Here is a 72,089-nt window from a genome sequence, read left to right on the forward strand (position 1 = left end):
AAGCATCCCAAACACCCACAATGCATATACATGACGAGCCTCCATCAGCCCCCCCAAGCATCTGGAAATTATTTACAGAAGAGACCATTACTGCTTGTAATTACTGTCTCCACACCAAAACCTGTACTGTGCTTCCACCAGGCAGACCTAGTGCAGCAGAGCCCAAGGTGGGCTAGACCAATACAGAGAGGGTAGGGCAGACCATCGAATGGTCATTGGTCTTTGAATGGTAGGGCAATGAAAGATCATTGGTCCATCAGTGAAACGTAGACCAATGAAAGGTCATTGGCCTACCAATGAAAGGTAGACCAATGAAAGGTCATTGATCGACCATTGAAAAGTAGACCAACAAAAGGGCCTTGGTCCAGTGGCAGCTGGCATGGAAGGAAGGCAGGGGGATGGGGCCAAGATTAAAAGTAAAAAAGAAGTAAAACAAATATTCCCACTTACCTTCCTGGCGTAACGTCTGTCTACTCGCTTAGGTTTTCCCTAGGCAGACTTCAGGGAACTACAGTAACCAACCCTGGTGCTGCTCTCATGCTGCATGAGGGCAGCACCTGGTTTGGAGGGAACGGCCACTCACCGCTCCTGAGGACACTGGAGCCCTATGCTCTCTCTAACCCAGAAGTTTAACCCGTTTACCGCGGCGAACATTCCACTGCGGTGCGGGCGTTCTGAAGGGTGGGCGGGGCTGCGTTGGCCAACGGGCGTGTGCAGCACCAGGGAGGGAGTGCTCCCGTCGCCCGTTGGCCAACGGGAGCACGGAACGGGTTAAAACGTGCATGCCTAGCTGGCCGTCGCAAGACTGTCAGCCAAAAAGATATGCACACTTTAAGTCTAAGTGCCCTGCCTATCACCGCTTTCTACTGCTGCCTTACTGGCCGCAACAGAAATCAGAAAGCCCCACTCCCCGTCCTGACGCTCGGCTTGGGACGAGGTTTTTAAAAATAAAATGGTAATAAATGAACTTTTATTACCATTTTATTTCTCCATCTCTGGAGGTAATTATTTAGTGGGGCGACGCTCCTCCACCTTAATGGAGGAGCTGCCCCTGCCTTAGTCTACCAATGAAAAGTAGACCAAAGAAAGGTCATTGGACTACCAATGAAAGGTAGACCAATGAAAGTTCACCCCACCAAGGGTGCACCAAAGGAAGACACTGAGGAGCATCAGTTGGCAGTTTAATGGGTCCCTAGTGACCAGAGGCCCCAAAAACTGTTGACAAAAGGCAAAAAAAGAAAGATAAAATAGTAAGATGGGACAGCGAGACCAAGTTTTTGGGACTTTGGTCCCATGGTTTTACTTCCTACATACTTTGATTAGATGGTGATTGCTTCAGAAGCGAAGTTTTGTCTTTGGTCTAAAATGAGCCTTTGTGGCTTTAAAACATTATTGTTCTGTCTATGCCTGATTTTGGACAAAGTTCTGATTCAACTACCTTCTACGTGCCTCTCTTGAAAAACTCAATTCTGATGTTTCAAGTTTCAAGTTTAATGTTTATTGCTTGATTAATTAAAATCATCACAATACCCCCCGCTACATAAAATAAGTGAGTTTCATCTACTCAAACAGCTAGAAGTTTCATATTCTAATGCAATGCACACCTCAATCTTGGTATGAAAAATCATCACACCGACTATAGGTTAGAAGGCAGGTTTCAAAATTCTTCACCTCATGGCTACTGAATGCAGACGTATCGAATGCACCAGAGTGTTTCATTCCAAACTCCTAAGATCTGTAAAATTCGAAAAAAACTAAATATTTATCCGCTATTGTAATTATTACAAATCTGCTCAGAAGACCCCTGTGTCTCAAGGGTACACTTCAGGAGCAGACATTTCAGGACCCCCCGCAAGCACATTCCAGCTTCTCACCCATATATGAGAAGAAAGGGAGGGGAGCAAAGTAAAAGAAAAGACAGCAACTTAAAAAGAAATTGAAGCTGGGAGCTTGGAAGCTGCCCAAGAAAGCTGCTCAATTGAAATGATATAAGAACGAAATTTAATTCCAGCCGCGCGACATAATATCTCTCATTTGGACTTATTATCCGCAGAGCAGCCCTGTAGCCCGGGACATTCCTGGGATAGGCATTTTGTCATTAGTTGAAATTGTCTGAATGTGCCAGAACTGAAGGCCATTATAAACCTGGCCCAGATGGGAAAGATGGAGCAATTGAGAATAGGTCACACAATCTATTAAGCAATGAAAATGGATTCTCCCTGTCCCCCGTTGAATAAGCAGCCGGGCTCCGCTCCCTGTGATCCATGAAATAAGCTGTCAGGGAAGCAGGGAAGAGCCGGCGGATTGCATGCTGATAGCACTCCAAACTGTGGGATTTAAACTGATTGGGGTATCATGTGCACCGCTGTTAGCTTGGGTGTTTATTGTTCAATTAATCAATGCTTTTGCTCTCCCTTGACCAATATTTTGATGGAGCAGTTTCAAGAAGATGACGGAACATATCACAATTCAGGGACAATCTGGTAAAAAATGCCTGAGGAAGGAAAGAGTGAGAGAGAAATGGAAGAGAGAGAGAGAGCGCGAGAGAGAGAGAGAGAGGAGCACTGGCAGTGGCGGCTGGTGTTAGGGAAAATTTGTGGGGCAGCACTAGGGGTGTGGGGGACGATAATAAGAACAGAAAAACCCCAGAAAAAGAACTTACCTGTCTCCCGCCGCATTGCCGCTCTTCTGCTCCTTTGGCTCCACTGAACTACAGGCTGTGCCTCCCTGACTCCACATCGGCCAATCCAGACGCTGCTCTCATGCTGCTAGTATGGAAAAAGCACCAGTATTGGCCTCAGAAGGCTGGATTTGTGCTCTCATGGGGCCTGGGAGCCTCTGCCTGCTGTCTCAAACCTGGAAATGCAGCTCGGGTTGGAGACATCTCAGTGCGCATGTTGGTTTAGCCGTCCAAAGACGGCTGGCCAAACCCACATGCGCACTTTCAGCAGTGCCCACCACTCCCCCACGTACTTGCCATCACGACGACCCGCCCCCAAGACTTGGCCCTGCGAAGAAAAATAAAATGATAATAAAGCCTGACTGATGAGGGGTGTTACAACGAAACCAGTCCCAGGATGCTTGTTTCCGGTCCAGGGAAAACGTGCTTGGCAGTTCGGACTGGACTGATTTGGATGTGGCTGGGTCTGAACAGGGGTGGTGAACCGAGCTAAAGAACGATGATGGATTCAACCCAGATCTGTGACTGGGGGAGAGGTAAGGACAGACATGCAAATACAAACACCTACCCACAAAAGAATAACCAGAATAACCCTATAGTTATTCACAAATTTCACTTCTAAAGTTATTACAGCCAAAAAGGTTCCAAAACAGCAGTAAATGTACTCCTACTCAGCCTTGGAGTAAGTCACGCACTACATTTGCCCACTCACATGTACTGCACACACTAGGCATGGGCGGAAAATCCGTTCCGCTCGCGGATTTTGCGGATTTTCGGGAAATCCGCAATCCGCGAGATTTGCGAATTTCCTGCAAAATCCGCAAATCCGCGAGCAGCGGATTTTGCTCGCACTGCTCGCACTGTTCGCGTGAGTTCGCGCCCCGCGAATAAGTGCGAAATTGCAGAAATATGATCTAAGCAAAACTGAAAGTAACTACTTACCAGGTTCAAAAGTTCAGGCACATCATTAGTAGCCATTTCCTGTAGTGCTTCCTGAGGGGCCCCTCCAGAGTTCAGTTGCCAGTTGAAACTATTATGTGACCCTGCTCTGAACCTCAGAATAGTTACACATATGCCACAAAGGTCATGAATTACAGCTAAGGGAGACAAGCAGGAGCCAGGCTGGAAGTTAAAATCCATTAATCAGCCCCTAATTCATTATTGTCAGTTGGGGCAGGGCAGGTGTTGTAACTAATTTTGCAACAATGAAAGCACTTAGCAAGTGCAAAAGATCACTAATCAGGGCGCACTAAGGAAGCAGGTGCCAGCTAAAAAAATATTCTGTGACACATTAATCAGCCCCAAATTAATTCAGGTCACTTGAGGCAGGGAAGGTGTGCTTTGCTTTGCCGAAAATAATGTACACTGGACAACCAGAGGGTGTGGTGATGAAACAGAGGGTGGCATGGGTGGGCCAGAGGGTGGCATGAGTAGTCAGAGAGTGGCAGTGGTGACAGAGAGTGGCAGTGATGAAGAAGAGTGTCCCAAACAGGTTGGACACGTAGAAACAACAAGTTCGCAAAACTTGCGACCCGACAGGTAAGTTCGCAAATTGCGAAATTGTAAAAACCCTCGCGAACTGGCAGAAACACGGGCGAACACAAAAAAAAAAAAAATCCGCAAATTCGCGGGAATTCGCGGATTTTGCGGATTGCGAGTTCGCAAATCCGCAAATTCGCGGATTGCCAATCCGCAAAATCCGCTCATGCTTAGCACACACACCCATAGAAAATACGTCAGGGACTTAAATATTATCCCTTAGGAACTAAGGATAACTAATGTTAGTGTTCAACTTAAAAAACACAATATTTATATATATATATATATATATATATATATATATATATATATATATATATACACATACATTGAAATATGCATTTGTATATCCATTTATGTGTATGTTTAAAAACTGAAAATATTTATTAAATAATTAATAAATATAAAATGTCGTATTACACTATATTTATAATAAAATTGAAATACAACTTTTATACTGTTACAAAATTACAATAAAAGAAATTATTAAACCAAGAACTTGTAATGAAATCTAATACATACTTAAGAAAAAGAAGAAATGTTAATGTGGGTTTTATTTAAGCATTTTTGTTTAGGAAATATGATCTATAAATTAAATACATGTATTTTAATTTTAAAATGAGTAATTTACAACACTTTTAATATGAGTAGATGTCCTGTAACATTTTATTTTACTTGTTTTAAGTGTTAATAAATATCTTTAATTAGGTGACATTTATGTTTTATATTAACAATTTTCAATTTTTTTATTAGATTTATAACGTTCATATTTTCCATTTACTTTCTCATAGGTAGATCTCTGCTGCAGTGCCATAGATTGCTACTGAAAATTAAAAGTTACCATCAGTAATTTCATACTCATAAATCCTGTTATACGAGACCCTACCAGGGGTATGTAAATGTAAATGTAAATGTAAGGTGTTTTGTAGCGCGCTCAATTACTACCGGAGTATCCTGGCGCGAATGACCGCTGGGGAACCCGTCCTGGCTTTCCCTGTGAGATGGTCCCTTGCTGGGTATCACCAAGGTGAAGCCAGGCATCCCCGGCGTCTGTGGGGGGCCGTTGTAGAGATGAGGCAAGCTTAATGCCCAGAGTTACCGAGTGTGATCACTGCCCAAAGTGGGCACCGAGGCGAGAATTATCTGTCCGCTGACCCAGGTCCGCGACCCTGCCGCGTCGGGAATCGAACCCTGGTCCCGGGCCGTTCTCAGCCTCACAGTAATGCCTCGTAACAAAGTGGAGTGGGTTAGCAGTCTCACAGACCCCATCCCACTTTGTGACATATTATTAACTTGCTGCCTTACCTCATTGACTGACCTTAGGAGCAGCAGTTCCTACCCTCCAGGGACTTCCAATGGTTCCTTCCCACAGAACTGCAGTGAAGGTAAGCTTTGTTTTTCTGATGTTTGGTGCATGTGTGCGTGTATACATGAATGCATGTACGTGTATCCGAGTGAGTGAGTGTTGTGAATGTGTGTGTGCATATGTGATGACAAAGGTGTGAGTGAAGGTGTGTGGCACCCTGCCCTCTACTTGCTAAAATGACAAGCTGCCACTGGATTTAGAGATTAGGGGCCAGACAACTGTGCCACAAATGTGGTGGAGCTCCTTATCAGCCAACCTGATGATCTGTTTGCTCTATTTACAGATGAGTGGACCGACATGTTTCTGCCAGCACTCCCCACTTTGGAAGTTTGTTTCTGTAAAACAAAAAAGTTTGCTGAGCAGCCGCATGAAACATGGTTCTTTTGTAAAGCGCTCTGACATCTTCGGGTAATGGTTGTGCTATATAAAATCGAATTAAATAAATAAATAAATACATTTAGCAAACATTCAATCCCCTCAGAAGAGCCGCGGTGGAGATAGCTCCTCAGAAGACCTAGAGCGCTCCAAGATGGCCTTCCTCCGGGGAATAGCCCTGAGCTCCTCTCACGCTTAGGGTAGCTATTCGGGTCTAGAGTTTGAGGATGAAGATGGAGGTCATCTCCAGACTCCTTCACCAGACGTTTGTCATTTCTCTGCAATTCGTCTTCTTGTCTTTTCTTCTGTCCCAAGGAAATCTCTCACTGAAACACGGCTGACCATCTTTTTTCAAGGGGTCCCTCAGCTGTGATTGCCAAATACCTCTAAATCAAATCATACTAAAGGTCTCATACTACTGTTCCATTGAATTTGCCAGTGACAGTTCCTACCACTTTACGTCAAAAGGTATTGTTGGGTTCTGGGTAGTTTTTCCTGGTTTATTGATGGTAGTGGCTGTTGTGTTAGTTCTGTCTGCAACACTTTTTTTGCCAGGAAGAACCAGAAAATTTCAATTTGTGCAAAATCTGCCCAGTTCTCAAATTCGACTAAAAAGCAAATATGTACATTTTAGGTAGCCCACTTCTGCTGTGTTGGTGAATTAGACAAACAGGTGAATTTGACCTGTTTCATGAAATAGTTTAGACCTCCCCCAGCCTCCCTTTCTGTTGTTTGCTCTTCTTTCCTGCTTTCGCACAGCTTTTCGGACTTGCTTACTGATTGTTTGAGTCTTTCCGTATCCTAATCCTGAGAGTGATGTACATGTTTTGGAACGCACTGAAAAAACATCTTATCTTCCCAGTTATGAAACAGAGATTAATATTGTGGAATTCATGGCATATTTGTGTTCGCCTTTTACTATCTTGTCATATGACTATTTTTTTCAACATTGGAGACACAACAAGTTTGAAACTAAAGTTTTTAGGGATGAGGCCCATGGAAGATCAAAAACTTTGGTGCTGACAGAGAGTCTGCCAGAGGGGGAGACTCTACTCTATTGTGTACAAATGCGGCCTAGAAAAGCAATGCAAAGTGGCTACACGCAGCTATGATGCACTCCCTTGCAAGAAGAGACCCTAAATTTAACCCCTTGCATGCTTGTGACGGAACCGTTCCGTCACAAGCCTCGGGTGAGCTGTGCTTGTGACAGAACGGTTCTGTCACGGCCGGCCCGCCGCGCCTGCTCGGCGTGAATTCCGCGCCTGCGCTGATGAAATAAAGGGCGGACGGGTTCGTGACGGAACCGTTCCGTCACAAGCACAGCTCACCCGCGAGCCGTGACGGAGCGGTTCCGTCACAAGCACGGAACCGCCACGTGGCCGACTCGCCCCCTTAGCGCTGCGGTGGAATAGCCGCCGCAGCGAAGGGGTTAAGGAATGGCTACAGGATCTAGTTTACTGTCAGGAATAAATGAACATATATGCGGAGCTCCTGCCGGTGACATCCAGCCCCAAAGATATATGGGATCCCCTACAGCCTTACTTATTGCATACCCGCACAATACAAACAAGAGTTAAGCTCCCGGACCAGATGTGTGACCGTTTTTTGCGGTCGCAAAGGGGTTTTAGGCCCATTTGCAACTGCAAAAAAATGTGTGGCCCTTGTACCAACCCTATTTTGCGAGTCGCTAATCAATTAGCGACTCGCAAAATAGGGTTTGCAACTCGCTATTAGGAAGGGGAATTCCAAGGGTGTCACTTCCTAATAGCGTTTCCAAAACCAATGTATGAATGTTTTGCCACAGCAATTACGGTCGCAAAACACCCGCAGTTTACCACCCTTCTCAGAAGGGTCTTAAGGTACTCACAAACAGGAAGTTCTCCTTAGGGAACGCATGCACAATTATTTTTTAAGGGCAGGCAGTGGTCCCAGGGACTACTGCCTGCCCTTAAAAATGAAACTTAAAAGTTTTATTTTTACTTTTTAAATGCAACCCGTTTTCCTTTAAATGAAATGGGCTGCATTTTTTTTAAAAGTTGCTTTATTTAAAAGCAGTGCCAGACATGGTGGTCTGCTAACCCCAGCAGACCACCAGTCCTGGGAGTGCTAGCCATTCCCAATGGGGTAGCAAATTGCCACTGCCTCATGAATATTGATGGGGAATGCAATTTGCAACCCGATTGGGAATCGCAAACAGTGTCTCAGACAATGTTGCACATAGCATTTTGCGAGTCGCAAATTGCGAGTCGCAAAATGCAAACATCATACATCTGAACCCGATGTCTTACAAAAACATAACAACATTGCATGGTTACTCCCACATAGGACACCTACCTATTAAAACACTGAATGCTAATAAGGGAGGATATGACATCTGGACATGAAATGCCGGATCATGTAACTGTGCTAGAGGTGCAACTGGATCAACAAAAGTTATGCAGCATTGAACATGTAGAGATGTGACATGTTGAAGATCTGTAAGTGTTGTGCAATCAAACAAGCTGTTGATGATGAAAACACCAAGAAAAAGAAAAAAAGTGTTTCCCCAGGGCTGCAGCTCTGATTCTGCCACTGTGTGTGTGACAAAGCGATACATGGCTCCTAGCCTGCTACTACCAACTGGAAGAGCAGTTTTAAAACTGCTAGTATCGCTTGGCCATTTAAACCTATGACAAAGCCCAAACCTCCGTTAATGATATATCTGAGTCATTCCTGAGGAAGGCATATCGAGTCCTAAGTCACGGTGCTATGCATTATCAAGTAAGACATCTATTTTCATATGTCCTAATAGGAAAAATCCCAATTTGTAATTTTTACTGTTGAAAGGCTAGTAGCCCCATTGGCAAGATCAGAGTTAATGCCTTCCATCTCAGACCTGCTAACTTCTGAATAGGACTACTATAGTTGGTGCTTCAAGGTATAAAAATAATGGTGACATTAAACCTGACTTGATGCCAAAGTCCAATTTAATGTCACAGAGCTGGAAGTCGTCATAAGACGGGAAAGATCCTGGTAGCCCACTACCATCATCCCCACAGGACAATTTCTGGGCCTAAATATGGCACCTCTGGCCCCCAAGACCTCATATCACATCTGACTGGATCTGACTGGATCTAGGACCTATTGGATCTGGGCCTCTCTGCATGATCATCCCCAAACGGTTTGCCTTCTTTCTACTTTTTTATTTTTTTGCTGAATTTGTTTTTGTTGGTCATATGGCTCTGTGCATGTTACCACTGCTAACCAGTGCTAAATTGATTGTGCTATCTCCTCTAAGCATGGTAGAATTAGATAACCCCCAAATGGCCTAGTTATGTACTTGGAAGTCCCTAATAAAGTAGTACCAAATGTACCAAATGTACCCAGGCCCTGTCAAATAAATGCTACTGGTGGGCCTGCAGCACGGATTGTGCCACCCACTTAATTAGCTCTTTTAAACATGTCTCAGGCCTGCCAAAGCAGTCTGTGTGTGCAGTTTTTTTTGTTAACCAACTTTATTGGCATTTTTACAAACAACAACATAGGTACAGCACCATGCTTAACATGTCAGGTATTGCAACATTGTTACAAGTGATCTCTCCCTTCTGTTATTGTGAAGTATCAGTCCACCAGTATCCCGGACAATCAAACCACCGGTCCCAACCATTTGCCCCATACAAGTTTATGCTTAGCTGGGGGCCCTCTTGCCTTGTAGACGTTTTCTTCTTTGATGGAGCACCAATCCACTACCCTGCGCCATTTGGTTGGAAAAGGAGACATCGAGGCCTTCCACGCTGCTGCTATATATCTTTTGGCTATGAGAGTGGCTGTCCCCAGGAACACTTTATCCGCCTGGGATCCATCCAGTCACTCCATCATCCCCAGAAGGAGGGCGCGAGGGATGAGGGGACCTCCCACCCCAGCAGTTCGTTCAACTCAGCCACAATGGATGCCCAATACTTGGCTAGGAAACACAGGACCAGAACATGTGATAGAAGTCAGCCGTTTCAGTTTTACAGCGCAGACAGTGTGGGGTCGGGAGGAAGCTTGCCCTATGGAGGCGCACTGGGGTAAGATGTGCACCATGAGGGTAGTAGATCTGAATAAGGTGGAGCTTGGCGGAGATCGTGAGTGTCCGAGGGGCCATCAGTGTGCCTCTCCAGTTCTTGAGAGGTTCTAGTGTGGATGGGGTATTGTTGATCCGAGAGCATACATTTGGGATATCCCCCCTTCCCAGGTTTGCCATAGAAAGTTTGGCCTCTAAGGGGCAAAATTCGGGGACTGTTGTGCAGTCAGGGACATGGAGGGTCAGGGAATGCTGCAGCTGAAGGTAGCAAAAGAATTGGGCGGAGTGCAGGGAATATGTCTGCTGGAGGTCTTGAAAGGAGGACAGGTGTTCCCCCCTCCAGACATCTCCAAAACATGTTATGCCAATTAAATTGTGTGTGCAGTTTTTTAACTCCCATTTCGACCCAGTAAAATAAACCTTTGCTAGGTTCAAACCATCCTTTTAAATACATATACATTACCCCTATGGTAGGCCCTGTTCAGCCCACAGGGTGCAGTGTATGTAAAAGAGGAGACATGTACATTTAAGTTTTACATGTCCTGGTAGTGAAAAACTCTTAAATTCGTTTTTTACTACTGCACTGCCTACCTCTCCCATAGACTAACACTGGAGTTACCTTATTACATTTAATACGCTGTCATTTCCAAATGGAAACAGGTACCCAGATCATGTTTGTTGTCTTTGGAATTGTGATCAAAAATCCTAACTTGTAGCAAAGTCAGATTATAAATTACAATTTTGACAGTGCCACCTTAAGGAAGTTGGCATTTTCCTTCCTTAGCCATTTAGTGCCTGTAGCCAGTTGCTGAGTCACATCACTGGGTGTTGCTGACAGTTGAGCATAGTGTATTCCTCCTAGACAGCCACACACAGATACATAGAGAGCGTAGGTGTGCCTGATTGAACAATCACTGGCAGGATGGGAGGCCTCAGCTGGGCCTAGCACTACTTACACATGAATAGGCTGTGTCCGTCCGCTACACAAAGGGCTGCACACCCCCTATAGTTAGTATAAAGCAGGACAGGAAAGGCAGGATGCCTGGGGACTTCAAAGGAAAACCTGTAGAATAGTGTCCCACCTTCCAGAAGGGAGGTACCAGGTATACATATTGGACCTCAGACACCACCTCTTCAATACACTTCTGGACCTGTGAATACTCTGCCAAGAAAAAAGAACTGCTGCCCTGCTGTACTACTGCCTTCATAGACTGTTGCCTTGTTGGGTTGCTGTCCTGATGCTCATGCTTCTCGCCTGCCTGAGTCAGAGAGATTGGACCTGCAGATGAACCTATGACTCCCAGAATGACTCCAAGGAGTAGTCTGCTGGCCTCCTGTTCATAGCGACAGGGACATACCAGGCTCACATCCACCTGAACCTCCAACCAGATCCAGCTGGAGTTAGTCCTTAACCGCCCCAGTGGTGTACCTCGGGTCCTGGACCTCTGATGTGGCCTCAGAGACATTGAATTTAAGTTTTGGTCTCATCGTGAACGTGAACGGGCCTGTTGGTGCTGAAACTTTATCACTCGCACAGCCTGCCGACGCAAAATTCCGTGAGCCGGACTCTCCCCTCTACAGCATTGTACGCTCATGGGGAGCGCCATCATGAAGCACTGGCTCACCCACTCGTGATGACAACAGGATCTTCACGCTACAGCAACACTCATCGGAGAGGCCAGGCCTGCTCCTTGAGCTACATTGGCGACCGTTGGTGACACTTCCCTGCTTTTTGCTGCACCCTACTCCGCGATTAGGATTCTCTGCTTTGGATTGAGAAGGTAATATTCAGCAGGACTAACCTGTTCCCTGTATCCAACCCATGCTCCTTTGCAGTCAGCCTGAAAGTGTGACTTTCTCCTAGTCTCACATAACAAGATAGCTGCGAGTGGCGCTTTAGGCTTTAAGACGCTGTTTTCACTGATATCTTTAAACCTGCGTATCTCTGGCTCTACTGATTGGATTTTTATTGTTTGGGTCTTGTTTTATTTATTAAAAATGACTCTATTTTTCTAAAACTGTTGTGGGATCCTTTTAGGGTGTGTTTTCACTGTGTTACTGTTTGCCGTGTTGCACAAATACTTTACACATTGCCTCTGAGTTAAATCTGACTGCTCTCTGCCAAGCTACCCAAGGGTTGAGCAAAGGTTAATTTAGGGTTTGCTGGGGGAGGAGGAGCTACGCTGCGAACCAAGATGGCTGCATAAGCTCCCGGCTCCGCCGACCTCCGCCGGCGGCTCGTCTATCCTGTTATCTATCCTCCACCCACGCCCTACGCTTGGATGTATGAAGGTTACCTGATGCCAGCGGTGCCATCCTGGACTTCCTACCTTACTCGGAGACGGAGTTATGTTGTGTCCCATTTTCGGCCTACTCCAGGGCTGCCGCCGGGACCTCGATTCCTGAACTGTCCGAGTGGGAACTGATCAACATCGGCTGTGGAACCTAGGTTGTGGCCGGTCTTCCGGATTCGACAAATTTTTTGCACTTTCGACTTGTGACCTCGTTGATGGCGAGTGCCGGAGGAGAGGCATTGTGACGTGTGTGATTCTCCCTAACCGTAGCTGGGGGCTGTGTGCCTGACCCTCGTTTCCCGGTCCGGGGGCTAACGGGCTGCACCCACGGCCGGTGACTGTGTTGAGCGTGCCAATCCGGGGCGCCCCTGTTGTTGAGATCGCCTGAATGAGTGCCCGGAGCCCGGCGATGTGGGCTGGAGATTGTGTTCCCCTCCGTCCTCTGGGCCCCGGGATGGAGGAAACGGATAGCGCACATTCATTAAGTTCTGTAATGGCGGCGATTGGGGCGCTCCGCTCACAATTCACCGTCACATGTGTCTCCCTGGCGGCAAAGCGGGATGATGTCTGCTCGCAACCGGCCACTGACGCTGCGGCACCTGAACAGCAGTTTGCGGTCCAGTCGATCGATTTGGCCCATCACCTCGAGGTGCCTGAAAGGCAGCCCGACCTCACTCATTTGTGAGTCGGCCCCACTTCTCCTTCACCCGTTACAGAGCCTGGTCTTCCCTTCATGTTTCCTATATGATGGAGTATCGTCACTGGAGGTTCTGATCGTCAATGCCGAGTCTCAGGGTCCGGTCGAAGGGGACTGCCATTTATCTTCGTCCTGGCCCGTCTGTATAACGGAGGCCGCCATTTTGTGTCCGGACCTTGTTCCATCTTCGGTGCCCCGGACTGCCGTGGACGTTTTGTCTGCCTCTGGTCGGCTGTGGCTGGGCTGGCGCGCGCTTCGGAGAGAGTTCGCACTGGTCAGGGCTGAATCTGACTTTGAGTTGTTCTTGCTCCTTACCACTGCTTTGAACTACCTGAGACGCTCTTCCTGATTGCATCTGATGTGACTTTGGCGATATGTCTCCCCGGGTTACTTGCAGGGTTGACTTCTACTTTTCTGGGATTGCTCAGTTCATTTTTGCCGGGATTGCATCGAGTATCTCACCGGGCCTGGGGTGGGGTGGGGGGTTTCTTATTGGTGACTGTCCTCCCCGTGATAATGCCTACTGCTTGCCTTGATTGACGATGATTGTGCCTTGGGGAGGTCACTGCCGGCGGGGGGTAACGGGTGTTCGGGAGTGTGTCTGTTTTTCTCCTCCTCCATTTCTCTTACTTTTTCCCTTCTGTGGGGCAGTTCCGGGGCGACAGGCACGCTGTTAGTGGGTTAGGCCATAGCCATTACAGGGGTGCAGGGTGGCGGGTGTGGGGGGGGTTTGTTATTTTAGTTTGTTTTGTTCTATGGTCTCTATCGCTCTTTTCCGGCTTTGGGAGGGTTCTTTCCTCTTTAGTAGGGTTGACTGCCTCTTGGTCTTGCTCCTTCTTTCTTTTTCTGGCATCTCAACAAGACTCTGTTTCTCTGCTCTTGGGGGGTGGGCTTTCCGGGATGATACTTCGGAATGTTGCTTTCTGTAGTACTGCTTACTGCCCAGTTTTACCGTCACGGCTGCCTAGATTATATAGTTGCTTTAGTCATAGCCTATCTCTGCTTGTCAATGGGTTACGTCCCCCTCGTCTCTTTTGTGTATTCTCATGTAAGGTGTGATGTCCTTGTTGTTGCAGCCTCTACTCCTCTCTTAAAATTTCAAAATGAAAACCTCCTATCCTGTATTGCGAACCTCACAGCCATGTCTGGAATAACTTGAACTATCCTGATTGCTGATTGGCCTACGTTTTTCCATTTCCTATTTACTGTCTTTGCGGCCGGCCATGGTGGTTGTGGGCCTGCGCATGTATCTCCTTATTTTTTGAATAAAGGTTTTCACAAAAATAAAAAAAATAAAAAATGTAGGGTTTGCTTGTGACTCCAGCCTGAGAAGAATTGAGGTTGCTGTTTGAGAAGGTATTTCACCCCCTCAAATGGTAACCCATTTTTTTACACAACTGAAGAAAGCCTGCTCTGCTGATCCCCGGATGTGGCAAGATAGGCTGCACAAACCGCTTGACTACACCTGCTGGTCCTTGGGCTAGGAAAAAGAGTGTGACTGTGCTGCCAAGCTCCCAGAAAAAGTCACTCTAGAGCCCCAGACAGAAATGATGAACTCCAAGAGTCAGTCAACTGACTCCCTGTTTCAGCACCAGGGCAATAAAAGCTGAATTAATCCATTCTGGCCAGCCAGTAACCACTTCCTTAAAAACGCTGCAGACTGCCATCATGCACCCAAGAAGCCAACCCCAAGGTACTCAAAAGCTGCAGCTGTGTCTGCCTGATCTAGGAGAGGCATCAGAGTGTTGATTGCCCGCTAATGACAGACATTAGCACTCACCAAAGAAACCGCTGGACGTGCTATGACCGAAGACCGATAGCCCAGTTGAAACTGGGATTCTACTGGCTCAAAGATGGACTCTGACTTCTGTGGCCAAAGTCACCGCACCTCAACCGTGGACCAAGGAGGAATATTCACAGGGAGACCCCCATTGAATGCACAGCACCCAGAGAATCTTCCAGTGTTCTCAGTATACTGCATCCTCAGTATCAGGACCAATCCATTGAAGTCCATGGCAGTTCTGGCATGAAGTATGGATCTGGATGTGAGACTACTTTGGTGACAAGGTAATTGTTCAAAAACTCCTTAGTGGCCCAACATCCCCTCCGGCCTTCCCCCTGTCAGAATTGATCACCCAGTCTGGGCTGGAGTAGTTAAACACAACTCTTTATAACTTTTCAAAAGTTTCCAAACTTTATGGTAACTAATGCTTGTTTGCACTGTAGACTAAAAAGCTGAGATTTACGTTTTACTGAAACATTTATATCTCTCAGAACCCTTCAGTGGATTTTGCTCACTATGGTGTCTAGAAACTCACAGAAATATAATCCAGTTTTAGAAATTGGTTTCTTTGTATTCTGCGACTTTCTTATTCTGTTGTTTGGTGTGTCTAAATGCTTTACACTAGTTCCTTTGTTTAAACCTTGCTGCTCGATGCCACAGGCTCCCAGGGTTGAGCTAAAGCTTTTACAAAGAAGACTGGCTGGACCCAAGAAGGTTTCCTGAGTGTATTAGATGGTGAGGTCACACCGCCTCACCATGTAATACATCACAATCCTCACTTGGACGGTACTCCATCCGTCACGGTGGCCGAGGATATTACCTCTGCGATCCTGACATATTGCTGCCTGTCAAATTTAGAGACGGCTTCCAGCCTATTGGGCATCTCTATATTGAGAGGAAGTGTAATCATGGTGATTCCTTTCAATGTAAAAACAAGGGAGGAAACAGAATTAAAAAAAAGAGGATAAGTAAGAAAGAGAATAGGAAAAGAGGAAAAAATAACAGAGAGAAAGAGAAAGTGAGATAGCGAGAGAAAGAAAGAAGATGAGAGAGGGTTAGTAAGAGATGTGACAAGCATAATTGTTATCCAGCCAGTCAGTGTATATATGTTATAGTAAAAAGAGATGAGAGAGATTTACATACATGTTGGCACTGTAACCGAAACTACACACTTTTACTTTTGGGCTCATGGTAAACAAGGCCCTCGAGCAGATATAAGCCTATGGGCAACAGCTTATCAACACAGCTGCCCCGGTTCTAGTTTTAGCATCCTGTTTGAAAATGTCACATTGCGTGTTGGATGGGACGAACAAAACCCAGAGTCAGTTCCACGGCCGGGGCAACTGCGAGGACCAGAAAAGGCAGCCCTTTCTGAATAAATTCCTGAGGACCTTGTCAATCCTCTATGGAGGGATTTAACTGTTTTACACTCGGGCACTTCAAGTGGAGCACTGTAGAACCAGGGAACCAAGTACAAGCCCACCCCGGCATCCCACCTTTAGGCTGCACAGTTTTATGTAATTCACCAAACATGCACGGTGGTTTATCACATACTTTATAAACACCGGCGCTCCCCACCCTTCCCCGCTGTGCATGCCTACTCTCTTTAATGTTAGGCTTGTGTCTAATTTTAATGCAATTAAGGCTGAGTTAAAGCGCTCTGATACCTGCGGGTAAAGTTTGCCATGTATAAAAGTGCAAACAAATAAATGAATAAAAAAGCCTACCTGTAGCATGTCCGTTCTTATTCTGCGATGCCACATGCCTTTAGGTCCCTGTAATGATTAACTGCACCCGGCTGTTGGAAACCTCCATGGCAGGAACAGCGTGTTGCGGGGTAGACGCAGGTAATGTAGCCATTGTCTTGTGGCTGCACCACATGATAACAGTGCGGGGCAGGAAGGCAGGCAGTTGGTAGGGTTGTACCATGGCAGTGTAGTTCTCTGTGCATGCCGGGCATGGGGGTTGCTGTTGACTGACGGGAAGCGGTGACGAGGTGCCGGTTGGGTATGCCTGCTCCTGATCTTGGGCAGGCGGCAGTTTGAAACTAGTCAACAAAGGCACGTGACTCGAGGGCGCGCACCCCCACCCCCCATGTCTGGCCGCATACATAGCAAAACGATGTACAGTGCTTGGGCTATAATTAATTTATTTGTCATAAATCCCAAAGCAGAAGGGTAATAACGACCACAATCCACAAATGAAGACCTCCAAAATAACCGAAATTAGCTCTTATTTTGTGAACTCGCTCTCGGGCGCAATGCGAATGACCCCGAATATCCGTTGCTAAATTATGGGACTGGCAGCGCCATGAACGGCTCTTAAAGGGACCCTGGCAGCAAGCACTCCAGCTCGTTTGGCTATAACTACAATGGCATGGACCTCACAGTCAACCGGCAAGCCTCTTTCAACCACATTGGGGTGGTGGGAGACAGCACCCGTGGCTTCGCCTCAGCCGAACGGCTGCCCAGGAGGGTAGGTTCAGGCAGGCCCACAGCTGCTACTAGGGTGACCAACTGGCATTGGTGCAAATTCAGGACGGTGAGTGTAAAAATTCAGGACAAAGGGTCAAAATTCAGGACACAAATTCAGGACAGGAGGTCAAAATTCAGGACAAAACTTCAGGACAATAGGTACGTTTTACAGACACATCAGAGGTCGCGCAATAGTATATAAGTAAGCCCAGCCATTTCCAAACATATTCAACCGTTTGCAAACCTATCCATCATGTATCCTTCCATCCATCATTTCATTCATCCATCCCTTCATCCATCCCCTCATCCATCCTTTCACTCATCTCCATTATCCATCCATCCATCCATCCACTCCATCGACCCTTTCACTTAGCCATCCTTCCTTCCATCCATCCATCCACCCACCCTCCATCCATCCATCTACTCATCCACTCATGAATCCATCCATTGATCCTATCACTCATCCATCTATCATTTCACTCCTTCACACATCTATTCATCCTTTTGTCCATATACCCTCCCTTTCACTCACTCATCCATCCTTACATCCACCCTTTCACTCATACGTCCATTCATTCACCCTTGCACTTATCAATCCATCAATCCATCCATCATTTCACTCATCCACCTACCCACCCATCATCCACCCAACCATACACCCACCCACCATCCACCCACCCACTCATCCATCCTTTCACCCACCCACCATCCAATCCACTGATCCGTCCTTTCACCCACCCACTATCCACCCACCCACTCATGCTGCGGGATCTGAGGAGCTTTGTTGCAGCATCGGAGTGAAGAAAAGAGGTGGGTGCAAGCTGTGCCGGCTTTAGGGTGGAGCAACCGGTGCCCTGTTAAAATGACGGACAATGGGGTCCGTTAAAGATTCCTTCACGGACAACGGACAGACGGCCGAAATTACGGACTGTCCGTGAAATTTACGGATGGTTGGTCACCCTAGCTGCTACCTGTCCATGCCTGAGCCCTTGCCCTGCTCCTACAGCAAGCAGCCGCCCTCCTCCTCTGCTTGCCCCCCGTCCGAGCAGGAGAACCCCGGCAACTCCAGCCACTTCACGGAACTCAAGGGGACAAGCACCTCCTCGGAGGCAGAGGAGGGCAACCCCCGGAGCAATAGGGTGACGGTAGGGCCCCCCAGCAACCCTCGGCCGTCTCCCGGGACGGACAAGTGCAGCAGATCTTCCACTGGATGCGGAAGCTTCACATCAGCCACAGTACTGCTCGTTCATTTCTTGTAACTGTGAAGAAAATGTCCTGTTTTCCTCCCTGTGCCCCACTGAATTTGGCCAGTTGTGGACCAGCCCTGCATGTATCCCCCGGGTGAGCACTGGAAGATGCTTTAAATGAAAAAAATGATTATCATAAAATGATTGTCGTACCGGGCGCCACCAGCGCTAAAGCTGGCCCTGTTAATCAGACTTGTTAAGTACCGCATCTCGCCGTCGATATTTAAGGGGTACGATAAATACCTTCTTTTGCAGGTATGAACCACAGGAAACAGAAGTAGATTTGTAGTTTATTCATAGATAACAGACCCTAAGATATCACTTGATGAAAAGCCCAGCTGCAACTGTTTTCTACATTCTGATGCACACAGAGGAGTAGCCAATATTCCACAAGTATTAAAGGAACAGTAGTATACATTGTAACAGGAGAATGTAACACCTTCCTCTTTTCCTTTCCACTTAAAACAGGGCCTATGAAGCGTTTCAAAGCTCTTGAGAACCGTATGTGTCTATTTATGCATAATTCCTTCCGCCTTTGAGGCTAAAGGCACGAGGCACCTTCAGTGAAGTAAATGTACAGGAGGTTATATATCACCTCTTGTATGATTTACAGAGTAAGAACCTCACATCGGAAAAAAGCGGGTCTGCACTCTGCAGCAATGAACCAATAGGAAGCCAAATCTAACGGTTTATGCAGTGCTATGTGTGCATATTGCAGGAAATGGGCTTGGATAAACAGGCAATGTGGCTCAGCCCCTTATTCGTCCAGCGAGAAAGAAAATGAATCCAGTTTAATTTAGTAATAGCAATACATGTGCTTTGAAGCTGCACATGTGTTCTAGGGAGTGCTATTATTGGGATTTACAAAAAGGCCAAATTTGACTTCTGTTCAAGGGGTGGTGCCCGCACTGTGCCCACTTGGGTTGTCAAGCCACAGATGTTACCAGCGAGCCTTAAAATTTTCCAGCAGCCAGGAGCACACAATGGGCAACATGCTAGAGCTGGAACCCTGAGATTACAGACTACGACAAAAGCCACTATGGCATGATGCACACAGTGTCACTGCAGCCCTACACACAGGGAGAAAGAAACACCTGTCATAGTTGTGAGCCCTTAGGGCTGCCTTTGCTGGTTAAAGGTGAAGAAATTGTTTTTTTTTTCTATTTCTTTACCTTTGGTATAATCGCGACACCCGCGCTTTACTTATAACATTAAAAGTAAAGGGCGGGTGCCGCGATTATACCAAAAGTAAAGAATTTGAAAAAACCCTATTTCTTTATTTTTGCTATAATAGCGGCACCCGCACTTTACTTTAAAGTTATAACTAAAGCCCGGGTGCCGCAATTATTCCAAAAGTAAGAAATAGATGTTGTTTTCTATTTCTTTATCTTTGCTATAATCGCGGCACCCACGCTTTACTTTTAATGTTATAGGTGAAGCGCGGGGTGCCGTGATTATTCCAAAAGTAAGAAATAGATGTTGTTTTCTATTTCTTTACCTATGCTATAATCGCGACACCCGCGCTTTACTTAAACCATTAAAAGTAAAGCTCGGGTGCCGCGCTTATACCAAAATAAAAAAATAAAAAAAACAAGCCTGCAAGTGTTGCGCGCGCGCCCCACTGCGAGGCATATATTTTCAATTATCGCGCCCGTGTCTGGGCAGGATAATTGAAAACATATGGGCTTTGGTGCGCGTAACAGACACCAATAGGCCATGGGCGGAGCAACGCAACCGCCTATGTCCTATTACGCGTTCTGTTACAAAACAACACAAACTCCAAGCCCAATCAGAGACGATCATAGGAAAAAACACACGCACAAGCGTGTTCATTTCCAGGGTCCATTTCTGAAACCTGGTCAAAAGGACTCCCACTGCGTGAACACTGCTGCGCAGTGTAACGTTATGCGCAAGACCTATTAAGGTTGGTAGACGAATGCGGTCGTCTTAATGGCTGTTCACTAAACATGTTTATTTTATTTTTGTTTTTCAAAAATAAACTCCCAAATCAGGAGTTTGTTTCAGAAAAACAAAAAAGCTAATGAACTCCCGCACCCTAGAAATTTTGTCCCAGGGTGTGGAGTCTTTATTTTTTATTTCTGCTACTCAAGTTTTTCCTGTCAGTGAAGGACAGGGAAAAATAAGACATTACACCTTCAGCAGGCATTATAACGTCCCTCCTCTGCACACCGCTATTCTGTCGACCATCGTTGGATTTCTTAAGGTCTGCCCATCTCTAAGTGAAGCTTTCGGGCTGAGGGTTTGGTGGGGAGGGCACTCCATCGCATATGCGACAGAGAACCCTGTCCACCAAGCTTTAAATCATGCCCTTATTCCAGAGATCCCAATGAGACAAATAAAGTGAGGGATGCGCCTTCCCTATGTGGGAGTGCCACTTCCTGCGAGTTATCATTGTAAGGAGTGGTGACAATAACCTGTTGAGTCTGTGTTCCTTTCGATGTGGATGCCACACATTACTTAATAGTTCCTAAGCTGCCTAAATGTGAATGCACTTTATACCTGGGATTATGCAGATGGAACCATACACTGGCAGCAATATAATGCAAACATCAATAATCAGGATTTTAACACCTTCGACCCTTACGACGAGCTCAGCTCGTCATGAGGCACAGTGGAGCTGTGCTCATGACGGGCTGAGCTCGTCATAACTGCTGTGGAATGCCCACGCGGGGCTAATTCCCCACCTGTGCGGGCATTCTACAGGAGTGGGCGGAGTCGTGACGAGCTCAGCACGTCATGAGCACAGCTCCACTGTGCAGCATGGCGAGCTAGGCTCGTCACGAGCACTGCGGCGCCGCGCGTGGCCCCTCCTCCCCCGCACCGCGTGGAAGCGGTTAAGACATTCTGTTCACCACCACAGCCTGAGCCACTCTGCGCCCTATCCTAGTGGGGCGAAAGAACTATGCACAGCCTCAGCCTCTCATTGTCCCAGGAGCTATACATGAAGGAAAATAAATACAAATTCTTTGGAACACAAAAGAGTTGTATGCGCCTTACATGCACTGTCATTAAATGGTGGGCAAGCCAGGGAATCCAAACCAGATTTTATATTTCTCCTTTCTATCTGTACCTCTGTCTCTCTTTCCATTCAACTTTGACATCTTTTTGATTCTGACTCTCCTTTTTTTTTGCTCCTTTGCTTTCTCCGTCCTCTTGTTCTCCCTTTTCCTTTTTTCTCTCTTCTGAAATGCTTCCACTTTTTTTTGCTCTCTGTGCTACCTCCTCTCTTGCCCTCTGCCTTTATCCTCCTCACTCTATTTTTGTTTCTCCTTCTGTCTTTCTTGCTCACTTTCTTCCTCCATCCTGTTTATCTACTCCCTTTTGTACTAAGTCCCTCGTGTTGCACACTGCATACCTGCCAACTCACATGGTGCCACCTGGTGACACACAATATTGGCTGCTATAATACGGTCTCTCGGCGAGGAGCCGATATCACACAGTGGTAGGGAAAACAAGCTGAAACCATTGTAAACAGTTTTCAGAGGCTTTGAACTGCCGACATGAGTTAAGGGGTATGAAAACACCCCAGGACATCAGCAACAGCCTCAGCAAACTTTTTTTTTAGGAGGAGGGGGCTTGGACTCTGGGTGGGGTTTAAAAGTGCCTCATAGGCACTTCGGGCACGAAGCTCTGACTCCTACAAGACCCCTCCCTCCCCTCACACGGTGAGATTGTTCTTCAAGTTGGCAAGTATGGCACTACCAAATCATTCTCCAAGCCCCCCCTACGCTCTCCCCCTATTCCCCCAGGGTGCAGCAGAGGAGGAGCTGGCCAGTGTCACAACTTTTCTGAATTTTGAGTTTGTCAGCGGTGTTGACCAGCCCCTCCTCTGCAGCGTGCGGTGGGGGCTTGGAGAGCGATGTGCACAGAGCAGTGCACTGGGGCCAAAGGTATTGCTTCTACGCTTATTTATTTTGGCTCGAGGTTCCCAGAAAGGCCTTAATTTGAGCTGGTGTTTGCCGGTGCTCAGCAATTATTTAGATCCATCATATAGTGGTGCTGTTTCTCGATTTCTGAGGTGGGCACATCAGTGTGTCTGTCATTTCAAAACATTAAAAATCAGTGGCTTTGGTTGGCATAGAATAGTCCAAAGTGGAGGAGTGTGACCAGTGGCTACCAGCATGGCTCGTGGGTGGTGGGATGGGTGCTGGGAGTTATGGGGAGGGGACGCGAGGGGTGTCGCAGTGGGGGTGTCACGGGGTCACGCCAGGGGGAAAAAACATAAATGTACCTTGCCGCCGGATCCCGTGTCTCTGCTTCTGCTCTTTTGTCTCCGACTCCAGGAACAGAAAGCAGGCAGCCAAGCCCCCTTTCCCTAAGCCAATCACAATGCGGTAATGCAGCACTGTGATTGGTCTGAGCACTGTGACACGGTACTCAGCCAGGGGCTGGACGGGTGGGCATGTTCTCCACGCAGGCTGTAATGCAGCCTGCATGGAGAACTGGGAAAGTGCGCATGACTTGTTTGGGCGGCCCAGTCATTGCGCACTTGGGAGTGGGCAAACCACTCCTGCCCCTACCCTGCTCTGAGAGCAGAGCAGCCCCGCCCTCCCGCTCGCCCGGGAAGCAGCAGGATAAAAAGCATAAAATTATAATAACACTATGTTATTATAATGTTATGTTTCTACTTGGCACTCTGCTTAAAAGCAGTGGGTGATGCTCCTCCGCCATTGCTGGGAGCCGCCACTATTGTGACGATTCGACGTTGAGTTGATACTGACATTTGGCATTGCTGGCTGGGACAATGGGTGATGCAAACTGCGACTGCCTCCTTAAAAATACCTTTGGCCCTGAGTCTTAAAATTCTTTACACATTAAGCACTGTTCCCAGAGGACTCGAGCCGAACCGGAGCCAGAGAGATATCTGTCACAAGCCAGGTCCAATTTTTTCAGTCTCTCGCCCACCTCTACCTGCCATTATGCAAAACACACGAAACCGGCCAGTGTGCCAGCTGCTGTGACATCACACCCCTGTTCACTGAGGTCCAAGCAGCGTGTTTGGTTGCAACGCATGCTGTGGCTTGACGCCCCTTTCCTTCCATAATGCAGATCTGAGGGATGCGGGACGTGGGAAAATGGCGGCTGTCGCTGTGGAAACTCCCCCACCTCCCCAGACAACATCTGTGGCCTTAAGGTATTTATGGACACCTTTGACCCTCTCACCTCTCCAATTCCGTGAGGGGAGAGGATGTGGCCTAACGGCTAGGGCGGTGGACTTCAATTCTGGGGAACCAGGGGGCATATTATCAAGGAAAGGCGTTATAATTATCGCCGCGTTAGCGGCAGAAAACTGCAGCTAAAGCGGCGATAATGGGCTTTATAATATGCCATAGAGAATTCCCATAGAAACCCATGTTCACACCAGAACCTGGGCTTCCATGGGAATTCACAAGAGCATATTATCAAACACATTATCGCCGCTTTAGCTGCAGTTTTCTGCCGCAAAAACAGCAATACGTTTAGCTCCGTTTCTTGATAATATGCCCTCGGGTTCGAGTCTCGGCAATGACGCTATACATCCTGTGATTCTGGGCAAATCACTTCATCTCCCCGTGCCTAACAAAAATGAATGTGTCCTTGTGTAACGCAACATGTAAAGAGCTCTGATAATTTAGTGTCAAGTTCGCGCTATATAAAACTCTGAAAAAGAAAAAAAAGAAGAGGGGGTTCACTAACTGAGAAGGATGGACGAATGATGCGCTTCTGAGCCAAACAAAAAATATGAGTTGGCCTCTCGTTGGCTTTGCCACTCGAATTCTTTCCACCTTGTTGACACTTTGGCATGAACGATTCTAACTTTCTAGCCCTCATTCCCACAGATGAGGTCACTTACCCTGCCCACTGCCCCCTTAAATGCCCGCAGTCTCTGTACTGCACATCCTAGAATATGTTCCAGGTGCAGGCTCTGCGGCCTGGCGCACGAGGCGAGCTCCTCGGGGCACGCGCCTCTGCTCTTTGGTGTGAAAAGGGAAATAAAGCGCTCGGCGCTTGCGCGGCGCGCTATAACTTTAAAGAGCTTTGTTTAGCCCTCACATAAAACGCGCGCTCCCTGTAAATGGCGGGGAATAAATCCTGGCCGGAGCACAAAGGCCGCTGGGGGAGCCTCGTAGGCTGCGGCAGTCGGCGGGCTCCTGCCGCGCGCGGCCGCTGGGGCGGCTTTTAATGCGTATAATTGAACAATGCTGAGGTGGTTAATCAGAGGAGGCCCGCTGAGATTAAAAGGCCGAAATGAATTCGATAAAAACCTGAATGCAATTATTATTATTTCAAAACAAAGAGGAGAGGAGGTTTTGAAACAGAAAATGCGGAGAAATTAACCGTGTCTTCGTGGGCATGACGAGCCCTGGCTGCAGTTTCTCCACTGATAGCGGCCTCTTTGGCTGTTTCTGACCTGTCACAGAGTGTCTCTCCTCACTGCCTGCCTTTGAGAGTGTCTCTTAATAGCTGTTGGCTATCCTGATGCAGTCTAGCTTCAAATGCCCCCTCTATTTTATGGGGAGGGTATTTTCAATGCAGGGGTGGGGTGTCGCTGGGTGATTATATATCGGAAAAGTAGCCTGTGCTGACTAATATAAGAATATAGCAAGTCACCGAGGAGTTCCATGAGCATAAAGGCACGGTTCCATTATTAGGTCAAGGAAGTACGTCCGACATCACTTGCAATAGACTTTTATTGTTAATGCAGAGAGTATTTTATTCCTTATAATACATGGAGACACAATCACTCTTCCCATAAACCACTTAAATCCTTGGTATGTTGCTCTTTCGTGTTCATTTCAGATAAAAAGAATAACGTTAGAATTTATACTGCAAAATCAAACACACCAAAAAGAAATTTTGTAAATATATAAGATCAGTATAATTCTAAATCAGCTGGGAAAACTACTGCGGCTTTTATTGCGCAAAAACATGCAGTGATTCTATATTTCTGCAATGACCTATAGTATGGGAAAAAAAGCATCTTGCCATAAATATCTCCTTTCTGCTGATCACTTTTTTTCTTTTTAGAGCAATATATCACTGCTCCTTCTGCTCCTGATGTTATTCATCTGTGGTTATTATTCACCATGGGCTATGGAAGAAGCTGCCGTTTTTTTGGCATGCTTGTCTGCTGATTTGTCAGGTACATATTTTTCTTCTTGCCCAGTCCCCATTCATGGCAACTGCATGCCAGGAGAACCTTCAACTAGGGGTACCCCTGGATATCGGCTTCTCTTCCTCACGCCCCCCTTTGTACTCCTTCCTGGACTGTCCTCGCTCTGTTCTGCTTACACCCTCACACCTGTCCATTTCTCTTTCACTCAGCTGTACATAGGAGGCTGATGACGGGTTAAGGGCTAGTTAAAGGTTACACCCTGAGATGTATGTATTTTATATTTCATATCGCTCCACTCTACAATAGAGTTCTCAGTGCAGGTTATAGGGAACCAAACTGAGAAAAACAAATTATATAGAAGCAAACAGTGGGAGGGAGGTAACAAGTTGACAATTAAATAAGCATTGAACATATCACTAGTAGTTTAATGCTTGCTCTTTATCAAAAAATGAAGTGCAACAGGAGATCACAAGATATTGTGGTGAGATGGTAGGCAGAGAGTCGTAAAGTGTGCATGAAGACATGGATAGAGGAAGCAGGGCTTTAAGTGGGATGAAAAAACTGGGGGGGGTCTCATAAAGGGGCGCGGCCAATGTAGTTAAGGGCGTGCTTGAAACACCTAAGCCAAAACTCTGTGGTTAGCATAGTGTGCCGCCTGACTTGTATTTTGCTGCTTCTGCCATGGCATCCAAATATATAATACAACAATTCAGGACTATTGGCTTTGTCAATGGTTGTTAGTTGCATAGGATAAATAAGCAGCAACTATGGCAAGTATATAATATTGAAAAAGCTTCCACTTAAAGCACTGGTGACACCACGACAGTGTAGCTGCTCCTGAGTTTCAAAAAGAGAAGGGAAAGCCAGAGAAAATAACTCTCTATAAAGGATTTCCCTTCCCCTAAAAGGCTCACCTGGCATGAAGGCATGCCGTAACTTCTCCACTACTAAGAAATGAGTCGTGCGAGCATGCGCACATCTATGTGCCTGCTGTCACTGCAGTCCAGAAAAAAACGGACGCCTGTGCCAGGGCACAAAACAGAGCCGATAGAGACCGTTTCGGGGCACCCTTTAAAAAACTTATGGTGCTCAGACCTGGTGAGATCCGGCCCACTTAAAGCCCTGAGAGGAAGACTATGGAAGCAGCGCATAGGGACAGGGCGGAAGGAAAGGGGAGAACGGGGCAGTCATGGGCAGGAGGATGGGCATGCAGTATAGAAGGTCTAGGAACAAGTGATTCCCGATGCAAGTGGCACTTACATATTTTTTTTTGTTTTGTTTAGAAAAATAAAGAGGTCTTTCTGACCACCTATGTTAGTTGGCGACAAGTTGGGTTCTATAGCGATAATGCCACTGAGTCCTGATAAGGGTTGGGAGACAGCAGCAAGTGCTTCAATTTTATCTACTCAGGTCTCAGTGTGCCTTTGCTAATGGGTCTTATGTGCTCAAGGTTATTTTAAGGTGAATTGTAGACACTCATGCTGGGCAGTGAATGGCTTTAAATGTGATGCATGTTAGTTTAAATTTGATTCTGACCTCGAGGAGGAGCTAAAGGAATTCTTTAGTGCTGCAATGATCACATTTCTTGGAGCCTGACACACATCTAGCTGGTGAAGGCAGGATAGCGGAGGACATAAAGTGAATGTGAATTACATTGCTTTAATATTGAGATCCAGGATTATTAAAATTGTGAGAGCAAGTTATGAACTCCCATCAAAATAATATTTAAGGGCCTTGGTAAGCAAAGTAGGTGGTTTTGGGGCTAACCACTGGATGCATTATACAGAGCAACAGACAACAAAGCAAAAGGCCTTTTTGAGAGGAGTATTTCTAAAGACAGTGGTCCCTAGACAGTGTGGAATAAACGTAAAGAATAAATATAGATCAAATAATTTCTATATTCTTTGTCCAGCCGGACAGAATTTAATATACAATATATTGATTAGTCGTCAATTATCTATACAGATTCAAGTGGGACACAGCCTGTGTTCTACTACCACATATAGAAAGGTTTGACATAAAGAAAGGGGGGAGTATCAGGCAAGGAGAAGAGGTCTGCGTAGAATATAATCATGCAGACTGCTATGACATGAATACACTATTGTGGCATGTTATATAATACAGTCATAGGCATATAGTGTATACATTGTCGACGGCGTTTCGATCCCTATTTGAAGATAGAGGGATCATCCTCAGGACATTTATTCATGCCTGTATTACTTTGCATTGTTAACTACGACTGAGGCAGGTATGTCACAAGCTGTGGTTAGGCAAATAAATGTGAGTGAGATTTAAAACTAGTGATTGTAGTCGTGTGAGTCGCTGGCTGCCCTCAAGGCAATTCTCAAGAGCATTGCCTTGACTGCCCGCCTGGACCCCATTCACGGCCCAGAGAACATCAAGTACACGGTTGGAACTGCCGCCGATCTACTAATAAACAGCGCTTATCCTATTGCTTAGCTGATGAAACCGCATTGCAATTAAATCTGTGGAGTTCACTCCGGAACCCCAGCCCGCGACTACAATCACTGGCTTTAAATCTCACTCGCTTTTATTTGCCTGACCACAGCTCGTGTCGTGACATGAGCCGCGGAAGGGAAGCTTAGTCACCCTCTTCAGCCAGGGCCCTCGAGATATGGAAAATGGAGAATGACTATTATTAAACAAAATCAGCATCCCATCAAAGTTTGGGCTTAGAAAAATGTGACCTCCGGCGGATGTGAAAAAGGTTTTGAGGATACCCAAGAGCAATGTGTCCGCTGTAGTCAAGATTTCCTGGTTTGTCCCTAGAAGTCCTTTGTGCTCCAATGAAAGATGCTTCAGCAGGACCTCTGGTGAAGGAATTTGGCATTGTGCAACAGTTGATTCCTAAAGCGCGATCTTTTGGGTTGGGGGGCGTCCCCAACTTGCACTCAATTGAAGTAGTTCAGAATGACACTTTGTTAATAAAGTTCTTTTTCAATTGAATTTATTGAATTTTTTCAATGGTGTTCATGACTGTTATTCATAATTCCATCATTATGAGAATTTTGTCAAACTTTGTTCGATATCATTGTTTAACCCGTTTGCTGTCGTGAGCACTACCTCAATAGAGCTGCGCACGACTGTTGACTGACGCGGCCTCGCCCATTTAATAGAACGTTCCGCACTGGCGCGGAACGTTCGAAGCAGCAAACGGGTTAAACGGCCCAATGCATTTCGGGCTGTGGCCCTTCATCAGGGGCGTGGTACCTGTGTTTTAGAGGATACGTAAAGACAATGGCACGATTTAATGCATGTTCCAATCTCAATCAGGAACCAATATCACGATCACATCTACAACCATGTATGCCAACAAAATACATGCAGAGCTAAATATGTATATAACATTTAATAATACTGAGCATGTTAGTGTTGGTGTGTGTGCAACCTGCTCAAAGTGATAAATAGAAGGATAACATTGTGAAAAAGAACTTTATTAACAAAGTGTCATTCTGAACTACTTCAATTGGGTGCAAGTGGGGGGGACACCCCTCAACCCACGGGATCGCACTTTAGGAATCATTATTTTTCATCCTTACACTCAGGAGGATTTACCCACCTGCACCACAGACCTTTTCTCACTTTGATTGCATTTGGGAGATATTAGAGTGTGCTTGTCTACTTTACTTTCATCGATTTTGCAACAGTTCCCATCCACTGCTTTTGACCTTGTCACATTGGAAGATTCTGAGCTCCATAACTTCCATGTCCAAAATAAAACCCGATTAGGGGGAAAGACAGTAAAGTCATACCAGTGGCGAAGTGATCTTGGTGCCATGATTCTCAAGTTTGTTGCACTGGGAGACTTTGGAGCCAAAACTCAATGTTCCACCAAGACACTGCATCCAATATATCTAACTTTGTGGGCCCCTTGCTGGCCAGAGCATCTCACATTGCCCCAAAAGGCCATCTGGACTCCTAACAAATCTTCTAATTACCAAGGTAAAACTGTTGTTGGCTTAAAAGAATATGAAGGACCCATTCACCAGTACCCATTAACTTACATTGACATCTTGTATTTTCTTGGTCCATTTTGACTTTAAAAAATTTCAAAATAATTTCTGTGGTTTCTTTAATCTGATTTGGACTTTTTGTTTAATCACCTTTTTTTTTAAATTAGTTTAGACACTTTATATATAGTTTTTTGACTTTATTGTTGTTTTGGTGCTGCTGACAAACTTTGCCGGTATGCGGAAACACTGGTGGCTTTATGTTGCCGTTACTAGGGGCTAAGCCCAGGTTTCCTTCTTGAAGCTGTATTTTACCTAATTTGGTACTCGATTCCTAGTCCTAAATGGGATTCTGCCTCCGGGATCTTATACATGATAAAAGAGATAGGATGTCATCCAGTTTTTTTTGCCGTTGCAAGGATAGACCATCCCAGAACATTGAATTTGGTGAGGAAAAGTCCTTGGACTTCTTCATGTTTGTTTTGGGTTTGGAATTGGATAGGATCTGAAGAGTGCTATGAAAATAGATGATTTCATTCTGAAGTGGGAGTACACATATAATATAGGATAAATACATTATGAGTATTTGGCGAGTCACTGAGGAATTTCAAGGAAGAAGGCCAATGAGTAAAGGCGTTTATAAAACCCAGTTACAGAGTGAAGGAACTCCATGGTGACTTGCAATATCCTTTGAACATAGAGTAGTGGGTGTTTTATTCCGTATAATACATTGTCACAAAACTCATCTTCCACTAACCCTTTTTTAAATCCTTGCTACTTTTACTGAAAGGAGTGCACTGGTTTTAGATAGTCAGACCATACACATGGCCTAACCTTGTGTACTGGGAAATATGAGCAATGCAAATCCTGCTCCTCCCCCACTTGTAGATGAAAATATTCTGAATGTGAGCACAGGAGGCTACACCACTGAGTGGGGTTTGGGGTGGGAAGGGGGATAGAAGTCTGGTTCTGGAGAGGTTCTCATGGTTGTGGACCTGTCCTCTCAAGTGATGAGTGGAGCTTCCGGCCTGTCACTGGAGTTGTGTTGAACAGTCTCTCTGAACCTGTGTATTTTTTCTATTATTACATTATTACATCTGGAGCCTACTGTACTGGTCTAGCAAACAGGTATACAAACAATATTACACAGAAGCACATCAGTACTTTACTTTTCTAGATTATGACAGTTCGTATTAGTGGCTGTTGACTCATGGAAAGTTTTGTGACTCATCTGTGATAGCACTTCTTTCAAGAGTTTCTTATTACAGGTTGGTTACTATAGGTTATTACAGGTACAGGATGTCACAACTTGGCTGTAATAATGTTAAAGAAATGTTTTAATACATATATCTCGGATTTCTCTGTATTATAAACTAATTAACAGAAACAAACACCATTCACACTGGCCATTTAACATTTGCCCTCAATTTGCTGTAAAAAATGTCCACTCAGTGTATAAATGAACTGGTTTGTACCTCAGGGGAGCATTGTTAGGAGACTGGCCGCGCGTGACTGCTGCAGACGTGAACACGAGCGTCCACGGAACGCCGAGGTCTGCTCATTTTATGCCGCAAATATGATTTGCAGATATTGTGCGGCATGTAAAGAAGGCCCCCGCCTGCGGATTAATTACACGCTTGTGCAGCCCAGCACAGCCCCTCTGTTAGTAATGGTACAGACAGTGTGCTGCTGAGACGTTCCGGCACGTTATCTCGCGCTCCATCCCAGACACGGCACCGCAGCAGAATACCAATGCGGCCCCCCTGACGTCAAAGAAGGGGGATGCTGAGCCCTCACCTGGAAATATTGGGGTGTCGCTGCCCTGGCTTCCGGTGAGTCTGGGAGAGATATCCTGCGATGCCTTCGTCTTTTTTTTTTTTTGAAGAGTCATTTACTTCATAGTTTATAGACTGCACACCTGCCAATTCGCAGGGTGACACACGGTATAGACTCCCGTCATACGGTCACCTGGCGAGGAGCCAATATCACACTGTGGCAGGGAATACGAGCAGAAAAGCCACTGTAAATAATGGGTTTCCAGGGGTTTGATCTGCCGATCTCCCTTTAGGGGTGTATAACACACCAGGAAACCAGCAAAAGCCTCAGCCAGCTTTTTCTTTTTTTTTGGGAGGAGGGGGCTTCGGGGCAGGGTGGGGGTCAAAAGTGCCTCCTAAGTATTTCTCACACGAGGCCCGCCCCCTTCAAGGCTCCACCCGCTCCTCACACTGTGAATTTGTTCTTCAAGTTGGCAGGTATGAGAGAGTGAGTCATATTTTTTTTTTTAAATGCAGGTTTATATAGCGCAAACTCAACGTGAAGGTATTGGAGCGCTTTACAAGAGCACCAGCCGCGTTACCGACGGACACATTTATTTTTGGTGGGAACAGGGAGTTTACCCCTTCACTGCGGCAGCTATTCCGCCGCAGTGCTAAGGGGGCGGAAGAGCGGCGGGCGCATGCTGGTGACGGAACCGCTCCATCACCAGCGTCGGTTGCGCTGTGCTTATGACGGAGCGGTTCCGTCATGGCCCTTCCGCTCAATAGAACACTCAGCGCAGGCGCGGAATTCGCGCCACGCATGAGCGGCGGGCGGCACATGACGGAACCGCTCCGTCATCAGCACAGTGCCACCGCAGCTGATGACGGAGCGGTTCCGTCATCAGCATACAAGGGGTTAAAGGGTTTGCTCAGAATCACAGCATGTTGAGCTTATGTCGAGACTCGAACCCGGATCCCCTGCTCCAAAGTTGGTAGTTCTGGCCATTATCGAGATGATAAAATGGCAATAAGGGAATTCTTGGTTGCGCGTGGCTTCTATAGGGAGTCAAAGGCGCAAATAGGGCCAATTTTTTTATGGGGAGGGCAGACATTTTTTTGTTGTTGTGGGGGGCGGGCTAAGTCTTCCAGCAATAGGCAGAGTGGAGCTGCAGGGGCTCTAAGAAGGGGTGAAACACAACAAAGCCTCATTAACAAGAAAATGGTCTTTTAAATACCTGTGAAGTACTCAGGTGCGGCTGCAATAAAACAGTTGTCAGCCCGGAAGCTGTCTCAGCCCTGGCTGACACACACAACGGGGGGGCTGAAGCTCTTTGAGCCCAATGGGCGTTGCGCGCCTGTAGGGAGTTACCCCGCGCCCCACTAACCCCCACTTACGCCACCCTGTGCGTGTGTGTCTGTAACAGACCTCCTGGAGGCGTAGTAAACACAGCAGAGTTGGGTTGACTCTCACAACCCTGGCCTGCATCCTCTTGGTCTCCAAAGACCCAAAGATGCTGATGAGCTGTCTCCCACACCTTCCTCTACCTCTTCTGGTTCTACGCAGACCTGAGGGAAAGAGAGAAGACACCGTGATCTTGCACCACCTCCCACTGCCTTCCTTGCTCAATGGAGACTCAAGGGGGAGGCAGGGCAATATGCTACTGGTATGCAGGTGTCTAGTCCCAGTTCCTGATGGAAGCAGGGGCAGACCCTGTTCTTTCAGAGCCTCGTCGACAAACTGTAGATGAAAATTACCAGATCTTTCTACACTGAAGAAAGATCTTCTGATATTTATGCCCACTGGTGGAATGGAGGGACTCATTTAGACTATGGCAGATGGCCTGCTGTCCATCAGACTCAGGGAGATAATTTTTTCACCTGGGCTGGTTTCCTTGATGGTCCTGAACTGAAAAAAATGCATTTGACTGTTAGCTCTAAATAGGACGGAAGGTCTGATGCACCTACACCGACTCCCCAGCTCCGTTGATCCATTGGTGGACGGTTTCAGACAGCAGAGCCAATGGGCGCACCACAGTCAGAAATGCGAGGGTCCGTCAACTCAAGATAGAGCGAATGTACCCCCAGTTTGGTGGACAGAATATAATGCCAAGTTTGTGCAGAGTAGTCTATCCTCCAAACGCTAAATCAGGTCCTTGGTACTGTGAGCTATATGCCAGCACGGTAGCTTTTTATTCTTTTTTAGTCAAACATAATCTTAAAAGTTTTGCAGGTGTTATTCCTAGTATTGTTAAAATTCAGTAGAAACCTTCTGAATACTAAAAATCCGGACTTAGACTTTTTGGGCTAAACAAATGTGGATGATTTTTCAAAGCACCTTGTGTGAAAGAATTTGGAGTTTGTGCCTACTCATAGATGCAGTGATATTTACAATCTTTCCAGGCCTAGCATCTTTATGCAAAGCATTACATCATGTATGCATATGGTATTTCATGCACATTATAATTGTACAGCTTTTGTTAACTCTGTGTGTGTTTACTCTGTACAATGTTTGCTGTAAATATGCTCCTTATTAGGAAACTGTGAAATTTTGTGGCACACTTTTAGTGTTGTATGTTCCTTCAGTGTAAATGTTTGCAGTTAAAATCTCCCTTTGAGATTTATAATGCTTAGTGCATTTGCTCACACTTTCTGCACCCCCTACATCTGGTCCATTCAGGTGTAAGTCACAATGCAAACATGTGTGGGACATTCTTGCAAAGTATTTGTGAGTGGCAACAGAGTCACTACTATTACATTCAGATCATTGAAAACACCTCACACTCTTCACTGGGGAGGTTGACTAGTCTACTCCAAGTATATAACTACTTGAGACAATAAGTGTGCATTATTCACAAGAATCCCGCACTGTGCACATACACAGTAGGGTCAGATTTATGAAGGCTTTGCACTGGTATAGTGTCACAAACAATGACACAAACCAGGGACTTACTTTCCAGTACAAATCTTGGTTTGCACTTGAAGGTAGCTCTAAAGAAATGCAAAATTGTGCTTCCCCCGACTTTGTACTAATTTGAGTCAAGGTGGCATCCTATGGGTACTCAGAGGGCATTCCCAGGCAACCACCCATTGTTCTTGATGTGTGTGTGGTATAAGGCATCCAAATAAGCACCAGTGCAGCAGAGGACAGCATCAGCACTATATATGTGTAGATATGGGGCTTTCCTGCTCTCTCCCTTTCACACAACGTGTGATTTGCAGGTACATCTGTCTCCCGCTTGTAAATCAGGGGCCCTTCAAGTAGGCATCATTAGAAGCTTTTCCAAGAATAAGTCACAAATTTGCCAGGAAACATCTGAAATAACCTTAATTCTTAACAAGAATAGCAAAAAAAAGAGTTTTGTCACTGACCCAAAAATTTGCAGTGGTGGCATGGATGGTATGGGATACTAGCAGGGTGGATCTGCCCACAGTCTGCCATTTTTGCTTGTGAGATTAAATGGTAAATGTGTTTCCAGCTTACTTTTGAGACCTAGGTCACTTCAGCCCACCCACAAAGCCTACTTTCAAGAAATGGGGTCTACGTCTGAGTCCTTGGTCTCTCAAGAACCTGAAGAAGACCCAGTTGGCTGGTACTATCCTAGTTAAAATGACAGGCTCAGTGAAGGCCAGGTCGCAGTAGGAGGCGCTGTACTATCCTAGTTAAAATGACAGGCTCAGTGAAGGCCAGGTCGCAGTAGGAGGCGCTGTACTTTCATCAGCAGCTGCTCCCTTTGTCCAGGTTCTGTCTATTTAAATTGTAAATTGATACTTGTATAGCACACTACTCACCCACAAGGGTCTCAAGGCACTTGTACGAATACCGCTGTGGAACCCATCCTTGCTTTCCCTGTGAGGCGTCCACTCCTGGGCACCCCCAAGGTGGAGGCCAGGCATTCTTAGCATTGTGGGGGCCATTGTGGAGATTAAGCAAGCTATTGCCCAGAGTTGCAGAGTGGGACTATATGATTGGAATAGGCACCGAGGCGAGAATTATCTGGTCCGTGGAATTTTTGAGCACAAGACCCGCTGATGCAGGGAATTGAACACTGGTCCCGGGCTAAACCTCTGCATCAGGGTCTGCCGCTCTAACCATTGAGCCACACTTCTCCACTTCTATTTAGGTGGTCACAGCCAGCCTTGAGAGTCACCTTCAAAAGGAGAGCCATTACAGTGGAGAAACATAAAAAAATGAAGCACTGTACACTAGCAGGGCTCCACTCCCTTTTTTTAGGTCCCTCCACAACACCATCTAAAGGCCTGATGTGTCCTCCTAAGTCTTGTTATGATTCACAAGTTGAAAATCGGGAGTGGAAAACACCCACTGAAGGCTCAATTTACACCCGGTATGCAACCCATTTGGGTCACAAACATGAGATTACATATGAAGTGGAATGACTTAATGTGTGGACCTTTTGTTGAGGATTTTCAGCATTTGTAAAAATTCCTTAATGCTGAGCAATTGATTTTGGTATTGGTCTTTGAATTATGGAATTTTAGAAATCCTGTTTCTGCCTAGTTCTAATGTGAAAGGGCATATTCAAAAAGGTAACTTTTGTCATAACAAATCTTTTTTAACTCAATGTATCTATTCCACGAAGGGATTCCTGTCAGGCCTATAACCATTTACAGGCACGGAGATCTGGAGAGAGTTAAGCCATCTCCTGCAGCCATAAATATCCTTCAAAGTTGGGAAGTGTTCATTCCAAGGAGTGTTTTTTGGGGGGAAGTTTGGAGAGACTCATCATCTTGTTGCGGGGAGCCCTGAACTCTGTTTCATCTCCTTTCCTCCCTGGAAAGGATGTTAAACTTGCTTAAACTCAGTGCTGGTCTAAACACCCTTCCAAGTTTGGAAGGGAAATGGATCTCTCCAGGGGGCATATTACCAAGCCGGGCGATATTAGATTATCGCTGCTTTAGCGGCCGTTTTCGGACGCTAAGCAGCGATAATTATATCGCCCTATTATCAAGCTGTCGCTAACAGCAGTTAGCAACTGCTTGTAGGTGATAGCGAGCGGTTTGGGGCCCGCTTTGCATGTCAGCGATATTTATCGCTAATGACATGCAAAGTGGGCGAACCCAACCTGTTAGCGACTGAAAGCAGTCGCTAACATCGCTTTCACCTTTTAGCAAGGCAGGCGTAGCGATGGAAATATTATCTCCAAAACCTAACACCTGCTCAGACCAGTTCTTAGGCATTATGGGCCATCTGTATCAAGCCTTTTTTGATTCGCAAAGGCTGAAATTCGCTGAACACCTGTTTAAAAATTGTCTCTTGGAATGCCGCTGGCTTGTCTAATTGCCCGGAGAAATTTGATTATCTTCTCTCCTTGAATGCGGATGTGCTATGTATCCAAGAAACATGGTGTGAAACTCTTCCATATGGAGGGAATGATTACTTCGTCCTAGAGGCCGTTGCGACTCCATCTAAAAAAGGCCATGCTAAAGGCGGAATTGCCTGTTTGTTATCTAATGCATTACAATGGCAATTCTCACATTACAAGGACGAGAGTAATCTATTCCAATCCATAACCATTTCTAACCTGGACTCCGTTGTTCAACGGTCCTCGTTTATAATACTAAATGCCTATATTCCTCCAGAAGATAATTTTACGATAGTTTTAAAACGTATGTTTTCCTATGTAAAACAATTAATAGAGGTGGATGACCCCCCATACTTACTACTGGTGGGGGACCTAAATTGTAAAGTGTCTAATACTTCCTTAGACATATTTAGAAATAAAGTAAAGGAAGAAGTATATAATATCCCCCAAGCCCTCCTGCCCAATAAAATAAAATCTAATAAAAGAGGCAAGATTCTTCTCGGGGAACTCAGTTCCGTGGAGGGAATTATTATAAATGGCAGGATGCCTTCAGATACCCCGGCTAATTATACACATGGTTCAATTAGGGGAGAATCTATTTTGGACTATGTAATAACAGACTTTGACACGTTCTCTTTTCTTAAAGATTTGGTGATCACTCATACCCCCTTGAGTGACCATAAAATTATCAACTTAACTGTCTCATTAATACCCCCTGAAACTAACCTCTGGTCCTTAAAGAACAGAGGTTTTACTATTAATTGTCACACAGATAGATGTTATTGGGGATCTATTAATAGCAAGGATGTACAAAACATCCTTACCCAATTACTAACTGAGCTCGACTACTGGCAAGGTAGGGAATTCCTGTTCCTTGAAAACCTCATTAAAAAAGTCACCGCAATGGCTAGGATTACAGGAAATCACAAAAAGAAATATTTTTCTCCTAGTCCTCTATTAAGGTTAAATAAAGAGATCAATAAACTTGTTAGGAAGCAATACCTTAATAGATCAGGGGAGAATGAGTTACAGTTAGCTCTATTAAAAAGAAGGAGGGTAAGATTGAGATCCAAGTTAAAAAGAGACAAAGAAGATATTTTATGGATCAAGCTAAGAGAGGCATCAACTTGTAAAAACTCTAGAGATTTTTGGTCCATAATAAGGCAAGGATGTGGATCCGTAAAAACGTCCACTCCTATAGTTATTACTGAAGATGTCTGGACCCAATTTGTGACCACCTTATATGCGCCTAATGATGCAGGGGGCGATTCATGGGTTCCAGGTCTTAATAGCGATTTTAAAATGGAACTCCCCACTGAGCAATCCATAGCTACCGCAATAAAGAGCATGCGCTCCTCCGGGGCTATGGGACCCGACGAATTGCCCATGTCTATAATCCAGCAAGACGTAACCACTTGGAGCAGGATTCTTCTTCCAGTATTTCTGGCGTGTTTTAAAACTCGAACAGTCCCCGACTCTTGGCGGGGAAGTATCCTGATCCCAATTTTTAAAAAAGGAGATCGGGATATTCCCTCCAATTATCGTCTAATTGCCTTATTAGACGCAATAGGAACAATTTTTGCTAAACTTTTATTAGTGTCAATAACAGATTGGGCAAATTTAAATAATATTATACCTAAGGAACAGACAGGATTTCGAAAAGAGCATGGAACTTTAGATAACTTAACATTGCTACAGGTAATTATGGATAAATATGCTCGTGTACGTGGTGGTGGCGTATACGTAGCATTTATAGATTTCTCCGCAGCGTTCGACAGGGTGGACCGTCCGACGCTGTGGAGAAAGTTGTCGGCATTGGGTATGCCGGGATACTTATTGGATTTAGTTAAGTCCTTACACTGGAACACATGGTGTAAGGTGTTACAAGGCGGTGAAAGGGGTCTTTCTCAATCTATCCCCTCCCGGAACGGATTAAAACAAGGGTGTATATTGGCACCCATATTGTTTTCCCTGTATATGGCCGATTTGCCAACTGCTGTTGCAGATTGTGAGGGATTAGCCCCGAAAATTGGAGGGACAGCTATATCAATTCTAATGTATGCGGACGACATACTTGTTTTAGATCTGACCCCGAAAGGTCTCGCTAATCGTCTTCATGCATTGAATGAATTCGCTGATGCACATTATATGAAAATTAATAGCTCTAAAAGTAAAATCATGTGCATCTTTGGTAAGAAGAAGTGCAGATCTAGTAGCTTCAACTGGACAATAAGCGGAGAAAAACTTGAGGTAGTTAATTCCTACATGTTTCTAGGCAAAATAATATCTGCTAACCTTAGTGAGAAGCCCCACATCGAACATAGTTCTCGAAAAGCAATGTCCCATGGTAGGGGATTATGTTCTTTGTATAAAGCGACAGGGAAGAGGCATTTCTCCTTATGCTTGGAGGTATTCCGAGCGAAAATTCCTGCTACCCTCCTTTATGGAATGGAATTAGTGGATCTGAAACAATGGGATTTTATGCAAAAAATGGAGGGAAAGGTATTAAGGAAAATCTCCTCATTTAATTCAGCCTGCTCTACATCTTCATGCAGGCTGGAATTCGGACTTCGAAGTTGCTGGGCTCAGGGGTTGGCTGCCCTCGTAAGATGGGTAGCCTGCTTGGCTAGAGGTAAACCAGGCACCTTACGAGAAATCTTAAAAAAGGAATTATTGGGCAACTTTAATGAGTTCTCGCAGCTGGTAAAAAATTTTAGAAAAGCGGTTTCGCTGCTTGAACTGGATGAAAGCACGTTATTTTTGCTTTCTCCACTAGAGTTAAAGTTAAAGTTAAAAAGTATGTCCTGGGAACTTTGTTATAAGCTGGATATACTTGCCCAACAGAAGTATAAAGAAAGGGAAGCCCTGGTTCTAACCTATACACCAAAACTAGCCCAACAATACTTAATTTGGAACATTCCTCATGGTGTCCGTAGACTATGGTACCTTTTACGTCATAATTTGCTTCCACTTAATACACTCCTAGCAAAATGGTATGGAGTTTCTCCTTTATGCAATTTATGTAATAATGCTGTTCAAGATCTTAACCATGTACTGTTTATTTGTCCGGTATTGCGCCTTATGCGCCAAAAATGGATAAAACCAATTTGTTTACAATTGGGAATTGTGAATGTAAAAATGTTCTTCCATGCACTTTATTGCCCCCCTAACGAAATGTTCTGTTCTAGAATTTTTAAATATTTTAAAGAATTTTTAGATATATATTAATGTGTTTCCGGGAGATGCTGATGATTGCATTATTTGCAGATAATTATTGGTTATTCCTGTTGCTGTATGTAGCTTTTGTTTATTATTGCTATGTTAATACGTATGTTATTTATGTGGCCCTCAATGAGAGCCAAATCATAATAAACTTTTGAAGTAATACAACAATGTTGGTGGTAGCGTTTCTCAGAAGGAGAAAACGTCCGCACCTTCTGTTAACGACTATTTTCAATGATCAGGTTTACGTGTAAAGTTTCAAGGGTAGAGGTGCACTGCGAACCTGGTGAGACACCCACCACCAGGGGTGTGATACAAAGCAACTAAATGCCTGTGTCAATAATTAAGAAGAAACCAAATTACAACAAGCACCCTCTATGTAGTCTGGACTCAGTTATGTTTCTGCATTACACATTGGTTATTTCACCGCTTTTTCATCAGTTTTAGACACAAGTTCATGAGAAGTAAGTGGCTTTCAAAGTATGGATCCAAAACCGTACGTAGTGTCTTCAAAAATCTTTATTTTAAACACATTAAAAGTTCTCCAGCTCTGCACTGCCGACACGTGTTTCGCCTACACAGGGGCTTTTTCAAGGCTGGAAGCAATGAAAAAGTACAATAAATAAATAAGATAATTTTTACACTAAATATATACAGTTTTCCTACATATATACAACAGGTCTCATAAGTTTTGTCCTCACAAACCAACAATAAAAGAACACCTTTTAGATGGACATGTATCCCAAGAAAAACCACAAGAAAAAACACAGGATATTGCACGCAATTTACACAATCATGGTGATATACTGAGAGTACCCAACATTCTGTTTGGCCAGAAAATCCCTAGTGTTAAAAACCAACAATAAACAAACACCTATAAAAATGGACAAAGGTCCCAAGAGGAAATCACAAAACGACACACAGTATATTGCACGCTATGTACACAATCATGGTAAGTATACTTAGGGTATACAACTTTTTAATTTGGCCAGTGAATCACTTATGTGCTATATATGCCATTGATACAAGGCGGTTTCAGACCTTTTCTAGGTATCTGAATTAGGGGCTCTACCCTTGTTCACACTGAACAGTAACATAGGGATTTTAGAGAAGTTCCTAGTTAGCACTTAATGTCCCCCAATGTAACAAGTAGCCCTGAAAGGATTTCAGCATGATAGACTATGCAATTAGAGATTCCGTAAGCTTGACCTACCAATTTGATTCAGGACGGAATGGTCAAATTGTCAGGAAGGTCAGATTGATGTGTCGTAGCATAAGTCGTACTGTAGTGTTAGGAATCCTGGTGTAGTAAGGACAGGGTAAATAAAAAAACTTTTTTTAGGAAAAGATGCATCATACAGGTCGTTGCAAATGACAAGTGTATTCAAGTTAATAATACCTCTACCTATTCATTAAATTAAGGCGTTGGCGATTGCGACGTCCAAGATATATGTTCAAACATGAAACACTGCAAAAGAAAGCAGTGCTGGTAGTTGGTAGCATATTGAAAGGGATCAATTCCCAAGAAAAGAACATGACATATATGTCTAAACAAAGTAAAAGTATAAACAAAGACATAAACTCACTTGATAGGTAGGCAAAAGTTACTTGGTGGAGATCAGTTCTAATTTTCACGTAGTGTATTTTGAAGACCTTAGTAAGTCTGTAGGGTAAAATAATCAAAGAAAAGTCTAGGTAAATTGGTGAAACCAGAATCAGTAGGGATATGGTAATTATAGCAGGGTTCTCTACAGACATTAGCTCTACATCAATCTTTTTATTTTCCAAGAAACGCAATTCACCGTAAAGCATCCCTGCATGGCGGTCATTTAACCACTGAAAGTCTTTGCTCTGGTTTCCAAGGACCGTTAACCTTCGTGTCCGGAAGTGTAATAAACTCGTGCAATGACCATTTAAAATATACCGGGCCAACACTACAATGCACGGTGAATCACCAGTAAAACAAACTTCAGGGCACCTAGCATGAGCGCTGCCTATACTGATAAGTGGCGGTATAAGTACGTGATCCTCGCTAGAAAAGCACGTTTAAAGCGGCAAGATTGTGAAGTCCATTGTTGCCACATAGTTATAATAACATGCGAGGAAGCACCTCAGGCTCAGTAAGTTGAGGGTAGCGATAAGGCACAGGGATGGGAAAAGAGAAAGCGTAAGGGGAGTCCGTAATAATCCCTTGTATGCGTGGATTTTCCCCAATGAGCAATTCCCATCTTACCTGTCGAAAGTATGTACAGGGGCCCGATCTCCACTGCTCAGCAAGTCCCGGCAAATGACCGCATAATAAACTTTTGAACTTTGAAGCTGAATTTCGGCCTTTGTGAATCGCAAAAGGCTGTTTTTCATTTATTGATATGTATCAAAAAATCGCATCTTAAGGAATCGCAAATATTTGCGATTCCTTAAATGCTATGTATGAAGCATTTTACTGTAGAAATTTAGCTTAAGAAATCACAATTTACCACCAACTTTCAGTTGGTGGTAAATTGCGATTTCTTTTCAAAATACACTAATTGGCATTTTTTAATGTGGCATGTATGTGTGCCATATGCACACACATGGTGATTTCAGGGGTGCAGCAGGGTGTCCTTGAGACACCCCTGCACCCTTGAAATCAATCTCATTTTGCGATTAGCAAATTGCGAATCGCAAAATGAAATGCATTTCACAATCATTCCTATGGGCCTCCTGGCCCATAGGAATGAATGGGAAATAATTCCTTATTTGCGAATTCGCAAGTTGCGAATTTGCAATTAAGGAAGATTAAGGAATCGCAAAAAAAATTCGATTTTTTTCATACATACCGTTTTGCGATTTCTAAATAGCGATTCCTTAAAAATCGCTATTTAGAATTCGCAAAACGGAACTATGATACATATGGCCCTATATCCAATAGGAGGTGGATATTCTGGCTAAGTTCCCATTGGCGATAATGCGTGAATATCGCTGGATTACCAGCGATATTTACGCATTTTGCCGCAAACGCCGGATATTTTATCGCTTTAGAGTCAAAATGTTACTTTCGCGCTTTCTGGAGGATTTTCTCTCAATGTCAATTAGGCCTCTCCAGCAGGCCGGATTCACAGCGGCTTAGCTGGCTTGGTTCAGCGGGAGCCCCTGGTTAACTCCTGTAAGTCTTGAGGTCTGGAGCTCTCAGTGGGACGACCTGAAATTCAGGCCGTGTCGCGGTGCAAGGTAGTTGGATTTACTCTCAATGCCAGGTCGGTCACCTTATGGAACTTTTTCCCCAAAGTTCTCAAAACTTCAGGAGGCGTATCTTGAAGTTCCGTTTGGGGATTCTAAATGTCCACAAACAAAATCCAAGGTTCAAGAATCTCTGAGTTGCTCCTTGGAAGTTGGGGCTACAGTTCCCATAATGTCCCAGGTCAAATCCTTTAAAGTCCACCTGAAGGCGGTCAGCTGAATTCTTCTTGCTGGAGATGATGCAGGTAAAGCTCTTTTAGCCTGTTGCTTTCTAGGAGTCCTCTCCTCTTTTTGAAGCAAGGCAAATTTCCTCAGGGCTGTAGTCTCTTAGAGTGCAGCAGGAGCAGTCATTCGGAGTGCAGTCCACTTGGTGCAAGCCAGGGTTCCAGCTGGACTGTCCTCCTTCTTGTTGTTGCAGGCAGCAGATCTGAGCTACTAAGCAGTCTCACATATTTATTCAATGTTCTGGGGCAACGAGCAAGGGGACATCATTGACCAATGGGGTACAGGGTGCTACCCAGAAGCATGTCAGCTTCCTCCAAAGTGTGGCATATTTTTCTCCCACAAAGTACTGCACATTAAAATTCAGCATTGAGACTCTTTCTCCGTGGAGTGAAGACCTGGCTAAGCCAACCTACTGCTGTGGCTCATTTCCCTTAACCCTCATATTTCCCTTTCAAGACCATCTGCAAATTCAATTCAGGGGGTCCCATCTGGCTTGCGGAGTACAGGAAGAGGTGGTAGGCCTGGCTTGCATTCCTTACTGTCCTGCTCTCTTTGAAGCCCATGTTGATTTACCCAGCCCCCGTCCTGGCCTGTTCTCTGCAAAGCTCCCCCCATCAGATATCCTCTGCCTCTATGCAGGCCACTTAGGCCACTTATCCCCTCATGAAAGCAGTTTGGCTTAGCCTGTTAAGGCTGGCCAATCAGGAGAGGATGCAAGAAGGCTGTATTTTGGCTCACAGAAAAAAGTTCTATAACTTCTGTTCTGTATTAGTTATGAGAAATTCAACAGTGGTAAGTTGTTGGAGGTATGATTACCAATCTTTTATGTACATGAAATATAATTTTAGCTCACTTCTATCAATAGTTACACTGTATTACAGTATTCCCATGTTAGCCTATGGATCAAAAACACTAACATGGGAAAAAACTAAATTAGCATTTTTTCTCTTTACCAGGGCATATAAAACATCTTTTAAAATGTCCCTGTTTATTTTTACATGCCACTCTACCCTGGGGGCACCTAGGGTAGACCTTAGGGTGGACTTCAATGTAAGAATAAGGCAGCCTAATACTTTGGAAGTACCTTTAAATCTAAAGTCAAATTTGCATGTCATTTCAATTTAAAAGCAGCTTGCAAAGCAGGGCTGATTTCTAAAAGGACAGCAGGCAACACAGCAGTGCACATCTAAGTGCCTCAAAGATTCTGGGCTTCTACACCTACATGCCCTACCATATACTAGGGACCTACAGGTAGTTTGTCACTACCAACTGTAATTTTCCTTCATATTGATTCGAACGTAACCATTACCTAATAGGTAGGTACTCAAGTGCGTATGTCAGAGTTGGAGGGATTTTTACTCTGCAAATTTCTAATAAATATATTTAAATTTCTTCAACCAAACATTTATAAAACTGATTTAGGACAACCCGTATAACCCTAAGGCCTTATTTCCCAAATGCATGAGGAGACGTTTATTATCAAGATTCTGGGAGAACACTTTCTTAAATATGTATGCAATGTTACCATTTTTAATGGTGCTCCACCTATATGCCACCTAAAAGGCTGACAATGTTTTCTTCCTTTAAACGACACTACTTTAGTCTTAGAGATGTTAACTTCTTTCAAAAAATTGTTCCTCCATACATATTCAAGGCTTTCAAATTGCATTGTAAAACTAACTGTGTAAGATCGAATAAAACCATATCATCTGCATACATTAAAACATACAGGGCCCGATTCACAGAACTAACTTAAGACAAAATCCTAAACTTACTACTTTTGGTATTCACAGAAGTTAGGATTTTGTCTTAAGTTTGTCTTAAGACAAACTTAAGACAGACTTAAGACAGACTTAAGTTCGGATTTTGTCTTAAGTCTGTCTTAAGTCTGTCTTAAGACAAACTTAAGACAAAATCCTAACTTCTGTGAATACCAAAATTAGTAAGTTTGGGATTTTGTCTTAAGTTAGTTCTGTGAATCGGGCCCTATGATCGTAAAATGCAACATATGGAGGAAAATTCCTAATATTTACAAATTGAGTGAGGTGATCATCAAGGTATTATGAAGAACGAATGGGGGCCAACAGATAGCCCTGTTTTAGGCCGTTCTTTGTTTGAACCCTTGGGGGTAGGCCCTTACTCCTTCCTATTAAACTGTACACAATGTAGAAGAGTGTAGTGCTATACATGATCTCAATAAGTTTGAGGGAATGCCTAGTGTTGTATTTAGTTTCCTCCAAAGGGTTGGCATAGCCACTTTATCAAATGCCGACTAGAAGTAAGTAATGGCATCGAAAGCCAACCTGTTCTTATGGAATAATTCCTATAGAAAATGCCCAATCCTGTTGGTGTTCTAATATCCTAGCATCAAAGGTCTTTCCTGATGCATCCAGGAGAGAAATCTTGTGATAATTGACTGTAGTTTACAACTGTCTTTCTTATGGAGAGGTATTATAATACTCCCTTTCCTGTAGGAGGGAATTTGTCCTGTTCAATAGCACTATTCAAAGCGTGGTAATAGAATTTTGCCCCTTCCTCAGGACCCTTTTTCAGGACTTTTATAGGAATTTTGTCTGGACCCATCATTGCAGAGGATCTTGAGCCTCTTATGTAAGCTGCAATTTCTTTCTTGATAGGGGCATTGTAGCTTCAGCTGGGTTCTCTGGAATATTTAACAGCAGTTCATTTGGCTCTGAAGAGACATTCTCCATATATAACTTGGATATATACTCCAGTGCTGATACCGGCATAGGGATAGTTAATAGAGATTTTTTGGCCCCACTGTGAAATGCTATAAGACTCCAGAATCGCACAGAATTTGTATTCTGTGCTGCCACCCAGAAATCAATCGGCGCTGTTTTCTGCTTTTTTTTTTTTTTTTTTCCTTGGTCTATTACAGATGTTAGAAATTGAAATGGTGGCTTCCAAGATGATATCCTCATAAGCAGTCAATGGATTAGTCTCTTTATTTCTGTGCAATTTTCAGTAATCGTTTATAAGGATATTCACTTGTTCGATTGACGCCAAATTCCAGAATATCTTGCCCCAAATTGGTCCTCTTGTACTCTAACATTCCAACCTCCAGGACTAGTTTGGAGTTTGTTGCACCTGTAGAACAGGTACCATTGTTAACATTGAGTGGTCACTGCCTTGACAGAAATTAACACAAACCTCTGCAAAAACACTGTATAGGTCATAGGTAGCTAATATAGCCTTAGAGCCCTCCGTAGCGGGCTCTACCGGCCATTAAAGGCCCACTCCAGAATTTCGGCTCTGGCCTCTAAAATGGCAGTGGGCCTTTAATGGCTGGTAGAGCCCACTACGGAGGGCTCTAAGGCTATTAGAACATTCCACACCTAGAGGACAGAATGTTCTAAATAGGAAAACAAAGGTCTCTCAAAGCCTGAGGGGGTTGAAATCTCCTCGGGCTCCGTGAGGCCTTTGTTCAAAGAAACATCTGTGAACAAATATTGGAAACATTAGATGCCCAAAGTACTCCATTGACGTCAATGGAGCGCTCAACATCCCAATGTTCTAATGCATCATAAATGATAGAAGATGCTGTAGTGCCTTTTCTTGTCAGCACAGCTGGTATATCCGGGTCCACACTTCCATTTATCTTTGCCCCATTAATACAATTAAGGGATTCCAATAGCACTCTTCGTTTTGCTTTTTGTGAACTAGGAAATTATGATTTTCTGTTACATAGAGATTAATCTGAACACCTTGTGCATTTTGATGGGAGAGAGGAAGGCTCACAAAGTGCCATAGGATATTTGTTGATACCTAGTGTCTCTGCTGACTGTCTGTTTTTTGTTAGTTTTTCTTTAGGTCAGTGCTTTAAGTCATGTCATCTTATTTTTGTTTCTTCAATAGTCATTTTGGTAGACTCTCCCATGCATTGATATTTCTAGAATTCTACTCCAAAATGCAGTTTCCTTCATTGGTGAAATCTGTAGGCTCACATCGAGTTTTCTTTTTTGTTTGTTCTCTTTAGCAGTGAAGATTTGTGTACGGTTCCTTTGTCCTCTTATTACTCCATTTTGGTTCTTGGACTCAAGGTTAGTTCTTGCGCCCCTGGCTCCCCACTGTGCCAGCTTTGGCCCTTCACTCTTCTCTAGGATTGTGCCTTTTAGATTCATTTACAAAACGTTTGGTGGATTCCTTCAGTCATGTTATTGTTTGCACCGTGACACAGCACTATTTACATGTGAGTCATATCTGTGTCAGATGCTGAATCACGTTGTTTGCACCGGGACACATCACTATTTACATGTGTCATATCTGTGTCAGATGCTGAATCACGTTGTTTGCACCGTGACACAGCACTATTTACATGTGAGTCATATCTATGTCAGATGCTGAGTCATGATTGCACGTGACATTTGTGCCGACCTCACGTTTTCATGTTGGCACAGTGTGACGCAGCTGGTCTTTGTGCCTATTGACCAGGACGTTCTATAGCAGGTATTGAGCGGGTATCACCTGGCATATGCAGTACAAGCAAATCGACCCACGAGAATCCGGACCTAAAGATGCTCCAGAATTCCGCAGGTTTTGAATGCGCCAAAAACAAGTACATTTTCTTATTCTGATGTTGTCGGGTTGTATAATATCAGTAATTTGAGAGACTGTATCAGAATGAGGTGCAGTGTGCACGGGAGGTAGTGGTGTGCAAATCTGTTGCACACAGGCGGTCTCATTGACAATCTTTTGATGTAGAGCAGTGCTGCAAGCCTTCCTGCTGTGCTGCCCTATGGCAAAATAAAAGGGCAGGCATGCACCAACGCACCAGCTATCAGATATGGCACATTCCTGTCTTCTTCGCTGGTGCACAATTGGTTGCCATGTGCCAAAGTTGAAACCCTTGCGCCATGGTGCAAAGGTGTCCACGTTGTAGGGACGATTGTTTTTGTGCAGGAAGGGGTACCTTCCTGCACAAAAGCAGTCCATGGAGGCAGCACACATAGAAAGAGGAAATAACGAGGAGAAATGATGTTATTTCACCTCGTTGCGCCTCACCTGGGGAGGTTCAAGCCTTTAACACATTCCCAGGTTGATAATTCACTGGGGATGTGTCAAATGCAATGGCTGCTACGTTGGAGCACCCACTGCAACGCCCATGCAACGCCTCCCCATCGTAGTGTGAGGCAATGCAGCCACTTAAACTGCTTTTCCTCACTCCTTTTCTATAAGGCCCTGAAAAAAGCACGCAGGCTGGCTTTACGTGGCCTTGTAGATATGGCTAAGCCCTGTACGCCACAGGAACATCACAAAAATTGTCGTCCGGCAGCACACAGGTCTTGTAAAATGAGCCCCTGGACATTTACGCAGTGTCACTCGGTTCTGTGATACTCGTGTTCTCTGTGTGTTGGGTTCAATTCAGATGATGACAGGTGAGGCCTGCCTTTATGCGTTTAAAGCCCCCGCCGCAGTATTTCAGCTTTCGTTTTCCAATTTTCGAGCATTTTCTCCTGGCGAGAGACATCTGGCTGTAATGCCTAGCTATAAAAGAGTGATGTAAACATGTCTGCTCAGTTCTGTATCTCTTTAGCATTATCTTGTAGGCAATGTTCAAAAATGACACTACACGAGGCGTTTAAGTAGAGATGGTAAACGCTCCACGGTTTACTTCCATCTGGGCTGCAAGAAATGGAATCTGTCACTTGACTGCTTCTGCGAGTTGCCAGTCACTGCTCACTGGGAAACTCTTATATCACATTTGCAAGTCCAATTGACAAGCAGCAGCTCTCTGTGAAAACATGTCTTCCATCCAAATTCACTTCCTATGAATTCTAGAACTGTAAAACTGGTTGCTTTTCTACAGTGCTTAATTTGTAGTCAAATAAGTTCCAGGGCCCTCGTCAGGAGGCCATTGCAGCTTGAACTACCAAATGCCACTGCCAGAGCTGCCAATGCGAGTACCAACACAACTAATAACCATTACACTCCTACAAGTGTGTCAATTCAGACTATTCCAGGCCTCCAAAGCTATAACAAAGTCTTAGGCAGTCATTGTTAATTTATATTTAATTGATACACAACTGTTGTTGTGCTCATGTCTAAATTAAGTAGGCAGCGCCACCATATGGCAGACTGTCATAAGTGCTGGTGTTGACAATTAAGTGCTGATGCTGAGCACTGGAAAACACCGGCTCAAATGAAGCATTGTTCTTTCACTTAATCCTCCCTTATAAGCGCCCCCGTTTTTCCAATCCCTCTGCAAACACCTGATCATATTTAAAAGTTGTGAAAAGTTTACTGCACCACTGAGAATTTACAGTGTGTCATAAACTGTGAGGCCCCTGGACATTTTACAGCAGGGCAAATCTACTGAAATTTAATGAAGGAAAAATCCCAGAATATACCAAGACGTGGATTTTGGTAGGTAAAATCTGACTGTAATGTTCCATTTTTAGAACATATCTAGTAATAGGTGCTGCTTTTAACTCATGCTATACTTCATACCCCAAGCTGTCAGATTTATCAGGTGTTTTAAATATCACACACCTCAAGAGGGAGTCCCTATTTAGAGACTTACAAGTTTCTTAAAATTTGCCTCCTCAGCTTTGAGGAACAGGAAGCAGTAAGACACACCATATAGAGCCAATCCGATTGCAAGGGATTCTGGGAGACACTGGTACACATTTTGTATCACAAGGTGCTCTGCGAAGAGGCTGCAGAGTGGGAGTGTTGGGGCGAACAGTAGTTAAAGGCATTTGGCTTTCTATGGGTGTTCAATTCACCACTATCTATTCTGGTGATTTTAGATGGGGAGTTTGATTTGACAATATCCGAGGGTAGTGTGAGGGTATCACGAAGGAAACCCACCATGGTGTGGTTTACTCCAGTGGTCCTCGCTAGATTATTGCATCCTGCTAGGGTGTGCCAATTGAGCTGATGTAAATTAAGGCTTTGCTGCCAAGTGGCACCATGCCATGTGTGACCCATTCAGCCAGTTCTGCAGTTTTAGCCACTTCCACTTTGCATTGTGGACTTGATGAGTCAGACATGACACTATAACTGTAGGTCTTACACATAAAATGGACCTTCAGGCAGCAATGTAGGGAGCTGCTGCTGTTTTGGTGAAATTATATCTACATTTTCACAGCCCGAAGATGCTCTTCTTAAATAATTGTATACAGGTACAAGTAGTTTCACAACAAGTCTAACTATATATATAATGCCTGCCAAGGACAGCTTGTCTTCCTTGCTCAGCCCATCTTTGTCCTTTCTTAGAAATGTCTCCTGGTAGACCACTCTCAAGCGTGGACACTCCCTGAGCATATATTTCACAAGATAGTAGAGCAGCCCCACACACAACATACATATCAGACTCAGATATTTGCCACTCCCCTTTGCACCAAATGAAATAAAAGCATCAAAACATTTTAAGGTACCACACACTTCCCTATGCATCGAAAAAACAATGCACTATACATTCACTACCTAGTATGCAAGAGTTAGGAATTGTTCACTTACCACCAATCACTAATCATCTAACCATCATTCACATATATAATAAATAACTTCTACTAGCAGTCTGCAACACAACACCACAGCACTGTGCAACCGATATGCTTAAAAAGCATGGTTCCTGCAACAATCCAAACCTGCTTCATTTTGCAGCAATAATGGCATGGGCCAGTAACCCCTATCCGTCTCACACAATGACGTCAAATAAAATCTGCCACAGGCCCTCATACCATGCACTCAGTCAACCACCACTGCACAGCATCTTCTCACTTAAGCATGTCTTACTAAAAGCAACAGAAACCCAATGATTGCTGTGTACCTACTATTCAACCATACACGTCTCCTTCAACTTACAATCCTAACACCTGTCTCTGTCATCGAAAACAAAAGCCATTAACATCAAAACAAACATAGGGCATCATATTTTTCAAGTGAGCAAGGCACGATTACCCTGCAGCCACAAATGGCATAGGACGCACACCACCACACTCTTGACAAACACAAAAGCAGCTGGAAACCAATGATTGGACAATGCACAGCCTTGTTGTTATGTTATGTTAGCAGGTTTTATAGAGCGCAATAGCTACACAAATCAGGCTTCCCATCGCTGACAGGAGGATAGGTGTTGGAAATGGCCCTTTTTGTAGGGTTATCCCCAAACTTTTTGCTTCTTCCTCCCTTATTTTTCCTGACCTGTGGTTGTTGGCAATAGGACTCTAGGCACTTTACCACTGCTGATCAGTGGTAAAGTGCATATGCTCTCTGTGTAAATTGTTACTGTAACTGGTTATCCATGATTAGCATATTTGTATTGCCAAGAAGTCCCTAGTAAAGTGTACTGAGTAAGCCAGGGCTGGTGATTCAAATGCTACTAGTGGGCCTGCAGCACTGATTGTACCACCCACATGAGTAGCCCTAATATGTGTCTCAGGCCGGCCACCGCAGTGCCTGTGTACAGTCTGTAAACTGCAATGTCAACCTGGCCAGTGTCCCCACTGACTAGGCCTAACCCTTCCTTTTCTGTACACATTAGTCACCCCTATGGAAGGCCCAAGGTACCCCCTGGGCAGGGTGCAGTGTATGTGAAAGGTAGAGCATATACTAGTGCAGGTGACATGCTCTGGTAGGTAGTGAATTACAGCCATTTTCGTTTTTTCACTATTGTAAGGCTATCTTGCCCCATAGGCTATCATGGGGAATGCTGGCTACAGTGGCTACCAGCATATCTTCCCTTAGGAGCAAGATAGGACATAAAAGTCTAGTATCCCTGAACTCAGAATTTAATAACACATCTTTTAGGAAAGGTTGTTTTTAAATCCTGTGTTTGAGAACAGCACTTTTAGAATGTGGCTGTTCTCTTGTCTGACCTTTCTGTGTGCCTTGGCCTCTTTGTGAATTGACTGTCTGGTTTGCGAGTGACAGGGGCTGGGGAGCCCCCAGGAGGCTGGATGAGTCAGCCCTAGGCTGAATGACTGCATCTGCATCTTGAGTGGTGGGAGGGGATAGCACCTGGGCCTGAATAGGGATGTGCCTGCCTTCCTCAAGGCTGGCTCCAGCTCCTGCTGGGCGGCTGACGACCCTGCCCCTCACTCTGAAAGAAAAGGAGAAGCCAGGAAAACAAAGTGCTCAGGGAATACCCAGAACTGGTTCAGACCGGACTTAGAGCCCTCTTGCACAAAGGGAACAAAGACTTTTAGGGGTATAAGTATAGGACCCCAGACTACAGAAAATGAGATCATCCTGGAATCAAGAAGGAACCTCTGCCAAGGAGACAGCTGGAAGACTGAAGAAGGAAGACTGTCCTGCTTTGCTGGACTGACCTGCAGTTGCTTTGCTGCCAAGGAGAGAGGAAGGACTTTGCTTTGTGCTGTGTCCCCTTGCTTGAAGGAATCTCCAAGGGCCTGAGGAGAGCTGGCTTCCTGTTAAGAAGTCTCAGGAACAAACGGACTTCACCCCCAGCTTACCTGAACTCTGCTGAGAGAGTTCCGTCCTTCCTAGAGAGCTTGGGCCAATTGTGGTGCCTCTGGAAGTTGTTCCTGTGTTGGGAAGATGGAAACCAAGATTTTAAGAATTTTCTGCAAGTTTTCACGCATCGCTTGTTTGTGGAGAGCATCCCCGTCAGTGCGAGGAAATTCCCGCCACCGCGAAGGTCGAGATCGTCGCAGCGCCTGTTGCCGCTGCCAGAATCATCGGATCCTTTGCTTGCGGGATGCACCAGTCCGGTGTGGAAAGAATATCATCGCTGCGAGTATCGTCGCTGAGCCTGTCGTCACTGGGTGAGATCGTCGCACCGCTTGCTTGCGGACCGCATCACGTCGCTGCGAGAGTTGTCGTAGAGCCATCTCATCGAGGGGCCGCAAGAGAAGATCGCCGTTGAGCCACGCATTGTTATCACACCGGAGATCGTCGCTGCCCCGGAGATCGTCGCATCGTACCTTTTGCGAGCCGCTTCCACCGAAACCTGTGCACCGGAATCCACGCAAGGTATTGCAGCCCTCCCCATACAGACCAGAGTCACTGCAACATGCACGCTGCGTCCAGCGGGGTTGTCGCATCGCCTCCCCAGGGTCTCAGGAGTGACGCATCGCTTGCTTTTCAATGCTACAGCTTTCACTTGGAACTTTTGTCGCATCTAAAGGTACTGTTGGCTAAAACGTGACGCAACTGTGGATAATTTTAATGCAACCTTAAGAACACTTTTGAAACCATATTCTTGAACTGTGTATGTTGGATTTTTGTCGTTTTATTGTTGTTTAGTTTAGATTAAATACTTTTATTTTTCTAAACTGTTGTGGAGTCAGTTTGTGGTGTTTTCACTGTGTTACTGTGAGTGTTGGTGCAAATACTTTACACATTACCTTTGATAAGCCTGACTGCTCGTGCCAAGCTACCAAGGGGGTGAGCAGGGGTTATCTAAAGAGTGTATCCTTCTCACCCTGACTAGAAGCAAGCGTCCCAATTTGGACAGTGGTACCTACCTCCGCCAACTAGAGACCCCCAGATCTAACATTGGTGGCAGCGGTGGGATTTGAACTTGTATTTGTACTAGACCCACAGTGACTGGGGTACATCACTAGTTAGTGCAGACGGCTATGCCACTGCATACTACGGTTGAGTTATTTTGGTTGGTTCTATTTTTGATCGTAACCCTGAAAGAATCCAAGCATTATGTCTCTGAATGGTAAACCAGCAAGTGAGGGTGCAGAACTGGAGTTTGATATTGCAATGTTAAGCGATTACAAAGTAGGTCAACTCAAGCAGTTCTGCAGGAGCTTTGGATGCCCCATGAAGCGCCGTTCTAATAAGGAAGAGCTACGGAAGATCTTAAGGGCATGGTGGGAGACCAAAGAGGCTGGGGAAACAGATGGTGCAGAAGTGGAGGAGGATACAGAAAGGGATGGTTTCAGGTCACATGATCTGCCTGTGTCCAGAGCAGCCTCCAGGGCTGGCAGCAACCATTCAGCTGAAAGTTTTTCCCCAGAGGAGTTGGAGGAAAACCAAAGGGCAAGAGATCATAAGTTAGAAATGTTGAGGCTTGAATTGAAGATGAAGCAAATGGAGGAAGAGAGAGAAAGGGCGACGGAGGAGAGCAAAAATGCCCGTGCCCTGGAGGAATTGAAATTGACCTTGGCCCATGCAATGAGAATGAGGGAGCTTGATTTGGAGCTCGAGAGGCTTGAGGCCATGAGTGTCTCAGCTGAAGAAGAAACATGGGCAGCTCAAGAGGTGAGCTTTGCTGAGTTGGAGGTGGAGTCCAGCTTAGATGGTGGCAACAAGATTATAGTTTCCAGTGCTGAGAGAACAGTACAAACACCCAGAGATGTGGCGCCTGACTTGAGGGAGGGGGTTGACACACACCAGGGTGTTCAGGTTTATGATGTAGTTCCAGTAGAGTGCAGTGTCCCTGAAGTAGATTGGGGGACTGGCACAGGGGACCATATTCCTAGTGGCGGGAGGGACACTCTACTGACTCTAGATGAGAGGTACAGGGAGAGGGGTTCCCCCATGGTAGAAACCTTGGTGTGTGAGTGTGAAGACCATCCAGAAAAGTGTGGGGTGTGTGTGACAGAGACAGTAGTACACTGTCTTGCCAATCTCAGGAGAGTGGTGTGGGGTACTTGTGTGAGGCACTGGAGGGTCAGCCAAAGGGTAGCTTGGTTAACAACTGTGGGGGGGCTGTGTGATTCATTTGTTGGAGAGCATATTTTAAGTCCCTGTGTTCCAGAGCTATGCCAACACCGGTGGAGTATGAGTTCTCTGATCCCAGAGAGCTTGCGTTGGAGGCAGACCTCTTGGTGGATTCTAGAGAGTCTGAGGAGGCATTGGGGAGTGATCCCAAAAGGAGTGGCGCAGATATCTTCCAGACCTGTGAGGTGGAAGAGGTTCAGTGTAATCCAGTTAGGTCCCATTACAGTGATAGGGGTGTAGGGGCTCATGTCCGGTCTCAGTGGAGGAGTGAGTGTGGGATCTGCATCTTGAGTGGTGGGAGGGGATAGCACCTGGGCATGAATAGAGCTGTGCCTGCCTTCCAAAATGCTGGCTCCACCTCCTGCAGGGCGGCAGACGACCCTGCCCCTCACTCTGAAAGGAAAGGAGAAGCCAGGAAAACAAAGTGCTCAGGGAACACCCATAACTGGTTCAGACCTGGCTCAGTGCCCTCCTGCACAAAGGGAACAAAGACTTTTAGGGGTATAAGTATAGGACCCCAGACTACAGAAAATTAGATCATCCTGGAACCTCTGCCAAGGAGAAAGCTGGAAGACTGAAGAAGGAAGGCTGTCCTGCTGTTGTTTTGCTGGACTGACCTGCAGTTGCTTTGCTGCCAAGGAGAGGGGAAGGACTTTGATTTGTGCTGTGCCCCCTTGCTTGAAGGAATCTCCAAGGGACATATCAATGCCTCCATCACAGATCAGAACAGCCTGAGTTGGCACTCTGACTATGCCAGAGCCCATCTCAGTACCCAGGGTTAACCCAACTACACCCTTCTGCTGAGTACCTCCACTTGGAGCTGAACTAGGGGGAACAGTTGCCTTAGGGGCAATGGTGTCTGGAGTTGGGTGAGATCGTCGCACCGCTTGCTTGCGGATCGCATCACGTCGCTGCGAGAGTCGTCACAGAGCCATCGCATCGAGGGGCCACGAGAGGAGATCGCCGTTGAGCCACGCATCATCGTCGCACCGGAGATCGTCGACGCCCCGGAGATCATCGCCGCCCCGGAGACAGTCGCATTTTACCTTTTGCGAGCCGCTTCCACCGAAACCTGTGCACCGGAATCGACGCAAGGTATCGCATCCCTCCCCATACAGACCGGAGTCACCGCAACACGCCCTTGCATCCAGCACGATTGTCGCATCGCTTCCCCATGGTTTCAGGAGTGACGCATCGCTTGCTTTTCAACGCTACAGCTTTGACTTGGAACTTTTGTCACATCTAAAGGTATTGTTGGCTAAAACGTGACGCAACTGTGGATTATTTTAACGTAATCTTAAGAACACTTTTGAAACCATATTCTTGAACTGTGTATGTTGGATTTTTGTCATTTTGGTCTTGTTTAGTTTAGATTAAATACCTTTATTTTTCTAAACTGTTGTGGAGTCAGTTTGTGGTGTTTTCACCGTGTTACTGTGAGTGTTGGTGCAAATACTTTACACATTGCCTTTGATAAGCCTGACTGCTCGTGCCAAGCTACCAAGGGGGTGAGCAGGGGTTATCTAAAGAGTGTATCCTTCTTACTCTGACTAGGGTCCAGATTTGGACAGTGGTACCTACCTCGGCCAACCAGAGACCCCCAGATCTAACAATAGGCAACAGAGTGACTAAGATTGAACTGAAACTTTATCCAAAAAGGTGAGATTTTTGTTGTTTCCTGAAACTTGGCAGATTATTGTTAGACCTGAGCTGTATCAGAAGAGTATTTCATAATTAGGCAGTAAGGTGGCTACATGAGCAACCTCTTCCCTCGTTTTCTTGATTTTGGGCACTACAAGGAAGCAGCGATCATTCAATCTCAGCATTATTCCTTACTTTAAAGACAAAAAGGCCAACTGAAGCTTGGAAGATGGCACCTGCTTGCAGTCCTTTCTCTATTTCGCAAATACTAGAACCCACTTTCAATACCAGTGGGCCATGAAATCTTGTACAAAACTGGGAGACGCTGCTTTTGTCCCTGAGTTCTACCAAGTCCACTTTGTATTGTCTGCCCTAGAAGCAGATCATATTGAACATCACCAATGATACCAAAAGGGACGTGGGATCCAAAGATCTGCATCTGATGATTTCCCTCTTGCGCCCCATGCTTCTAGATGTGAATGACCATCAGCGTTTTGAGAGGCTCTCTGACATCATCCATGCATCACTTACTCACTGACCACTAACATGCTGCTTGTAAGAGCTGAGTCTGTTAATCTAGTGGAGTTTTCAGTGGATGGGACCCAAGATACTCAAGATGGATGAGATTTTATTTGTTACAGGTATCTGAAAGTGAAGTTTTGTGGCTAGTGTTCTTGATGGTGATGTAGTTTTCCAATGGTTACTGCTTTGAATCTAGCATTGAAAACCCTTGTCTCGTCGATTTTTACATAGGGATGATTATGAGGAAAGCACCCTGTTTTCCGTTTCTATTGATTTATACAGATACATAAAGACAAAAAAACATTTATTTTCCTGTCTGTATTTATTTTTTAATGTAGATAAAAATGGAAATTGGGTTGTTTTCGAGTGATTCTGAATGCTGTCAATCATAACTGCCAGGCCAATAGCTGTGCTGATTGACAGGCTTGGGGATAAAAAAACAATGAAGGAATTTTAGTAAAGAGCATTAAATAGCAGTAGAGTTGCACACCCTTGATACTAAAATTAGCATATTTTATCATCTGAGTGTGTATATATATAATTAAAATCTGTTGGGCGATCAGGCACAAGTGTACATTAACTGGTTATATAAATGCTGAAAGGTACAGGTTTCAGCTTCATTATTTCACAAAACGTAAAATATATATGGATAAATAGAGGTAAAAAAAATATGGATAAATAACGGACGTAAATTACAAAAATATAAATAACATAAAACTGGGAGCCCTAATTATGAGCAACCCTATACTATTTTATGGTTATGTTTAGAGCTATGTTAAGTTTATGGTTAGTATGAGTATGGTGATGTTTACATCATGCTACATTATGTTATGTATGTTGTGGTTATGATAGATTATGTCTATGGTTATATTATGATTATGTTCATGTTTACAGACAATCTAAGTTTATGGTTATTTTAAGGTTATGTTTAGTTATATATTATATTTAGTTATAATATGTTATGGTTAAGTTATTGCTGATTGAATGGCAGAATACAGAGCAGAAAAATATTGTGATTCAATAATATTGGGACAAAAACAACAATAAGCATAATATTGATTTTCTTAACCTTTTCGATGCGTCAAATGGTTGCCGGCCGTCTGGCGTCACAGTGGGCATCTGTGGAGGACCGACAGGGGCCGTCCGATCTGCGCACGTTTCAAATTCGGCCGCACCCCGGCAATATGTCCACCGCAGCGAAGCCATTAACCCTTACTAAAATGACAAAATTATTTACTACAAAATTATTGTCAAATATCAGAACAACACCAGTATAAAAAATAGACATCACATTATGAGACATGTAAAACAACAACAAAATATCGATAGCCAACATGTCAACTAGAACAATATTATAACAAATATAAAAAAATACTTAAACACCATAAAATAACATACTACAACACAAAATGAAAAATAAATATCACAACATGAGGCGGGAGCATACTACCTGACATACCAGCACACATTTAGCCCAGAGGCATTGTGGTAAATACAGTGTATGACAACACTCACCTCAGTTGAAAGTGTTTAGTGTTCACCATTGTTGGTGCAGCCAGTGCTGTGTATCTCTAGACATGTGTTTCAGGATTGTTGCCCTTCTTCAGCAGAATGAGTAAAAAATTAAATTTAGGGGTGCTGGCAATGCTGTTCACAATATTTTCATGTTAAGTACCACTTCCAGAGGACAGGTACATCCCAGAGCTCGTAAGCCCAAAAACTCTGCAAGGAGCCAATCCCAAAAGGAGGAGGGAGCACACTGCTTGGCTTACCAGCACACAATTAGCTCAGATGCATTATGGTAAATGTAGTGCATGATATAACTCACTTCAGTTGAAATTCTTTAGTATTCACCATTGTTGGTGTAGCCTGTGCAGTTTATCTCTAGACATGTGTTTCAGGATTGCTGTCCTTCTTCAGTACAGAGTTACAAGTTGAATTCAAGGGTGCTGCCAATTCTTCACACAGTCTTCTAAGGTTTAGGGCCACCACCAGAGCAAAGGTGCATCCAAAGGTCTCCAATCCAAGACTCAGCAAGGAGCCAATCACAAAAGGAGAAGGGAGCACAGTGCCTGGCATACCAGCACACAATTAACCCAAAAAAGAGGGTGGGAACACAATACCTCACATCTCAACACTCACTTTGCCAAATGCATTTTGATAAATGCAGTGCATGACAAAACTGTGTTTTTTTTAATTTTTCTCTCTTGTTACTGCAGCCAGTACTGTGTATTTCTAGACATATGATTCAGAATATTTATTCTTCATCAGTCGAGAGCATCAAATCATTTGGGGGTACAGTAAATTCTGTCCAAAGTCTTCTCAGGTCTCTGTATCACTCGCTGTGCGCAGGTACATCAGCCACAGCTCGTCAGCTCATTAGCTCATTAGCTCAAGGAAGCCTTTTCAAACAAAAGGAGGGTGGAGCACACTGCTTCTCATCCCAGCTCTTAGTTTGCCCCAGTGCATTATGGTAAATGCAGTCATGATAACACTTACTTCAATAACAGTCTTTAGTTTTTGACCCGTGTTTGTGCAGCCATAGCTGTGTATCATGACAAAGCAGTCAAAACAGAATGCAACACAAAAATTGCAGTGCAGCAAAACAAAATCACATTGCAATAATGCAGCACAAAAAGACAACAGGACCCCCCCCCCCCCAACACAGCTAAATGCAACACAGTAAATGTACACACACACACTCTTATCACTCTTTGCCATCTTCACACTCCTGTTTTCAGAAAACAGAGGTAAGTTTAGGGCAAGCTCTACCTTTACAGCATCAGTCAAAAATGTTTTGTGATCCGGCCCCAGGTCATCTGTGCACTCCTGCCAGCCCTCATATGCTATGTGATAGCTTTTAAAACCATAACAAAATTGGACATTACAGAGGGAGTCTATTTTTTCGTATTCTTATAAGGGCATCAGGCAGTCGTGTTCTCCAGAGCATGAAAATGCCACTAAGAAGCCCCGAGGCTGACAAGGCGCACCGGACGCAGGGCGCATCGCAGTGATTTGGTCGCACATGATGAGAGCTCTTTAGATGTTTGCCAGATTTTAAGCAGCAGAAATGCGCATTTGAATGAAGGATTCTGGAAGGTCAAAGACAGAATAAAACAAAAAAAGCAAATCAGGTGATGGTTTTAGCATGTATGAGCTTCGCTGAACATGATGCGGATAATGTTCTTTTACTATCCCAAGACCAGTTTCACAAAAGTCCTGGGCAAGAAGGCAGACATTTGCTCTCTCTATTAGAATTAGTGCAAGCTTATGGATTAACATTTTTATTCAAATAATTGTAGGCTAATGTATGGAAACTTGTCTATATGCTTAAGATGTATACATGTGGACTTTCTACCAGATGGAAATTACAGCACACAGATATATAATGTTATAGTGCATTTGTACTGTGAATTTCTTTTGTGTTTCCATTGGAAAACATTTGGGCAACTGAGAAAGGATGTATGTCGTTACAACGCATACTTTTACAACGCATTTTTTACACCGCAACATCCATTACAATGCATACCATTACAACGCGTACCATTACATTGCATGTATGGTAAGTATTGGATAGTGTAGGGGTAAAAATTACTATTCTAACTTCAGGGGGTGCAACAGTAGGGTAAGTGTTGGATAGTGTAGGGGTTAAAATTACTATTCTAACTCCAGGGGGTGCAACAGTAGGGTAAGTATTGGAAAGCGTAGGGGTAAAAATTACTATTTTAACTCCAGGGGGTGCAACAGTAGGGTAAGTGTTGGATAGTGTAGGTATGCGTTGTAATGGTATGTGTTGCAATGACTGCGTTGTAAAGGTATGCGTTGTAGTAGTATGCATTGAAGTGACATGCGTTGTAATGGTTGCGTTGTAATGGCATGCGTTGTAATGGATGTTGCGTTGTAAAAGTTTTGTTGTAAAGGTAGTGCGTTGTAAAAGTTGCGTTGTAAGTGTTGTTTCCCACTGAGAAAGCCCTGGCCTGGACCCAGCTTATGCAGTGTGCTCACAACGTGCAACTTGCCACCCCCCACTGAAAGGACTTACAAAGAGATAGACAACTGAAATTAATGTGGTTTAACCAAGAGTGTAACCTTTTATTCACATAGTTACATCACATCAGTGAGGAATGATAACCATAGTTAAAGCATACATTATTGTTATGAGAATAGAGTAAGATTATCCGAAGACACTGTTATGAAAATACAGGATGCAAGATCAGCAAAACAGCTCAACGATTGTGCAAGCAATAAAACAGTTGTCTCCACCCATTATATCAAAACAATTCAGACTGCATTTGTAAGATCAGTCCAAGCCATTAATGTTCTGAGAATACAGTACATAAGATCAGAAAAACAGCTCAAAGATTGTGCAAGCAATAAAACTGTTGACACCACCCTTTACGGCACAACACTTCAGACTGCATTTGCAAGCTCAGTCCAAGCCATTATTGTTCTGAGAATACAGTACATAAGATCAGCAATACAGCTCGAAGATTGTGCAAGCAATAAAACAGTTGGCAACACTTCGGAATGCAAAAGTGCCAGCAGGCCCCTTTTCCATATCCATTGCCCACACCCTCAACCCAGGGCATCCAGGGAATACCTTTGTTGCAACTGCCCCTTTTACTCTAAGAGGGATGGGCAATATAGTTCCACATACACCAGTGCACTGCATAGTGCTCCGTCCCTGACGGGATACCTGTCACCAGGCAAAACAAATACTTGACCTAAGAGCCTTTCACCATGTCAGCTGGCACCTTGATGGTCTTTGGAAAGTTCTTGCCCTGCCCTGTGCCACAGCCCAGGCTGGCCAAACCACCAGCCAGTCATAGTCTGGATACCATGCTGCCACCCTCCGAGCGAGGTGCACCACTCCGATATCGCCGGTATGAAAGCGAAGAGAAAATCAAGCTATAAATGTTCTGTACATTACTCAATTGCATTATAGACCACCAAGTTATTTCCTGCTCTATTTTCCGCATCACTGCAGCCTTTTCCCAGGCTACTCCAATCGTAGTCCCCTCCACCCTGCCCCACCATCTACTGTGCTCACCTTTTACAGAATCCCTTTACATGGCTTGCGGGTCTTTGGTCTTGAGCGCCGGGACACTCCCGGGAGTAACCGTGCACTTAATAAATACCTGTTAACATAACATAACATGGCTAAAGGTCGGGACCGGTTTGCTGTGGTATGCTGGCTGGTGGGCAGCGGAGAGAAAAAGAGGCTGATCTCTTGTGTCATGATGCTTTGTAAGCTGTCCGGGTGCTCCCAGATGAAGTCACTAACAACCCTCTCCTTTTCCTGGCAAAACAGATGAAGGGCTCCCCGGTTTGGCTCCTGCCTGTGGAGCAACTAAGGGTACAAAAGGGGGTGGTGATGGACGGAGCATCTGAATCAATCAAACACTCACACCCAGTCAAAAGATCTGGGCTTAATCCATCATCGTTCTTTAGCCCACTCTGCCACCCCAGTTCAGACATGGCTATATGCAAATCAATCTGACCCTGTGCCTCATGGGAACAGTCCAGCCCTAACTACCAAGCCATGTCTTCCCTGGACCGGAAACAAGCTTCCGAGGACCGGTTTCTGGCATTCCAGCCGTCTTCAGCCCAGCTTGCTTGAATCCAGTGCCAAAGTGAGCAAGGGACTCACGTCTGAGCATACCCTGCCACACATCTAGCGGCCAAAAGCGGTACAAAAGGGGGTGGTGATGGACGGAAGCATCTGAATCAATCAAACACTCACACCCAGTCAAAAGATCTGTCAGTGCGCCCCCTGGTGGCAGCCCTCTGGAAGAGGTCAAGAAGTTCCTATGGACCCCCGGACATCCCTTTGCAGGCAGGTTTAGTCACTCACTGCAAGGGGCACTCTCTCCCCTCTTTAAAGTGCTGGCATGTGCTGCCTGCACAGTGAAAAACTGAGCTGCTTTGAAAAATTGCGATTCCTTAAATGCTTAAGCAAAATAAGGAATCACAATTTTTTGCGATTCCTTATTTTGCTAATTTTTAATACATTTCAAAATCGGTAAAAAGGCCGTTTGCGATTCGCTAAGACCGAAATTCTGCGAATTTCGGCCTTAACGAATCGCAAAAGGCTTGATACATATGGCCCATAGTCTTATATTCCTATGCTGCAAATATGTAATTCCAACGAAATTGCACGCTTTACGCATCAAATTTGCACTTTTCGTCAGTTTCCCTCACATGGAAATTTGTACTGAATCGTGATGAATCTAGAGTTCAAAACTACTTTTGCAATGCAGCAATAGGTAGCATCGCTCTAGAATGCTTTTTTAAGCGAGAGCGCAGCAGATGGCATCATCAGCAAGCAACTCTTACTAAATATGTTAATTTTTTAACATTGGCGCAATAAATGCTTCTGATTTTCAAACAGCTCTTCAGGAACTTTATTAAATCTGGAGCAATGTGTGAATTGATTTTACATACCCAACAAGGATGTGCAATGTTACTATATGTCTGTGCTTTTACTTACATCTGTTACGTCCATATTTATGTACTGCTTTAAATGGGCAGGTACTGTTAGATACTGAGAACCTGCACTTCTTTAATTTGAACAGGATAGTACCTGCACTTCTCAGCACTTCTGCAACACATTTAATTGGAGAGTCCTGGCACCTCTCAGCACTGCTACAATACATTTAGTGGGAGAGTACTTGCACTTCTCAGCATTGCTACAATGCATTTAATGGGAGATGACAGGCACTTCTCAACATTGCTACAATACATTTAATGGTAGAGTACTGGCACTTTCCAAGAGCAAAAATGTACTCTAAAGAGTGTGTATCTGCACTTCCATATTTCCATTTAAAGCACTTTATTTGTGGCAAAAATATTACTTTCACCTGATACGATATACTTTCAGAGATACAATATCAGTACTATTTATAATGAAGATTACTACTGCCTGCTCAACATCCATACTTAAATGTAGTGGACCACTTGGGCTTGGACAAATATCAACACAAATTGTCCTAAATCTGAAAAAATTGAATCCTTCAATTTCTCCTCCTCCTCCCATGAGCTCAACGCTGGGTTATTCTATCCGACAGAGCACCCAGAACATTCAAAGCAAGCATGGGACTTCCAGCACTTGCTTCTAATCCATCCTAAAGTAAGAAGTAATGTTAATCATCTCTAACAACGCGCACAGCTTTAAGCGGATGACAAAAACAGGCATTGAAAGCAAGCCCTGCTTGCTTTCAATGCCTGTTGGGTAGTTGCAGATAACTTTAAAAACTGCACCGCTTACCCAGTCCCCGAGTGCGTCTTGTGTCTCTACCAGATGAAGAGATGACAAAGCTGGTTGCATTTTTTTAAATAGCACGGGGCACGGCATAGGGTTGATGCCTTCTGGTGTGAGACATGCCCGTAGAAGACACTAAGGGGCTGATTTGAAAGAAATTGGTGGAGCATGGTGTTACGCCAAAATTGTTAACGCCATGTTCCGACAGTTTCAAAATGCAGGGATGCGCCACATTCACGAGAATGAATGCAACGCACCCCTGTTACCTCTAGCGCTGGTACAAAAAAAGCTGCCTAGGGCCAGCTCAAGCACCCTAGTGCCATTTTGCTAGGGTGTCTGCGCTGCAGGGGCAATTGTTTATGTTCAGGAAGGAACTCCTTTATGCACATAGACAATCTTTACAGGCGTTTTGCTCTATCTATGTGTGCTGCAGAATGCAGCACATGTGAAAAGAGCAAAATACGAGGAGAAATAAAACATTTCTCCTCATATCGCCTGCTTAGGACCAGGTATTTCCTGGCTATATTTTTGGCGCTGCCCCATACCTTGTAAATATGGGGCAGCATAAAAAACAATGGGTGTTGCAGCGAAACGCCCACTGCAACACCCATTGTGAGCTAAATAACGGTGATGGATCAAGCCCTGATCTTTGGACTGGGTAAGAGTGGTCTGTTTAACTCAGACACTCTGTTCATCACCACCCCCTTTTCTGAATCGTTTTTGGCCACTATAGGTGTGGCAGGGTATACTCAGACATGAGTCCCTTTCTCACTGCACCATCAGGATTCAAGCAAGCTGGGCCGAAGACGGCTGAAATGCCAGAAACCGGTCCCCGGTAGCTTGTCTCCTTTCTGGTGAAGAATTGGCTTGGTAGTTTAGTCTGCCCTGTTCCCATGATGCACTGGGCCAGGGACAGACTGATTTGCATATAGCCAGGTTCTGAGCTGGGATGGTGCAGTGAGATAAATAACAGTGATGGATCAAGCCCTGATCTTTGGACTGGGTAAGAGTGGTCTGTTTAACTCAGACACTCTGTTCATCACCACCCCCTTTTCTGAATCGTTTTTGGCCACTATAGGTGTGGCAGGGTATACTCAGACATGAGTCCCTTGCTCACTGCACCATCAGGATTCAAGCAAGCCGGGCCGAAGACGGCTGAAATGCCAGAAACCGGTCCCCGGTAGCTTGTCTCCTTTCTGGTGAAGAATTGGCTTGGTAGTTTAGTCTGCCCTGTTCCCATGATGCACTGGGCCAGGGACAGACTGATTTGCATATAGCCAGGTTCTGAGCTGGGATGGTGCAGTGAGATAAATAACAGTGATGGATCAAGCCCTGATCTTTGGACTGGGTAAGAGTGGTCTGTTTAACTCAGACACTCTGTTCATCACCACCCCCTTTTCTGAATCGTTTTTGGCCACTATAGGTGTGGCAGGGTATACTCAGACATGAGTCCCTTGCTCACTGCACCATCAGGATTCAAGCAAGCCGGGCCGAAGACGGCTGAAATGCCAGAAACCGGTCCCCGGTAGCTTGTCTCCTTTCTGGTGAAGAATTGGCTTGGTAGTTTAGTCTGCCCTGTTCCCATGATGCACTGGGCCAGGGACAGACTGATTTGCATATAGCCAGGTTCTGAGCTGGGATGGTGCAGTGAGATAAATAACGGTGATGGATCAAGCCCTGATCTTTGGACTGGGTAAGAGTGGTCTGCTTAATTCAGACACTCTGTTCATCACCACCCCCTTTTCTGAATCGTAGAATGCAGCACATGTGAAAAGAGCAAAATACGAGGAGAAATAAAACATTTCTCCTCATATCGCCTGCTTAGGACCAGGTATTTCCTGGCTATATTTTTGGCGCTGCCCCATACCTTGTAAATATGGGGCAGCACAAAAAACAATGGGTGTTGCGGCGAAACGCCCACTGCAACACCCATTGCACGCCCCGTCCACGCTAAGTGCTGCATGAATAGAAGCATTATTTACAAGGCAGCGTTAAGCCACGTTAAGTGGCTTAACGCCGCCTTGTAAATACGGCGAAGAAGATAACGCCACTAGAACGTTGGAAAAAGTGACATTCTGGTGGCATTAATTACTTGTAAATATGCCCTTAACATTCTGTGAGGCAGCCCTCAGACCCCAGTGCTGACCCATCCGAAGCCACTGGTGTTCATCGTTCCACACCCTGCATATCCCTATAGAAATGAGGAATCACAGGGCTCTACAGTAAAATAATAAAAAGAGAAAAAATATGTGAAAGTTGGAAGTAGGTCTTCTAGCTTTAACTAGGCCCTGCTGGCGAGAGGGGACACTTCCTAGGAATCTAGACCTGGTGCAGTACATTAGTAATGATAACACAGTACTGGATTTCTCTTCCGCTGAGTAGGCCCTGCGCTTGATTGGTGACACTATCTGGCCTCCTAAAGTATAGAGGAGACATTATTGGATGAAGGCCACACTGCTAGAACTCTCTACTGCTGAGATAGCAGGTCCAGAGGAATCTGGTATTATATGACATGCTGAAGCACAGATAAACTTGTGTTGGAGCAAAAGTAACTTTGTTTTTTTTGCATTTTTTAAAATGATAAAGCGTGAACTCAACCCAAATGTACTGGAGCACTTTACATAAACATCAGTTACAATACACAAGAACATATTAATTTTTTGTAGGCAGAGGGAAGATTAAGTGATTTGCCCAGGATCATAAAATGTTGAGCCGATGCCGAGACTCAAGCCTGGTTCCCCAGCTCCTAAGTCTGCAGCTCTGGCTGTCATGCCACATCCCCTCTCTTTTTCTCACACTGTACGCTGAATCCCCCTTTGGAGCTTAAAGCGGATGTACAGTTTACAGTTCTCACTTGTCTGTGTTGCAGGTGTGAGAATGTTGCATAGCCCTGTTTTGCAATTATATAGCTCTGTTCTGGGCTGTGCTATAGCACTCTGTTGCAGACACCTGTGTTTGATCTGAGAAAGTACAGGTTTTAATTCTAGATGACTTTAGCCTTTCAACAAATCTACCTCAGTAAAAACAAGATTCATTAAGTGGCTTGCCAGACACACCATATTATTAAAGCGCCAGCAGATACAATTTAGTATGTAGTGGCACAGCTCTCTGATCCGTGTACATTTTAGGTTTTAAATTCCCTTTCTTATTGTGCATTTATACATATTATGTAGGTTAGCATTATGTGGCCAAATAGACGCCATTGTATTAGCATTATGCAACCCACTTAGTTATCCTTGTGGCATGTAAGCTTCGTTGGCTTGTGTGCCTCCATCTTGTAATTTACGGCAACTAGAAATCTGTTTAGGCCGCATCCACACTAGGCCCCATTTTGATTTTGCTTGCTTCAGCAGAACTGTAAAACTGTACACTGTTATTATTCTTTCTCAGCTGTCCAAGGTTGAAGTCTGATTTGCTAATGAATAGATGTTCTTTTTGTACATTCCTTTCTGTATGTGTAGTTCTACCCCTACGTTAGGTGATGTTGCGGCCGAGCACATTGGCCTTGGAGTACTGATAACGCACCCGTCTGGCAGGTATTAGCTCATCTCTCTGTAACTCCTTTGTTCATGCCCGGCTCAGGCCGGTACTTTTCCACAAGAGGCGTGGCTGAAGTCTCCAGAAGGCTTTATCATGTATTAGCATGCCTTGGGGAGTCAGTCCAGCCTGGCAGCCATCTTAGGGTGAAGGCCTGACTTGGGGCTCCTCTGCAGAGCATATATTCAATAAAGTAAGTTTGCATTCTCTACTGTCTGACCGACTCTTCATTTGGGAAGGCAAAGCAGGTGGTTGTGGAAAAAACCTGCGTGGCCCTGGAGTGGCCCCACCCTTCATACATGCCCCACAATTTTGATTGCAGCTGTAGCACTGTTATTGGCAGACATTTAGCTCAAAGTTACTCACAGCGAGTTTTCAACAAGACCTCGATTGGAAAAAACAAGAGCAGAGGCCCGCAGCCTGACATTCACAGTGGCCCGATCAGCACACCTTTGATGTGAGGCAAAAGGCCACAAAAATTGTTTGCCAGAAGGATCTAGTCTAGGATTTATTTTTCATTACTCCCAAGGGGCTAATGACACTTGGCAGACAATTGGCTAGCGGGCTGGAGCAGGGTCAAACAGTAGCTTTAGACATCCCTCCCCACCCTCCTCCTCATACAGGTTGATTTCTAAAACCCCAATTTCTAACTCAGAACATTTCTGCAATCATTTTCATAACTTTAGCCATAACTAGTTTTACATTGCCGTTGTTTATTTTAGGCTTGTAACTACTGATTGTGTTTACAGTTTTGAATGACTGCTTCTCGAGCGCATGTCCAAGACTAACCCTTTCTATGCTGATGACGGAACCGCTCCGTCATCAACTGCGGTGGCGCTGTGCTGATGACGGAGCGGTTCCGTCATGGCCCTGCCGCCGCGCCTGCGCGGCGCTCATTTCGCGCCTGCGCGGCGCGTTCTATTGAGCGGACGGGGCCATGACGGAACCGCTCGTCATGAGCACAGCCCAACCGCGGCTGATGACGGAGTGGTTCCGGCATCAGCATGCGGCCACCGAGCAGCCGCCCTGCCCACTTAGCGCTGCGGCGGAATAGCCGCCGCAGCGATGTGGCTAATTCGCAACCCCTCATTGCCTTGTTTACCTTGTTTGCGTTCTTTCCTTCTAATGGTGTATTTATGGGGCCAGGTCAAGCCATCTAATCTTTATGTCCATTGCCAAGGGAAATCTAAGTACCAGTGGTGTTTGTTTGCTCAGTGAGCGCCTCCCCACATCTGCTGTTGCATTAAGGAGATTGTGTGAGAGAGAGATTATTCTTGTATTAAACAGTCTTACATTTCTTTACTTCTTGAACTTGTTTTGTTTGTAGTTTTCCCTGATCTCAATCTTTATTTTCAATTGTATTTCCTCTCCTGTTAATTTAACCAGTAACTCTATGAATAATAGCTGTATTTCCCTGTGGCTTTCCATAGGTGTCCTTCTCTATACAAGCCAAAATATTCTCTCTCCTGTTTTGTTTTTTGTTTCATTTTTAACTGCAGTCTGCGTTCAATAGGCACAAGTGCCTCTTTCCATAAAATCCAAAAGCCCCATGCCCGTCTTTTAGTGCTACAAAATATTTAAATTTTAAGTAAAAATCACAGCTTTTCTCATCAAGTTTCAAGTAGTTCCTTCTCCAAACAATTCAAAAAATGTAGCGGCTTGTTTACAACTTCTGTATTTAGGAGACCAAAACTACCCAGATTTGCAAATGTGAGTCACTTTTTCACCTATTTGATTCACTATTAGAGGACAATTTTATTTTAGTGACTGTGCATATTCTCTATCTCAGTCCAACCCTGATAGTAGGCAGCCTACTATCGATCCCTTTGATATTTACCGAACAACAGGCAGTTGTAGTATATCTGCTATGTGCTACCAAATGGGCGTTTGGACACATAAGGAGCTGCACATAGGAGATTTGATGTGTTTTCACTAGCATAATTAAGCTTGTTGTTGGCATCTCTTTATTTCAATTGTGCCAAGGAGGTATTGGTAAACAATGCGTGGAAGCGATCTGGAAAAAGCTCCTCGCTTGAGTTTTTCAGCAGTTTTTGTTTTGCAGTTAAAGGAACTCTTAACTTGCTTGTGCACATCATCAAAGTGACTTTGTGGTTCAAAATACAGTATCAACAGTGGGACCAATTCACAGAACTAACTTAAGACAAAATCCTAAACTTACTACTTTTGGTATTCACAGAAGTTAGGATTTTGTCTTAAGACAGACTTAAGACAGACTTAAGACAGACTTAAGTTAGGATTCTGTCTTAAGTCTGTCTTAAGACAAACGTAAGACAAACTTAAGACAAAATCCTAACTTCTGTGAATACCAAAAGTAGAAAGTTTAGGAATTTGTCTTAAGTTAGTTCTGTGAATCAGGCCCATTGTTTTGTTTTAATGCTTTAGGGTTTTGGGTATTTTATTTATCATGGTTAAACGTACCTCTGTTATATCTTATTTCTCTAAAACTCTTTTTTCTTCATTATCACGTATAAAAACATTTCCAGATATATAAGTTAAGATTATCAGTTGTACAAAAAAACAACTTTATATAAGTACTTCTCAATGCAGTACTATAATGTGCCTATTAATGTCAAAACCTGTTTGTTAAAGAAATACACATTTTAAAATTTTGAAGGGACTTTATCTTATTTTCATTAAATAGCACGGAAGCCCATCCTTGGATGCTTGTGGCGATTCATCAGTGATAAGTGAAGCAAAAGTAGATGTTGTAGCATCCAGAATAATGTGCTGCTTAGCTAAATAGTTATAAGGTGCCAAAGGCAAGAACTATTTACAATGCTAATGCTTGTTTCACCTTAGAAGACAGGAGTTAATAAATATCTGGCTCTGTTCTCCACGCCACAGCTCCCACGTCTGGTTAAACTAAGCATCCCGGCATTTGAAGTGATCTACATTATCTTATCTGACACCAGCCAAAGTGCAACAAAAATGGGGAAAATAATTAACGCGTGCAAATGCAGACAATAATACTTATTGGGGCATATTCTCAAGGAGCTATCACTGAGTTAATGGCACTTTATTGCATCCAAAGTCGCGATAAAGTTATCACTGCATTCACAAGCTGCCGCAAAAATCATCGCCACAGACGACCCCGGCAACTATCGCTAATGAGATGCAGAGTAGGAGTTCGCGAGCAAAAAGCTGCAACAACACCACTTCGCAACATTCTCAACGACCAACCAGATCGGCAATAGGACCACAAAACATGCAATAAGGTTCATTAGCAGCAGGAAACTAGCACCTGCTCTGACCTGGTGCAAAGTCGGACCACAGCCTGCACCACAAAAGGGAGCCCAGCCCACAGCCACACCTGAAGGGCAACAGATGCCATGGAGCCAGTAATCATGCAGCTGGGAGCCCCAAAAGGACCACAACACCCACCGCCACCACCCCCAGCACAGGCATGCCACATCAACTACATGGAATTATGTGCCAAATAATAAGCCTGATGTCGCACATCAAGGGACACAGAGAGAGCGAAGGAGAGAGGGAGACACAGAGAGAGAGAAAGAGAGAGAGAGTGATAGACGGACAGAGAGGGGGAGAGAGTGATAGACGGACAGAGAGGGGGAGAGAGTGATAGATGGACAGAGAGGGGGAGAGAGTGATAGAGGGACAGAGAGGGACACAGATAACAGAATAGATGGACAGGGAGCGAGAGTGTCCACACTGCGCACCCAGGCCACACTGCTCACCTGCTGACACCGGTGTGTCTCCAACCACGTGCTGATATGTAGTGCAGTTCACCAGATCCCTCATCTGAAACATCCGTCATCTGAAACAGAGTCCAGATACAGGAATGGCAAAGTACATACAATTGCACACATCATCATTGCCTGTCTGCTCCTGCCCACCCAGGCAGCTGCACCCCAGTCCCTCCTGCCGCCCAGCCCAGGGCCCATGGACAGGGCACCCTCCGCATCATGCAGCCCTGCTTCGAAGGCCACCAGGTCTCACATTTGGTGCTGGGTCTTGATTAAGCTATGACCGAGGACATACCAGTGCACAGGTCATCATCATAGGCTGCACACCCGCTCAGCCGCTGAGGTGCCACTAACTCTGTGACCAGCGAGGCCATGCCACATGGCGGTAGGCCCGCGCTGCCAGCTGG

The 72,089-nt window shown here is 44.7% G+C and overlaps 1 pseudogene; it reads left to right on the forward strand.

Annotated features, from left to right (window-relative positions):
- Nucleotides 1–16,979: 16,979 nt before the first annotated feature.
- On the forward strand, nt 16,980–46,276 carry LOC147684595 (homeobox protein Hox-B5a pseudogene; annotated as a pseudogene).
- Nucleotides 46,277–72,089: the final 25,813 nt, after the last annotated feature.

Source organism: Lissotriton vulgaris, chromosome 10 (assembly GCF_964263255.1).
Source record: "Lissotriton vulgaris chromosome 10, aLisVul1.2, whole genome shotgun sequence".
Taxonomy (NCBI): domain Eukaryota; kingdom Metazoa; phylum Chordata; class Amphibia; order Caudata; family Salamandridae; genus Lissotriton; species Lissotriton vulgaris.